The 72089-nt window shown below is 40.0% G+C and overlaps 1 long non-coding RNA gene across 2 annotated transcripts; it reads left to right on the top strand.

The window, feature by feature from the left end:
- Positions 1 to 21671: 21671 nt before the first annotated feature.
- LOC138756117 (uncharacterized) lies at positions 21672 to 50173 on the top strand. 2 transcript variants are annotated; one of them, XR_011352764.1, is made up of 3 exons: positions 21672 to 21919; positions 22123 to 22225; positions 48667 to 50173. It is a non-coding gene; the product is annotated as an uncharacterized lncRNA (long non-coding RNA). The 2 variants fall into 2 exon arrangements; XR_011352765.1 differs by having other exon boundaries at positions 21672 to 21951.
- Positions 50174 to 72089: the final 21916 nt, after the last annotated feature.

The following is a 72089-nucleotide window of genomic DNA, read 5'->3' as shown; positions in this document are numbered from 1 at the left end:
GCAGTGACTTGGAAATCAGACTCGCATCAAGGCATGGGAAAATGGAATGCAGAAATTCAAAGCTGCCCTTTTTCCTGACCGGAATATATTTTTGTTGAGCATTACAAAATATTTATTTGAAAATCTTCCACTGTTCCTCAACTGTTTCATCAATTAGCCTGTGCTCCCAGTCCACTCTGCCCAATTCCTCCCTCATCCTATGGTAGTCACCCCTGTTTAAGCATAATATATTAGTTTTAGATCTACCTACTATTTCCCCTTCCATCTGAATGAGAAATTCAATCATACTATGATCGCTATTTCCCAGATGGTCTCTGACTATTACATCATTTACTCTACCTACCTCAATGCACAACACGAGATCTAGGAGAGCATTTTCTCTTGTGGGTTCCTTAACATGCTGCTCAAGAAAGCTATCGCAGATGCATTCTATGAAGTCCTCTTCCAGACTCCCACGACCATCTTGATTTTCCCAATCTATGTGGAAGTTAAAGTCCCCCATGACTACTGCCGTATCATTATTACATGCCTCACTTATCTCTCTATTTATTTCCTGTGCCACTAAACTATTGTTATTTGGTGGGCGATAGATAACACCCACCAATAATTTTTTCCCTTTGTTATTCTTTATCTCTGCCCAAATGGACTCAACATTATGCTCTTTAGATCATATATCATTCCTCACTCCTGCTTGGAGCTTATCTTTGATTAAGAGTGAAACTCCACCTCCCTTACCATCCTGTCTATCTCTTTGCACCACCTGATACCCTTGAAAGTTTAATTCCCATTTAGGGTCACCTTGTAGCCATGTTTCCGTGATGGCTACCAAATCATAGGCATGGGTATCGATTTGCGCCTCAAGTTCACTAACCTTATTTCTAATACTGTGGGCATTCAGGTAAAGTGCCCTTATGCTCTTTGTCCTTTTAATATCTAGTGACTTCTGTAACCTTTTCTTTTGATTTTTCTGCCCACTATTTTACTTTGTAATTTTCTTAAGACTATCATTGACCCGAAAACTCACTGCGCCATCTGATTTTTTTACTTTCTCCTCCCAACATTACTTTTCCTATTTTACTTTTCCTGACCATTACTTTATCTTCCCTACCCTTTTCCCTATCACTCTGGTTCCCATACCCCTGCCAAATTAGTTTAAAGCTTGCCCCACTGCTGTACCAAACATACTTACCAAAATGTTGACACCTTTTGGATTTAGGTGCAACCTGTCCCTCTTGTAAAGATCATGCCTTCCCCAAAAGAGATTCCAATGATCCAAGAAGCCAAATCCTTGCCTTGTACACCAGCACCTCAGTCACACGTTCATTTTCCTTATCCTTACATTGTTTTCATCACTTGCATTTGGAACAGGTAGTAATCCCGAGATCACTACCATAGCATTCCTGTCTTTCAGTTTTCGTCCCAGCTCACTGTAATCCCTTTTCATTACCTCCTCCCTTTTCTTGTCAATGTCATTTGTACCCACATGTACCAAGACATTAGGCTGCTCTCCCTCTCCTCTCAGAATATTTTGGACTCGATTTGTGATATCTTGTACCCTTGCACCAGGGAGGCAGCACACCATGTGGGTATAGTTATCTGGCTCACAGAACCTCTTTTCTGTACCCCTGACAATGGAGTCCCCAATAACTACTGCATTTCTCCTTTTCCTTTTCTTTTGCACCACTCTGCCAGGCTCATTGCCATTGACCTGGTGCCCGTGGCCATCTTCTGTCTGGTCATCTCCCTCAACAGAATCCAACACAGCATAACTGTTGCTGAGTGGGATAGTCACTGGTGTGCTCTCCATTTTTCTCGCTTTTTTCTTTCCCCCCCTGACGGTTTTCCATTTACCTGACACGGGTTTTGGAGTATTTATCGCCCTGAAAGTTGAGTCGATTAACTCCCCACTCTCCCTTACAAGCCGCAGGTCAGCAATCTGCAACTCCATATCACTAATTCGCTCACTTAGTAACTGCATCTCGGTACACCTGGTGCAGATGTGGCCATTTGGGAGGGTGGAGGTCACCTGTTGTTCCCACATCTGACACCCAGTATAGAGCACTAACCCTATTGGCATGACTCTGAATACGAAGGCAAATAACTCAGCTTACCTTTTCTTCTTGCTTCCTTTTGAAAAGCCAAAGTCAGGAAGTCTCACTCCTTCACTGCTTCATTCCTTCTCTGCTCCACTCACTCACTGAGCCACTCCTCGCTGGCTGCTCCCTCCCCCTTTCACTCCTTTTATTGCCCCCTTGACCAATTAACCCTGTCACTTTCAGCAAGCTCCTCCTCCACTGATTCACAGCCTGACTCTCTCCAAGCTCCTCTTCCGACTCCCAGCCGAATCAAGTAGGCCCAAGCCCCGGTAAGCCCCTGACTTTAATAGCTTACCTTCTCCTCACTTTCAGCAAGCTCCTCCTCCTCTGACTCACTTTCAGCAAGCTCCTCCTCCTCTGACTCACTTTCAGCAAGCTCCTCCTCCTCTGACTCACTTTCAGCAAGCTCCTCCTCCTCTGACTCACTTTCAGCAAGCTCCTCCTCCTCTGACTCACTTTCAGCAAGCCCCTCCTCCTCTGACTCACTTTCAGCAAGCTCCTCCTCCTCTGACTCACTTTCAGCAAGCTCCTCCTCCTCTGACTCACTTTCAGCAAGCTCCTCCTCCTCTGACACACAGCCCGACTCTCTCCAAGCTCCTCCTCCGACTCACAACCGAACCAAGTAGGCCCAAGCCACGGTAAGCCCCCGACTTTAATAGCTTACCTTCTCCTCACTTTCAGCAAGCTCTTCCTCCTCTGATACACAGCCCGACTCTCTCCAAGCTCCTCCTCTGATTCCCAGCTGAAGGTGGAGTTGAGACCACAACCAGATCACCCACAACCTTATTGAATAGGGTCCTGAACCCATTTCTTAATTGGAAGGCAGAAGCCACATATCACCCAAATTGCTGCCTGATTAACAAAGTCCTCTGGTGCAAACCTTATAGATCGAGATTGATAGAGCTCACCACTCATTAATACCGAAACCAGCGCCTCCAGGGCAGAGACCACACTCGTTCATTCTTTAGTGACATTGATATCAAATAAAGGAGTTTCTGATTTATGACCCTTGTCAAAAAGGGAAACTCAAATATCAAAGCCAGCAGATCAGGATTGTAAAGGAATACTGTCCCAAAGTTTTGAATCAGCACACCCAAAATACAGAGAAGTAAAGCTGGATTTGTGCAAGCTTGGTTCCAAGGCTTCTGTGTTGTATCCCATGTGTCTCTTCATTACACTTTCCAATGGGCATAAGAAGTGACTGTGCTCAATTGAAGAGGCTCTGAATTATCTCGATAGTTTCTTGACTACATCACACCCAGTGTGAATTTCTACTTAGTGACTTAAGCTGATTAACTATTATTACTTTTAATGTTTCTAACACTTGTTATATAGTATTTTTTTGGGCAAGGACTGGTTGGATTTCTTTGCTTTAGCAACATTTTATGGGGTAATAAACCCACTTGGGTTGTAGTCATGTAAGTATTTTTCTTTGTATTAAAATTAATTGTTATTATGTTTTTATAAGAGTACTGACGTTCATTTCTCTCTCAGTAATAATGGTTCATATTTCTACTTTATTATATACTTTTCAGAACTGCATGATAAATTCTAAAAGATCTTTTTTTATATATGATTGTAGTCTTTACAAAATTATGTATCATTTGGATGTGCTGAGTATATTTATATTATTAAGAATTGAGCAAGAGATAATATGTCCAGCAGCAAGATTTGTTGGGTGGCAAATGATCATTTTGAAGATCCTCCTGTTCATGTGTTTAGCAGTTGTTTGGCTTTGGTGTTGAAGGGAAGGCATGGAAGGGTGGGGAGTTGCTTTCTTATAGTTGTAATGGCTTTAGGAGTATGTACAAATTTTGACCTTGTACAATTTATTTTTAATTCATTACTTGTTTCAAATTTTTGCTTGAAAGCTGACACTTGGATCTTGGATATTATTTGTGCTAATCAACTTACATTATTAGTAAAATAAATATGGAAAATATTTTTAATTTCCTTAGTTGGAAAGTGAAAAGCCTGAACCATCCAGTAAAGAGAAAAAATAAAACATGTTTTCACATATTAAATAACTTAAAGCCACAATGGTATTTTTAGAATAAATACATATTCATAGTTGTTATAATTTTGGCTCATGACAAGGTCGAGGGGGCAGCATTTTCATTCTTCTTTTCAGGCAAAACTGGGGTGTGGGAATCTCAATTCTTATTAATCAAATATTCCTTTTCTTAATCACAGTTTCATATCAGATATACATGGTCATTATATAATATTTTTCATGGAAATTGCATAATAAAATTGTAAAATAAAATATTTATGCCCCTAATGTGGATGATGTGGGGGTTTTTGAATTTTATTTTCTTCTCTATTGGACTTGAGTCTATACCCTCTGGGGCTTCATGTAGGTTTTAGTTGTTGGTTAGACCCTACTTTGGATCTTTTGTCTCCTAACCCAGTCACAATAAGTAAATCTACCTCATTTGTTCATTATCAAAATGATAGTGTTTCTGATGTCTGACTTTTTCATTATTCAAACAGGAGAGAATATTCTTTCTTTTCACATGTTCATCACACTATTTCAATGATTGATTATTTTCTTATTGATAATCAACTGATCCCACTGACTCACTTTTGTGATTATCAGAATATAGTAATATCAGATCATGTCCCTGTTGTATTATCTATGACCTTTTCTGGCCTCTCGCAGATAAAAAGAAACTAACATTTCAATTTGACTTTACTATCAAATAATGAATTTGTGAAATTTATGAAGAAGCCAATAACTTTCTTTAAGACAAATACTTTGTTGGAAACTTCCAGTTTGATTGTTTGGGATGCTTTGAAGGCATTTCTCAGGGGAGAATTATTTCTTATACTGTGAATATAAAAAAGAAGCTCAATAAAGAAATATTAGAATTTGTTAATCAAATTAAACAAGTAGATCAACAATATGCTGAAGTTAAAAATACTGAATTATATAAAAAAGTGAGTTCAAACTGAAACTTGATCTCCTTTCAATGAATCTGATTGATTGCCAACTTTTGAAGAGTTAGATTCAGTTTCATATTCACAGTGACAAATCTTATAAGCTTTTAGCAGTCAAGTGGCAAATTATAATGTTTCAAATGGATTTGATGGTAACATTACTACAGATCACTCTGAGATAAATGATACATTCAGGTAATTTCTACAGGAAAAATTCTTTATGAAATGTTGATGTTAAATTTTTGATTAAAGTTTTGGCCTTTAGATTGGAAAATATTTTACCCTCACTCATTTCTGAAGATCAGATTGGTTCTATTAAAAACCATTACTCTTATTTTAATATTTGTTGCTTATTGGACATTTTGTACTTATTTTCCAGTATGGTTCCTGAATGTGTTTTTTCCTTAGATGCAAATAACACGTTTGATCACAAGGAATGGATGTATTTATTTGTGATCTTAGAAAAAATCAGTTTTTGACCATGATTTATTACATGGATTAGTGAGAAATGATGCCGTATATGAATACAATAACTTTCAACAGTCACAACTTTACAATCTCCAACTGAGAACCTGTCAAGAGTGTCCTCTTTGTCCATAACTTTTTGATTTGGCCATAGAACCATTACTGATTATATTTCAAGAGTGCAAGCATAGATCAGAGATTTGTATGAAGGGAATTGTACATAAAGTTTTCTTTATGCACATGATTTCCTGCTTTTCATATCAAGCACTGACTCCTCCTTACCTCGCATGCTGTCATTACTTTCCCAATTTACTCAATTTTCAGGATATAGATTAAATCGGCATAAAAGTGAACTTTTTCCTTTGAATGTACCTACATCGGTGTATACTAGACGTCCTTTTAAGATCGTGAGAAATCAATGTACTTTTCTTGGTATTACAATTACAAAGAAACATAAGCATCTTTTTAAATAAAATTTCCTTACTTTATTACAGCACGTGAAATCATCCAGCACACAATGGTTAGCCTTGTATATGTCTCTGGCTGGTTGTATATGTCAAAATGAATAACTTACCTTTTTTTTATATCTATTTCAAACTATACCAATTTTCATTCACAAATTGTTTTTTGATTCACTTGATTCGGCTATATTGTTTAAGGTAAACAGTTTTGTCTAAATAAAATGTATCTTCAAAAATCTAAAAGGAATGGAGACGTGGCGCTACCTAAGTTCAGACTTTATTATTGGGCAGTCAATGCTCATTACTTCATGTTTTGGTTATGTTACGAATTTAGAGGACCCTAAAACCCAGCAACCATAAATATTCACCAAGATAAATGGTTACTTAAACAAAGATTGCTTTTAATTAGCTTTAAACATGAAAACAGAATCATATTTTAACTTATCGCTATTGACTTAACTAACCTAATTTAACCCCCTTCTAATTCTAAGAGCACGTGTATGTAACATTTGTGTAAGTTCAGAAAAGTTATTTGGTTCACAGTTGAATCTCACTTCTCATTCCTCCAAGTTCACTGGTTGCAGGCAATTCTTATGCAGTGCACAGAATTTAATATCTATAAAGCGCTTCAGGCTTTGGTGCTGGAAAGGTAAATGGTTACGGCTCAGGAAGGTTCTTGTTGGTTTTCAAAGAGACTTCCACAACTTATTCTTTTTTAATTAGCCACTCCACTGTTTTGCTAACAAAACATGTCCCCTGAGGGTTCTCCAGGTGATAACTTCTTTCTTTCAGGTCATCACCGAGTTCCTTTTTGTTTCACTTATTCCAAGTAAATCATTAGACAGCCAGTCCTCTCCTCTTGCATGAACCACAAGGACTTTGAGCAGGCTGAAATAAAAGCCCATCTTCCAAATGGGGCTTTCCACAAGCATGCCAGCTTGTTCTATTCCAGTCCCTGCTGTTGTTGCTGACTGTAACACTGTAGAAGTGATCTCTCTCCCCCTCTCTCTGAGAGAAAGCCTGTTTGACTCTCACTGCTTGCCAAACCACATGACCCTCTTAGAACAGTTCCAGACAATCTGCAGCTCTGACAAGATCTTTCATCTCTTGCCTTTTTGTAAGCAACAATCCATTAGTGAAGTTTCTTGGGCACTCTCCAAAGCTCTTGCAAATGCTCTGAGGCCCCAACATGTCTAGCATTAGCAGAGGTCCAGTATTTCAAATAAGATCTGTCTCAAAGTGTTTGTATGTGACCTACTCTAACAAACCTTTCCCAATTTATCTTCCAAAAACATATCTATAAAGCAGAGGTCCAGTATTTCAAATAAGATCTGTCTCAAAGTGTTTGTATGTGACCTACTCTAACAAACCTTTCCCAATTTATCTTCCAAAAACATATCTATATACACTGTCACAGTTAGATTTTCATAACTGAGTGAACCGTCCAATGTGGGTAATAGAGGAGATGAATTCTGCTAAAATCTTTTCCATTTCAGCACTTCTTGGATCCTCACGTTCTTTTTCTTTAAACAAATAAATTAACATCCCACTGTTAGAGATACTGTGAGAGTGTGGGTGCAGCTCAGAAAACATTTTGGACTTCATGGTTTTTCTCCCTCAAGTCCTATTCTATCCAATCATCTTTTTCAACCTTCTTTATATGATTTTGCTTTTCCTGAATGACACAGATTTGGTTTTGAATGTTTCAAAGGTCTTTTTATTGATAACAGTTTTGTGCCATTTGAAATGGTTTCTGAAAAGTTTAATTTACCAAATACTAATTTTTTTCAGATATTTGCGAATTGCAGATTTTCTTCAATCTCAGATACTTATTTTCCCTGGGGCACCTGATGCGATCATTGTTGATGTATATTTTTTAGTTTACAACTCTTGCAAAAGTTTAATATCCATTATTTCAATAACTATGATAAGTTTGTAGGTTTAAGACATGCCTCTCTAGTTAAAATGAAAAATGGCTGGGAACAGGTTTTAAGCCTTTCATTATCAGACGAAGTTTGGGATTCAAATTTAAGATGGTTAATACTCCATCCTTATGTGCCCACTATTGTTTGTTACAATTTAAAGTTGTACATAGTGCCCACATGTCTAAAGTTAAATTATCTCATATCTTTTCAGATGTAAAATTTTGTTGTGATAATTGTAAGAAAGGTGTGGCTTGAAAAATACCAGAGGAGTGTCTTTCAAACTTTATCCTTAATCCTTAATTTAAATCTAGAACGTGATCCTGTGGTTGCTCTTTTTGGTACAACTGGGGAGGATACTGCTCTTTGAACTCCAATCAAATGTCATACTCTGTCTTTTACCTCTCTTTTCGCCAGATGTGCAATACTGTTTAGATGGAAAGATGCTGCCCCACCCACCCACACTCAGTGGCTGAGGAACATTGTGTCCTGCTTAAATTTAGAAAAGATTCATTACTCAATTAATAACTCAAATATAAGGTTTCAAATGTTTATTTTTTTTAGCCATACAACATTGGTATGGGGATAGGATTTAGAGACATGGTGATTCATGATAAAATTATTAGATGTGTTTTTGTATTGTGGATGCACTCTATGTGCCTTTATATTTTGTTGAGCTGTGTAATCTGTAATTTTTATTGTGCATTCCATAAATGTTTTGTACATATATGTTTATTTATGTAAAACCAATACAAATAATAAAGACAAAAGGTCACCAATTCTCCCTCTTGTTTCTCCTTTTCATGATGGTTTTCCACATTTTGATTATGCCCTGTTCCTCCTCCTCCTCTGGAGACCTTGAAATAATGCCTACCTATTTAAGATGTGTCGTGAAAAGTATACATCAACAAAGCTAGGAACCATCTCAAGATATTACTAGAGAATAGTGAAATTTCATTGCGAGCAGGACATTAGTGTTCTGAACTCAAATCTTTGAGGTCCCACAGCTTTAATCAAAGTTGCTTTCTTCTACTGGATCAGGGGGAAATGATCCTTCTTGCCCAGTGGGTGTGATGCAGAAAGATGATGGGAAGCTGGACTGCTTAAGAACAAAGAGTCCTGGCACTAACCATGAGGAAGTCCCTCTGAAGGTTGACCACCAGCTGAACATTGGGAGAATGCAAATCTTTCTGATTCATGAAGTACTCCAAAGGAACCCTAAACACAGTACTCATGTTTTATGTATCTTGGACCCACTGACACTGTCATCAAATCCATGCTCCACCTCTTATTTATCTTCTGGCTCATGAAATGTGCAAGAAATAATTAATACTTAAGGATAGATCATCTTTGGTCTTAATAATTTTGCAGTAACTCAAATAGTTTGGTTGCTGGAGTGGTAGACTCCAGTGTCTGCAAATCTACTCCATAGTTTCATGCATTTTGTTAACTTTTCAGACTTCCATCAGCATTTCTCTATTTAGAAAATTCAATTAATTGCTGCATCCATTGTCAGCTTGTTCTCAAAGGATGGCAATACAAGCTTCATTTCAAAGTTGAGTTCTTAGGGTTCAGAGGAAGCTATTCTGCACAGTAAGTCTAGGCTGGTTCTATAAAGCAATCTGATTGTTCCCATGTCGCCATTCTATCTCTATATTCAAATTTTAATTCCCACAAGATATCATGCAATATCCTTTGGAAACTCTCTGGTTCCTTCACTCTCATGCTCTGCAGCAGCTTGCAAGATTCAGTTTATCACTGAATTAAATACTCTGCATTAAAACGGCTTTCTTGTGTTCTGCTGCATTTGTGCCAAAAACTCTAAAATTATTCAACAGCACTTTTTAATGCTACCTTTTCTAACCCTTATCATAAGCTTCGATGCTGCTATCCAATCACCTCCCAAAATTCTTTAATCAAAGGAGAACAATTCATCTTCTCCAACCTAAACCTGGCAATAAAATTGTTTATCCTTGGAAGCATTATGGAAAATTTCCTTTGCATCACTTCAAGAATGGTGAACAGCATTTGATTCAATTCTATATTTGTTTCTTAACCATTTAGTTGTATCTTAATCACTTCAGAAAGATTAATCTGCCTCTCAGAACTTGGTGCTTCTATTAGTTATGCCAAAGATTGTGCACGCAATTTTAACTGCACTCTCCCTATGTTCTGCCACCTTCAAAGATCTCTGCACGTGGAAGTCCAAGTAGCTCTGTTCATTTACATACTTTACAGCTCTTTTATCGTCTACTCTGCTTTACCCCATCACTCCCACTAAATGCATCATCTCACACCCAATTAAATGGTGTCACCAACATACAAACAGTTGTACAAATTTGGAGTAGTAGGAGGCCACTCAACGCATTTTGTTAATTATTTTAAACTACGTAAAGACACTCTCATTATCAGCTTTTACATTTTTGTCATGTACTTTAGAATCAGAATTTAAAGTGATGAACATGTGTCAATGTGTTTTGCAGTAGCATTATTGTACATTCTTTGGCTTGGCTTCGCGGACGAAGATTTATGGAGGGGGTAAATGTCCACGTCAGCTGCAGGCTCGTTTGTGGCTGACAAGTCGGATGCGGGACAGGCAGACACAGTTGCAGCAGTTGCAGGGGAAAATTGGTTGGTTGGGGTTGGGTGTTGGGTTTTTCCTCCTTTGTCTTTTGTCAGTGAGGTGGGCTCTGCGGTCTTCTTCAAAGGAGGTTGCTGCCCGCCGAACTGTGAGGCGCAAAGATGTACGGTTTGAGGCGATATCAGCCCACTGGCGGTGGTCAATGTGGCAGGCACCAAGAGATTTCTTTAGGCAGTCCTTGTACCTCCTCTTTGGTGCACCTCTGTCACGGTGGCCAGTGGAGAGCTCGCCATATAACACGATCTTGGGAAGGGGATGGTCCTCCATTCTGGAGACGTGACCCACCCAGTGCAGCTGGATCTTCAGCAGCGTGGACTCGATGCTGTCGGCCTCTGCCATCTCGAGTACTTCGATGTTAGGGATGAAGGCGCTCCAATGAATGTTGAGGATGGAGCGGAGACAACGCTGGTGGAAGCGTTCTAGGAGCCGTAGGTGATGCCAGTAGAGGACCCATGATTCGGAGCCGAACAGGAGTGTGGGTATGACAACGGCTCTGTATATGTTTATCTTTGTGAGGTTTTTCAGTTGGTTGTTTTTCCAGACTCTTTTGTGTAGTCTTCCAAAGGCGCTATTTGCCTTGGAGAGTCTGTTGTCTATCTCGTTGTCGATCCTTGCATCTGATGAAATGGTGTAGCCGAGATAGGTAAACTGGTTGACCGTTTTGAGTTTTGTGTGCCCGATGGAGATGTGGGGGAGCTGGTAGTCATGGTGGGGAGCTGGCTGATGGAGGACCTCAGTTTTCTTCAGGCTGACTTCCAGGCCAAACATTTTGGCAGTTTCCGCAAAACAGGACGTCAAGCGCTGAAGAGCTGGCTCTTAATGGGCAACTAAAGCAGCATCGTCTGCAAAGAGTAGTTCAAGGACAAGTTTCTCTTGTGTCTTGGTGTGAGCTTGCAGGCGCCTCAGATTGAAGAGACTGCCATCCGTGCGGTACCGGATGTAAACAGCGTCTTCATTGTTGAGGTCTTTACAGGTGCGAAAATTGGTATAAATTTAATCCAATTAAATTTTACACCTGTTTAATTTTTAAATATCTTTTCCTTTGCTTCATTTTAAAATTCTGCTCAATCTTCTGATTTTTCATGGTCTTTGCTAAAAGATGGAGTATCACTTTAACATTTGGAGTTAATTACGCATAACTGGTCTCGCCCTTGGAATTTTTCATTCTCATTGGAATGCATCTACTTGGTGCATTCTAAAAAAAATCCTCTGAAATGCTTTCCACTTTACCTCAATTGATCGATCCTTTATCCTATTTTCTTAGTTCACTTTTGCTAGTTCTGCTTTCTTGCCCTCATAATCATGTTTAAGTAAGTTTAAAATACTAGTCTTGGACTCACTCTGCTCAAACTGACTGTAAAATTCAATTATATTATCATGGTTACTAGCTTGGGGGCATCTTCACGATGAAGTCATTAATTAATCTTGACACACTGACCAATAATGGGTCTAGTATTGCCTGCCCACTTGTTAATTTCAGAATATATTTTTAAATTAGCTATGCTACAAACACTTGATTAACTTGTCATCTAACCCGGCTATTCTCAACCTTTTTACATCTCTGGACCCCCTTGGATTCTGTTCAAAGTTTCTTTTCCCTTCCCTGTGAAGTGGTGAGAATTTGGTTTCTTCCATACTTCTACCAACTGCACAAAATAAAACTATTAAAAATATTTATGTTACATGAGGTGAAAAGAAAACAAGACTTTTGCTGACACATGGTGTGTGAGAATTGCTGATCTCGGCTATCTTTGCCCATTTGATTTTTTTTCATTTTATGTATAGATTGAAATTCTGCATGTTTATCCCTTTATATTTCTAACAAACTTCTATTTCTTCTTCCTTTGTACTTTGAGCATGGTGTTAATAGGGGGTATGTATCGCACTACCACAAACTACAATATTTGATGGCATATAAGACCCATGGGCATACAACCTTCCCCCCAACCCCCCAACACACCCCCATCAATTTTTTAGTGTATTTATGGATAAACATTTAATGTTATTGAAATATGTAGCTATGGTATAGCAGAAAAGAAACTTGGACAAATATGCAATGAGGACAACAGGAAAAATCTCTTTATTAATAATACTGTTTCAATTTACAAAAGAAAACAAAAGCACCTTAGCTATAGCAGAAAACATTTTATAAAAGCAAACTGCCACTGCTGGTTCCCACGCTGGTCCCACTACCCTGCTCTTACCAGGGGTGCGGGGGGTGGTGGAAAAGGGGATCCATGTGGGGACTGATGTGGGGCTATCAGGAGGGAGTGGGATGGTAGTATTGGAATAGGGTCTGGTGGGGAGCTATCAGGAGGGAGCAGGGCAGTTGGATCAGTGTGGGGGTTAACGGGCTGTTGGGAGGGAGCAAGGTGGTGGGATCGATGTGGGGGCTGGAGACAGGCCGTCAGAGGAGAGCGGGTCCATGGGATCAATGGAAGGACCATCAGCGGGCCGCTGGGAGATTCTCCTGACAGCCTACACCATCCCCCACATTGATCCCACTGCCCCGCTCCTCCCTGTCAGCCCACCCCCAGCCCCCAACGAAAGGTGGCAGGGATGTTAGTGAGCCACACAGCGAGGATGGTCACTGTCAGCGTTACTCACCATTGTCACTCTAATTTCAACTTTGCATATAAGACCTGGGGAATGTTTCCTGAGCTGCCTTCTATATTGCACTAAGACCACACAATCATTTGTTAACAGAGCCACTCTTCTACCTAATTATAATTAAATCTTCAATATTAATTTGCCAATTTTTATTAATCTTCAGCCAGAGGTAATAGACAGGATTCTGTTGACACCATGGTTAAGTGAAAATAAAACACACACAAGTGCTGGAGAAACTCAGCAGGTCAAACAGTACCTTTATGTAGCAAAGGTCACCAAAGTTTCAGGCTTGAGCCCTTCATCAAGTTGTGATAAAGGGCTCAGGCCTGCACAATTGGTGATGTATCTTTACCTTGATCGTCAGCCAGGCTTCTTATTCAGATGACCTGGCCCCGTGTGGACATAACCTCCATAAAGAAATCAAAGACACCAAGTGGCAATACCAAACCAGTCTTGACTCCCAAACAAACCTCATGGGTACCTGACATGCCTGGTATCATGGGCCGCAGAGTAAAGCTGAGCAGAATAGAAAGCAACAGCACATCTATGTTTACTTTGAGTAGGAGGGTAATGGGCCAGTGGTACACACAAAACTGGGGTGCACCCGCGGCAGATATTGGATCAGACTGCCTGAAAATGAACCAGTGGAAAGCAACTAGCCTGGATGAAGGCTCTGGACATGTCCTGAGAGCCTGTATAGATCTGCAAGTGAACGTGCTCACAGGCATCGTCAACCTCTCCCCCTACAGCAAGCAGACATTCCAATCAGCTTCCAGAAGGTTACGATTACCATCCTGGGCTCTGACATCCACTGACCTGAAGGCCTGTGAGAAGCTGGTCTTTCCTCTCATTAACTGTAAGCTCCCAGCCAGCCTTTTTTCAACTTCAAGTTGTCAAACTTTGCCACACATTCATGGTCGACCTCATCTCTCTAGTCCTCCACTTAACCCTGAAGTATCTGAACAAGGAACATATAATTATCCGATTGTATAAGTATGATTGGACAAAACACTGCTCTTCTATGCTTGATGCAAAAACATGCAAACATACATAATGATGACGGACATACAGAAAAATGCAGCACATATCTTCATAGGCATAAATAAATATTATTAAATATATAGTACAAGCTTGGAGCATTTATATGAGCAGTTCATCAGTTGCTCAGAAATCTCAAGCTGTTGCAGTCAGCCAGGACACTTTTTAATTTTTAATTTTTATTTTTCACACAATGAACCATACTGACCAAAATACACACCAACACTTCCCTCTTGAATATGCACAGTGTCATTTTCTCCCCTTTTTCCCCCCTCCCTTCCCTCCATCCTTCACCCACCCCTCCCCACTCACTCAACGTTCAACATAAATGATACATTAAACCCATTAAACAATGTCAAGCCAGGACACTCTTGATAGACTTTCTATAGAAAGTTGATATGATGGTGGCAGGAAGTCTTGCCCACTCCATTCTTCTTACTGGAGTCACTGTTGCATCTTCTTAACAAGTGAGGAACAAGTTGTGTGTCATGATAGGTTAAGTGGACTCTGAGGAACTTGGTCCTCTCTACTGTCTCTGCTATTGACAGTAGTAGAGACTGGTCATTCCTGAAGCCCACAATCATCTCCTTTGTCTTGTCCACGTTGAGAATTATGTTGTTATTCCCTCATGATATAAAGAAATTTTCTACCTCTTCACTGCAGTGCAAAACATCATTGTTTCTGATGATGCCAACTATTATTGTGTCATCTGCAAATTTCATGATTCTATGGAGCTGGATCTGGTGTTGTAGTCACGAATCTATAGCGTGAACAGGAATAGGCTGAGCACACAAGCCGTAGGTGCTCCAATGAGTGGAGCTAGAAGTTCTGCTGCTGACCTGACCGAGACAGACTGCAGTCTTTCTATTAGGAAGTCCAGAATCCAATTATAAAAAGTGGTTTTGAATCCAGGTGAAGATAGCATCTCCACCAGCCTCAACTGGCTACTATTCATTGACTACAGCTTCACCTTCAACACCGTAGTCACAGGTAAACATTCCCCATATTCAGGATTTTAGTCTCACCATCTCTCTCTATAACTGAATCCTCTTCTCCTTCATATTGCAGCGGGGATTGGAGAGAACAGCTTTTCCACAATTCCCCTCAATATCAGTACCCCATAAGGATGTGTACTCTGTCCCTCTCTGTAATCCTGTGACTATGAAGTTAAAAAATGCTTTAATTCTTTCTAAGAATTCATTGATGATACCACAAGTCCAGGCCAGATCTCCAAAAATAACAAAATGAAATTTAAAAGGCAGATAGATCATCTTGTTGCTTGGTGCCATGACAACAACATCGCTTGCATGTCCACAATTCAAAGAAACTGGTCATGGACTTCTAGAAGAAAGCTGGAGCTCATTTCCCTCTCTGTATCACTGGTGGTGAGGTAGAGATAGTAGACAGTTTTAAAGTTTTTGGAGTAAATACCTCCAATGACCTTTCTTGGCCTGCTAACATTTGTCCGTTCATCCTTCAACAATTTTTTGCAGATGCACCTGCCAGCTTTCTGTGCATAATCGAACCTTATACATCCAAGATGACAAGAAACTGCAGAGAGTTGTGAACACAACTCAGACCCTCCATCAACACTTCCCAATGCCTTGGTAAGTAGTCAACATATTAAAAGACAAATCTCACACTGGCTACCCTCTCCTCCCTTTGTAAAGAGGATTTATAAGTGTAAAATCATGCACCATGTCATGGACAGTTTTTTTTCCCCGATTGTGATCAGACTTTTGTATGAACCTCACTCAAGTAAAATAATGTTGCCCTTGTTCCGTTCTAACTAAGCTATCCCTGTAAATCAGTACTGTATTAAGTTTGCTGGCCTAATGTCAAGTCAAGTTTATTTCTCATCTGATTGCACAAGTACAGCTCAACGAAATGGTGTTTCTGGTCCACTGTGCAGATCTTGGCAGACATAACCAAACATGCACAGAGACAAACAAACAAACAATGCATATAGAGTACAAGTATTTTTATATATACATACACAAATAAATAAAAATATAACATTCTCAAATGATTAGTGTGAACAGTTCCTATAATGTATAGGATAATTTTGTTGGGTAGCATGCAAATCAACCTTTTTCACTCTAACTCAGGGAAGTGATTCCATCACCTCATCTGGTAGTGCTTTCTAAATATCAAGCACTCACTGTGTGAAATATTTACATCTCCAATCCTCTTTAAATCTCCTACCTCTCACCTTATACTGTGCTCTTTTGTTTTTGATACTCCAACCATTAGGGGTGAAGATTTTTGACAATCCACCCTTTTACTTCTATCAGATCTCTCCTCAGCCTGCTTCAGTCCAAGGATTGCAGAAGACAGTGTCGCTCACTCTACTGTCACCTTCCATTGAAATTTGTTCATCCTGCTTCCACTGGAATGGCTTCCTGCAGCACAATGTCTTGGCGAGGTATGTCATCCACTCTGTAGCTTTGCCACTCTCATCCATACAAGTTGAAAGAGCTTTAATGCCATTGATCAATTGCAAACACTTATGCTCCTTGACTCTCCCCTTTGCATGTTCACTTAGTAGTCACATCTCCTTCACACTTAAGGTACTGGCTGGGGATGCAATGAACAAGTTATTTGGGATTCCAGGGAGCATCAATCAACCATGGTGATGTGCAAGATTTTCTTATGCCCATTTAGATCCTGGTATATGTCTCACGGTATCTTCCTTCATTGTTCTGTCAGGATGCAATTTCTCACTGAAGAAGGAGAAGTTGTTATTTCTATTCCAAGAATGAACAAGCCCAATCTTGACCTTTTGGCTTCATAGACCAGACATGATGCTTCTGCAGAGGGTAATGGGACTTCATGTCTTGTTCTATAGTTGGTTCAGTAAGATTTAATGGAAGTTATGTATGAATCTGGCAGTCTTGCAGAAAATCTCAGACAATGGGTTAAGGTACCCTACAAATTCTACCTGGTATTGCATATCCAAGTTGCAAATATCTCAATCCAGCATTTATATTTTTTTAAATGACAAACAGAATCAGGAATGTTTCAAGAAATCCTCAATCAATTAAAATATTATAAATAAATATTCAGCCAGGGATGTTATGAAATTGAACTTGAAATAACTGAGTGCAAGTGAATGTGGGGAAATGCCAGAGTCTCTTTCTACATTGTGATTATTGATATTTCACAATCTGTCTCAACTGAGGGATGTAACAAAATAATGTCTTATATTCAAGGAGGAACATGATATTAATCTGTGACAGAAGACCAATTATGGGATTGTGCTGGGGTAAAATGTGATACTGCTTAAGGAATTTTTATCATCACTAAGAAGTAGAGTCTGTGATAAATGAGGTGATTCATCTTATTTCACATGGTAAGCATTTCCATATTACATTTTTGTTATTGTTTTGGTAGCTTGCCAATTGTGTAGCAACTTTAAAATGGCCACGCAACTGCAATTGGGGAGAGTTTGTCTGCTATTTTTGTTCCTTTGTACAGGAACAAGGTGAAAAAAATCCACATTCCCGGCTATTATGTAGTTGCCTGTAGGCAGTCTGCTGTCAGAACAAATGGTTTGATTGTTTCTTTAGACAGATATGTGAGTTGGCTACTGCAAGAAAGCGTCAGAGCTATTATTTGAGATGTCTATCTCAACAAGAAGTCCTGTTTACCAGACTGACAGGTGGAGAGTTGTGAGTTTGGTACCCAAGAGGCTGCCTTGTTACCTGTGAAAATAAGATTTGATTGATGAGTTTTTGACTGGAAGAAATGTTTCACGGTGGGTTAGCTTTGATTAATTGCAGACGGTATCTGCCTGTCTTCCAAAAAAAAGAAAATAAATCTGCAGATAGAGTAAATCTGAAATGGCAGCTGGAGCTGTTGTAAAATACGTTATAGGTCAGTCTGCATCTATGGGGGGAAAAGAGAAATTGCTGTTTTTAGTTGCTTTTAAAGCATCCTTCCATAAACATTTTTGCTCCCCTCCAACTATGGGTTTTTAATATTTCTTCAGATGATGTATATGGAAAATCATAGCAGATATTGATCACTGTTTACACAAAGAGGTATTTGCTAAACATCCCCAAATGCAGTATTGATATACCTTTAATACAGAATGGTTTCACAAATAAATTGCAAACGGCTGCAGTACTGAAAGTTTTTATAGTCCATGCTGATACTTTGTGCTCACCAGATATTCCTATAAAACTCTATCTCAGGATTATTTTGTAACTAAATTTGCAAATTTTACATAGAGTCTGAAGATTTGCAGATTACCTCAACTGCACCACTTCCAATGTGCACTTATCAAAACCTTTCTAATTCATTTTTGTCTTCCTGGCTCACCAGAGAAACTTCCACCTCATGCACTATCAGAGATTGCACAGTTGTCTTGTGTTACTGTTGATTCATCTCTGAAATAAATAGGTTCAGAAAAACAAAGGCAGAATTCATATTATTGCTTATTTCTTTATTTTTTCTGTCTTGGATGCAATAGAAATTAATTCATTGGCTTAGACATATTTTACAAAAACATATCTGACACATTAAAAATTGGTTCAATTCAGTGAGAGAATCTTAAAGGTGGTTGCATGGTTGCCTCATTAAACATATTTAAAATTCGGTTAGATGAATTTTTACATGATAGAGGAATTAGGGGATATGGGGAGAAGGCAGGTAGGTGGAGTTAGGTCATAAATTAGATCAGCCATGATCGTATTGAATGGTGGAGCAGGCTCGATGGGCCATTTTTGACCTACTCCTGTTCCTACTTCCTATGTTCCTATGTTCCTATGGTAGAGGAGAAGGAATTAAGATTGTGATTCAAATCTGGTTCACTGAAAACAAATCATTGAGTTCTTTGGAATTAATTGCAGATACAGTATCAGATTAATGTAACATCTATTTGCAAATTTGATAATTAAATAAGACATAAATATAAAATGAGCATGCCAGTAGCTAACTCAATTTAAACCTTTTTAGACCAGTCAGTTGGAATGTTAAAATTAAAACTCATAACATTAAATTTAGATATTTGTTTATTTTCCAATGATTTGCATGTTTTAGCATATGCAAATAGCTCATTGGAAGATTTGGTCACAAATAAACCATGAGTAAGATTATGTAAATATTGAGATGATTTTGCACAATCCATATTCGGAACATCTGTTTTATATCTGAATATCCAAGATGATTTGATAAAGGTATCTAAAATTATGAGAGGGATAGACAGAATAAATGTGTAGAGGGTAGGTGAGTTACAAACAAGTGGACACGGGTTAACTTGAAAAGTGGGGTTAGTTGAGACATGTCAGTAAAGATATCTCAAAGTACAAGTCACCCAATCAATAAAAAGTGAAAAGCAGGGCAATAACATAAGCAAACCAGGTACTTATGATCTATTTCCAGGGGTGGAACTGAGAAGTTAGGAATTATATTGAATTGTGGTTAGACCTCCATTTGAAGAAAACCTGCCCAAAGTATTATGGCCATATTATTCAAAAAAAAATGGTACAGAAATGCTATGTAATGGTTAAGAGCAGAAATGCAGGAGTATTCACTTCAATTAAGTATGTATCTCTTTTAGCTTGGGAAGGGAAAGCTAGGGAATTACCTGATAGAAGTCACTAAAATTATGACAGGCTTGCTTAGGGAGTGGATACAGAGAAAATGTTTCCACTTCTGAAAAATAACTTAATTGGATGTCGTCAATTTGAGAGTCACTAAGAAATCCAATAGGGAATTCAGAGAAATCAAAGAGTGATGAAAATGTGAAAATAATTACCACAGAGCAGAGGTGATGTGATTCCCATAGATGGATTTACAGAAAGTTGAACAACATTTGAGGGCAAAGGGTATGGAGAGTCACACTGAAAAATGTTGATGAGTAAAGAAGAAAGGAGGGTCAATGGAACAAAAACTTTGGCACGGCCTGTGTCTGTACCATGTCTCACATTCCCATTGATTCAGAAAACAGATCATTGCCAAAATGACAGAAATTTTAAAGACATGGAGTGTCCGAAAGATACAAATGACAGATGTGATTCCAACCTTCATCTTTATTGGCATTTTCACATTATCTATTCATTATCTGGAACCAAAGCCTTTATTCTTCAATCATTTTCTGTTAGGTTATGAAGTACAAAACATGGCAGTCGATTTAAGCATCATAGCTTTTATAAATAATAATATAATAATGACAAAAAAATATTTTTTGGTGATATTGATTGAGGGAATCTGGGACAAGACCAGATCACCTTTATTGAGTGATGTGGGAACATTTGCATCCACCTGAGAGAGTGAAATTATAATATCTTACTTGAAAGTTGGTACCTCCAACAGTGCAGCACTCCTCTTCTGGACCAGAATGTCAGGCTGATTTTTACATTAATATCACTGGTATAAGACTTGAACTGGTAAAGCTATAATTCAGAGCCAAGCCTCTGAAAATTAAGCCACAGCTGAAAATTGCCAAATGTGAGTCATATTTTGTGTTTTATGTCATATCCAATAAAACTGGTGGATTAGAATTTGAGCTGCCATCTTGAAGTCTCAGGCCATAAAAAACATACAGCACAGAAACAGGACATACTGACCATCACACTGATCTTCAAGCACTGACCATCACTGAACACTCCTTTACTCTAATGTCGATGTTCTTCCACCTATCAAATTGCAAATTTGATTACTCTCTTACACTGCAGTGACAACTCGTAGTGGCTGATTAAATTATCATCCCATGCATCTTTGGCATGTGGGAAGAAACCAGAGAAAATCCCCATGGTCACAAAAATGTGCGCAAACACCAGAGGTCAGAGATCAGCACCTCTGCCACTGTGTTGCTCCAACATTGACCAGAGAAAGCTGCCGGAATGGCCAGTCCATTCCAAGAGAAGGTGATGGAATATTGAAAATTATGTTTACTGCAGTTTTAGAAGTTCATTAAAATTAGCTCCCTTTCCACATTTGCCACATTGGTAGTGTCAAGCCAAGAACTTTACAATATCAATCTCAACAGTGCTGCTCTGGAAAGGTAGGAAGAGCTCGGGCCCTGGGAGGGTTTTCATTTTGATTGTATGTTAGGAACTTGAAATCTTGCTTTTCATGTTGAAAATCTGGAAACACTGCCAATAATTTTACAGATGATAAGTTTTCCATAAAAAATAAACTTCAGGGACTATTTCTGATACCTACCTGTCAGGTGAGTGAGGTAATTGCTTTTGTTGCAGACTTCTCAAATGATCTCCATTACCAATTCTGAAATTTTCCATTATAAAGGTCTAAGGAGCAATTGAGTGGCTAAAAATATTCACATCGGAAACAACATGATAATTGATTTCTTCATATTTTGCTCAATTTAATTACTGCTATATCACTTTATTTCTAGTTATTGTGCACATTAATTACAATAACTGTGTGTGTCTGAGAGTCATGAAATATGTATCTGGCTACTTAGCAATGATGTCATGCATAAATGATTTGCACAAGTGGTGAATCATCTCCGGCAGGCAGACTGAACAGCGTCATGCTGAAGGATGTCAGGATGTTTGTGTTGTTCTGGTCTTGTGTCTTATAGAAACACTGGGCTTGAAATCAGATTATTGAAAACTAAAGTATGTTCACTTAATGATTAGGCTGAATTCCTTTCTACAGCTTTTCAGTGGAGCCATTTACCCAGTTGATTTTAAACAGGATATGATCTCTGTTAAAGTCATAAGACAAAGAAAATGGGCACACATGGTCAGACGTCATCTGTTACTATTTTCCAAGGTAATTTGAGCCTCGCTTGTCTTGATTGAAAGGTAAATGTTTATTCTTTGTCTTGTGAATGTTCTGATGTGGTTATTTCATTGACACTAAAAAATGCATTGTGTTATAATAGTCGATTTTCCTCTTTGAGAACATGATATTATTCCATACAGTTCTGGCTTACTTTTATCCAAAATGATATTTTTCTCTGCTGCTTCTTTCAGATATAGGTGGGTCATCAATGAGTGTCAGAATATGCAGCTAGCAAACTACGCTACCTCTCCATAACCCACAAGTCCTGGACGCCAGTGTGCAATCACTCAAATGGTACAAGGCAAGCTATCTTTTTTATTTATCATGGATTATTTTTGACCTTTGCCATCATTGCTTTTGTGATCATCATTTCAAGTTGGTAGATGTGCTATTAAAACTGAGTTGGTGGGTGGGGGGGGGGGGGTGAGTGAGGAAGGCCTCCTCTCCTTCTAAAATTGAAATTCAAAATTTTGGCAAAGGTTTTCAGAGAGAAGCTTTGTTTTGATCTTTGCGGCTCTTCAGTTATTTTAAATGATTTCTTGGAGCTTATAGTGCTGCAGTACATTCCCACTCCAACACCATTTGGGTGTCCTGGTCCACTATCTTCCCAGGGCCTCTCAAATAAACCCTGAAACAGGAAATGATGCGAGGTAGAAGGGCAGAAACAGCACCTCCCCAAAACGAGTTACAAAGGATAAAAATTCAAGCCCTTGCTACTGTGAACAGATGATGTGAGGAGCACAGAGTGAACTGGAGTGTGGGTCTAGGCTCTCAAACTTGACATGGTCAAGAAGAATGTGTGTTTTAGTATTTAATTCACCAAAACAAAGCTTGGCAGGATAATCACCACTCATCATCTTATCAAACAGAAAATGAAACCCTAATAAAAATCAAACCTGTGGGAGGAACACAGTGGTTCATAGACGTCACTTTTGAATGGATGTTTGTGATTGCTTGATTGAGCAGGTTGTAGTGCATGTCGAAAGAACCAAAGACTTGTTGATCCAAACCAAGGATTTTATTAACTAAAAAACTGGAGATTATCACAAGTAGGTCGACCAGTCCAGAATGACCTGGACTGGTTAGGAGCAATCCTTTAAGACCTGCCAGTAGGTGTGGCTACACTCTCAGCCAATCACAGTCATCCTACACTACCATCTGTACATATGTACATCCATATTGGTAATAGAATCTGTACTATCACACAGGTGAGATGAGGACAGTAACTTTAATCTTAATAACAATGATACCCATTTGTATAATGTTTCAACAAAGAGGAATCCATGATGGCTTCCCAAAACAATACCATCAGAAAGCACTGGACCTTTGTGTAGCTTGTTGAAGGTGAGAGTTAGGTCAGCTTGGTGAGGGAGTGCTGTTGAAAGCATAGCAGTCATTGATAGAGCAAACGGAATAGAAGATGAAAAGAAACCAGAAATGGAAAGTTTACAGAAAACTTAAACATAAAAACATAGAAGCATAGAAGATAGGAGCAGGAGTAGGTCATTCGACCCTTCGAGCCTGCTCCGCCATTAAACGAGATCATGGCTAATCTTAAAGTTCAGTACCCCGTCCCCGCCTTCGCTCTGTAACCTTTAATACCCTTATACTGAAGAATTAGATCTAATTCCCTCTTAAATATATTTAATGAACCTGCCTCTACTGCTCTCTGTGGCAATGAATTCCACAGATTCACCACCCTCTGGGTATAGAAATTCCTCCTCATCTCGGTCCTAAATGGTTTGCCTATTATCCTCAAACCATGGCCCCGGGTTCTGGATTTTCCCATCATTAGAAACATCCCATCTGGATCCACTCTGTCCAGTCCTGCCGGAATTTTATATGAAAAAAATAACATATAATTTAAAGAATATAGTCACATTATTTGAACAAATTTGGGAACCATACATGGAAAACAACAGAGAGGGCCAACCGCAGACCTCCACCCCCTACATTGATAGAATGAGAAGAAGACATAGAAACATAGAAGATAGGAGCAGGAGTAGGTCATTCGACCCTTCGAGCCTGCTCCACCATTCAACAAGATCATGGCTGATCTTAAAGTTCAGTACCCCGTCCCCATCTTCTCTCTGTAACCTTTAATACCCTTATACTGCCTATTATCCTCAAACCATGGCCCCGGGTTCTGGATTTTCCCATCATTGGAAACATCCCATCTACATCCATTCTGTCCAGTCCTGCCAGAATTTTCTAGGTCTCTATGAGATCCCTCTCAATCTTCTAAACTCCAGCGAGTACAATCCCAATTTGCGCAATCTTTCCTCATAAGTCATTCCTGCCATTCCAGGTATCAGCCTGGTGAATCGCCTCTGCACTCCCTCCATTGCAAGAACATCCTTCCTTAGATAAGGTGACCAAAACTGCACACAATACTCCAGGTGTGGTCTCACCAAGGCCCTGTACAGCTGCAGTAAGGTATCCTTGTTCCTATACACAAACCCTCTTGATATGAAGGCCAACATACTATTTGCCTTTTTTAACCGCCTGCTGTACCTGCACACTCGCCTTCAGAGAATGATGTACAAGTACCCCTAGGTCTCTCTGCACTTCCCCATCTCTTAATCTATTGCCATTCAAATAGTAATCTGCCCTCCGGTTTGTATTACCAAAGTGGATAACCTCACATTTATCCACATTGTAGTGCATTTGCCATGTATCTGCCCAGTCCCTCAATTTATCCAAATCACACTGGAGCTTCCTGACCCCCTCTTCCGTGCACACAACCCCTCCTAGCTTAGTGTCATCTGCAAATTTGGAGATATTACATCCAATCCCCTCATCCAGATCATTAACGTAAATTGTGAACAGCTGGGGTCCCAGTACAGATCCCTGTGGCACCCAACTGGTCACCGCCTGCCACTCAGAAAACGAGCCATTTATCCTAACTCTCTGTCTTCTACCTGCCAGCCAGTTCTCAATCCACATCAATACTTTGCCCCCAATCCCATGAGCCTTGATTTTGTAAGCCATCGTTTATGCGGGACCTTATCGAAGGCCTTTTGGAAGTCCAGGTACACCACATCCACTGGCTCTCCCCCATCTATTTTACATGTCACCATCTCAAAGAATTCCAATAGATTTGTCAAGCACGATTTACCCTTTGTAAATCCATGTTGACTCCGTCCAATCCCTTCTCTGCTAGTCATATGCTCCGCTATTACATCCTTAGTAATGGATTCCATAATTTTGCTCACTACTGATGTAAGGCTCACCGGCCTATAATTCCCCGCTTTTTCTCTACCCCCCTTTTTAAATAGTGGAGTAACATTAGCTACCCTCCAATCCATGGGTACTGATCCTGAGTCTATCGAGTTCTGGAAAATAATTCTTAAAGCATCTGCTATCTGAATGGCCTCTTCCTTAAGTACCCTAGGATGTAGATTATCAGGCCCTTGGGATTTATCTGCCTTCAAATCCCATCAATTTCCCAAAGACCATGTCTTTAGAGATACTGATTTCTTTCAGTTCCTCCCTTGCATTAGTCTCTGTTTCCCAACATCCTTGGGAGGTTATTTGTATCCTCTCTTGTAAAAACAGAACTAAGAATTTAATTGGTCTGCCATTTCCTTATTCCCCATTATATATTCCCCTGATTCTGACTGCAAAGGACCTACCCTGGAATTCACCAATCTTTTCCTCTTGACATATTTATAAAAGCTTTTGCAGTCGGTTTTTATATTTGCCGCAAGCTTACTTTCGTAATTTATTTTTGCTCTCTTGATTAGTCCCTTTGTCCTCCTTTGCTGCATCTTGAACTGCTCCCAGTCTTCAGTTGTGGTACTTTTTTTGGCCAATTGATATGCTCTCTCTTTGGTCCCAATGCTGTCTCTAATTTCCCTTGTTATCCACGGTTGAGTCACCTTTTTTGGTTCATTTTTATGCCAAACCGGTATAAACGATTTTTGCAATTTCTGCATTAGATCTGTGAATGCTTTCCATTGTCTATCCACAGTCAACTCCCCCATAAACACCACCCAATCAATCTTACTCAACTCCCGTCTCATAACATCATAATTCCCTTTATTTAAATTCAGGACCTTAGTCTCAGTTTTAATTTCATCACTCTCCATGTTGAGTGAGAATTCGATCATATTGTGATCGCTCCTACCCTCGCACAACAAGATTGCTGATTAGCCCCTTATCATTGCATAATACCCAATCTAAATTGGCCTGCTCCCGAGTTGGTTCCTCGACATATTGGTCTAGATAACCGTCCCTTAAACATTCAAGGAATTCCTCCTCCTCAGTATTTTTACCAATTTAACTAGTCCAATCTATATGCAAATTAAGTCTCCCATGATGACAGCTGTTCCCTTATTGCACGCTTTTCTAATTTCTCTTTTAATGCCTTCACTCACCTCTACACTACTATTTGGAGGCCTATATACCACCCCCACTAACATTTTCCGCCCCTTGCTATTCCTCAGTTCTACCCATATAGATTCCGCATCTTCTGAGTTAATATCCTTCCTGTCAATCGTGTCGGTCCCTTCTCTCACCATCAATATTACCCCACCCCCTTTTCTTTCTTGCCGATCCCTCCTAAATATCGTATACCCCGGGATGTTAAGTTCCCAGGCTTGCCCACCCTGCAGCCATGTTTCTGTAATCCCAATCAAATCATATTTGTTTATCTCAATTTCCACAGCTAATTCATTTACCTTGTTCCGAATGCTTCTTGCATTAAGATATAAAGCCTTCAGATTTTCTTTTTTCTCCCTCCTTGCTCTTTCTGATTTTTTACTTTCGCTGCCTAACCTAACTTTTCCTGTTTTATCTTTTCTGTCCTTTGCCCTATCATACAGGTTCCCACCCCCCTACCAAATTAGTTTAAACCGCACCCGACGGCTGTACCAAACCTAGCTGCCAATATATTGACCCCTTTTGGGTTTAGGTGTAACCCATCCTTCTTGTAGAGGTCATGCCTTCCCCAAAGGAGATCCCAATGATCCAAGAAGCCAAAACCCTGTCCTTTACACCAGCCCCTCAGCCACACATTCATATTTCTTAACCTTCCATTTTTGTCCTTAGTTGCACTTGGCACAGGTAGCAAACCAGAGATCACCACCCTGGCTGTCCTATTTCTTAGTTTCTGTCCTAGCTCTCTCTAATCCTTTTTTAGTACTTCATCTATGTCATTGGTACCCAGAGGTACCAAGACATCAGGCTGTTCGCCTTCCCCTTTTAGAATACCCTGGACCCGATTTGAGATATCCCATCACCCTTGCACCAGGGAGGCAGCACACCATGCGGGCATACCTATCTGGCTCACAGAATCTCCTGTCTGTATTTCTGACAATGGAGTCCCCAATGACCACTGCATTCCTCTTTACCTTTTGGTCCACCATGCCAGGCTCAGTGCCAGTGACCTGGTCACTGCTGCCAGCTTCTGTCAGGTCATCTCCCTCAACAGCATCCAACAAAATATACCTCTTACTGAGAGGGATATTCACAGGTGTGCTCTCCATTTTCCTGGTATTTTTCTTCCCACCCCTGACAGTTACCCACTTACCTGACACATCTGGTCTTGGGGTAACTATGTCCCTGAAAGTTGAATCTATCAACAGGAAGCTCAACAGGAATGAGAAAATGGGCCTGACTGAGGCATAAAATACAAAAGGCAACATTAAAATTGACTAAGGGAGGAAACTGGGAGACTGGCTAAATAACATATTGAACTTAGATGTGACAAGTGCATGACTGTGGTTTCATGTCTTCTCATCAGCCTTCTTGTTACACCACAGTTTTTTTTTAACAATACTCAGTGGTTACTTTTTTTAATTGATGAGTTTATTTTATTGACATTGACAATTTAATTCTAATCATTTGGAAATGGAAGTTATATTTCCAAGATAGATTATTAGTCCATACTTCCAGGTTATTAATCCACAAATGTATCTATCATTTCAATGCAATATGATGTAATTATTCTTCAAACATTTCTGCCTAGAAATTGGAGTTCAATTTCCTCTGGCTCACAGCATAAATGTTGTGTCATGTGCCAATGTCCCCTTTGCATCTTTTGAACACATTTGCATAGAGAATAAAAATACACTAAAATTAGCTTAGTAGCATTTTGCCCATTGATTAATGCTCTAAAGCATGGCCTGCGCAGTTCTATTGGCAGAACTCACAGTTGCCATATCATTACCATACTGTGGGGGATTTGTCTGTCCTGAATGAATCCCTCTCCATGGTAGCTATGAAACAGATATGGAAATGACTGTCTTGGAAATTAGAGACCATGGAGAAGAGGGTGAGAACCAATCAGCAAGCCTCTGCTTAACTCAAAGCGTAATGCTGTTCTGAACAATGAATAACTCACTTGTCATTAATCGGTAGTGCAAAAATCTGTACTCAAGAAAAAAGATATGTGGACAAAACTTAGAGAAATGTGAACAAAGAAATAAATGTAAACAAACTGGCTGTGTAAATATAAAAAAAAATATTCAGCAATAAATAATGTGCAAAGAGTCCTTAAATGAGTCTCTGATTGAGTCTTTTGTTTAGGAGTCTGATGGTTGAGGAGTAGCAACTGCCCTTGAACATGGTGGTATGAGTCATGTAGCACCTATACCTTTGTCCTCATGGCAGCAGTGAGTACAGAGCATGTCCTGGGTTGCGTGGATGTTTGATGATTACTGCTGCTTTTGACGGCGGTGTTCCACGTAGATATTTTTGATGGGGCTGAGGGACCAGGGCGTTTTTCCTGTGATGTACTGTCTTTTGTCCACTACCTTTTTCAGGGCTTTCTGCTCAGTGGTACTGGTCCCCCCATACCAGGCCATGATTCAGCCGGTCAGCATACTTTCCACAGTACATCTGCCAAGCTTTTTGATGTCATAACAAACCTCCACAAACTCCTGAGCAAATAGAGGGACTGACATGCTCTATTCATGATGACATTAATGTGTTGGGTCTAGGAAATGTCCTCTGAGATAGTGACTCCAATGAATTTACTTTTGCTCACCCTCTCCACCTCTAATCCTCCAATGACCACTGGATCATACACCTCTGATTTTCCCCTCCTAAAGTCAACAATCAGCTCTTTGGTTTTGGTGAAATTGAGTGAAAGGTCATTGTTAGTACACCATTCGGCCAAGTTTCCAATCTCCCGACTATAAGTTGACTTATTGCCCCTTTTAATACAGCCCACCGTTGTGGTAACATCAGCAAATTTTTAAATGGTGTCGTTGTCGTACCAAGCCACACAGCCGTAGATGTATTGGAAATAGAGGAGTGGGCTAGCTATGCTCTCCTGTGGTGCTCCCATACTGATGGAGATTGTGGAGATGTTCTTGCCTGTCCACACATATTGGGGACTGGAGGTGAAGAAATACAGAGTCCAATTAAACATTGTGGCATTGAAACCCGGTTGAAGATTGCTGATCAGTTTTGAGTGGATAACAGTGTTGAATATAGAACTGTAGTGAATCAAAAGGACATAACAAATAGGAGCAGGAGTCCATCAAGTCTGATCCGTCATTCAATTAGATCATGACCAGTCTGATGATAGGCTTATATCCACCAACCTGCCTTTTCCTATATCCCTTAATTCTTTTAATAAGTAAAAATCTATCCAACCTTGTTTTAAATATATTTACTGAGGCCGCCTCCACTGCTTCAAGGGGCAGTGAATTCTACAGATTCATCATTCTCTAGGAAAAGCAGTTCCTCCTCATCTCTATCCTGAATTTTGAGGTTTTTTTCCCCTAGTTTTGGAGTCCACTACCTCTATCTTATCTATGCCTTTCATAATTTTATATGTTTCTATAAGATACTCTCTCATTCTTCTAAATTCCAGCAAGTAAAGTCCCAGATGACTCAATCTCTCCTCATATGCTAACACCTTAATCCCTGGAATCAACCTGGTGAACCTCCTCTGCACTGCCTCCAAAGCCAGGACATTCTCAAGTAACAGACCAGAACTGCACTCAGTACTCCGGATGCAACCTCACCCATACTTTGTACAGTTGCAGCACAACCTCCCTACTCTTAAATTCAATTCCTCTATCAATGAAACCCCACATTCCATTTGATCTCTTGATAGCCTGCTGCCCCTGCAAACCAACCTTCTGCAATTTATGCACAAGCCCTCCCCAAGTCCTTCTGCACATCAGCTTGCTGCAATCACCTGCCATTTAACTAATATTCTGATCTTCATTTTTCCTTCCAAAGTGACTAACCTCACATTTGCCAACAGTTTACTCCATCTGCCAGACCTTTGTACCTTCAGGCTTCTGTATCTGCTCCCCGAAGGCAGCAGTGAGAAGAGGTTATGATCAAGATGATGGGGGACCTCCATGATGTTGGCTGCCTTCTTGAGACAACACATCACATAGGTGTCTGCAATGGATGGGGGAGGGTTGAGTGGGTCAGAGTCTGTGATAAATATGTTTGCTACCATCTGTAGTTTTTTGCATTTCTAGGTACTTGAATTACCAAGCTGGAACATGTTGCAATTAGTCAGTATATCTTCCTTAGTGTACTTGAAGAAGACCGATGAAATATATAACAATGTAACAAGCCTTCTCAGACTCCTTAAAATGTAAAGAGGTTGGTGGGCCTTCTTCACAGTTTCCTCGATGTTCTGGCTCCAGGAAAAGTCTTTGGAAATATGGACATCCAGGAACTTGAATGTTCTGACTCTCTCAACCTCCATGCCATCAATGCAGTAAGATGTATGGTTCCTCGGCCTTCTTGAAATTAACAATAAGCTTCTTGGTCTTGGTCAAACCAAGAGGGTGGTCCTAATATTGAATTCATTATTTGAAAGGATCTGCAGGCAGATTTAATTGACACTTTAAAAAGGAAACAGGTTAACTACTCATTTTTGACTTCATACATGTTAGCCTATGCTCCTTCCCCTGCCCCTGCCTCCCTCATCTACTCTTCTCTCTCCTACCCCTCCTCCACCATTTTATTCAGTACCTGCCTACTTCTTGCTCATACCTTGATGGGCTCAGGCCCAAACGTTTGGTTACACTTTACTTCCTATTGATGCTGCATGACCTGCTGAGTTCCTCCAGCAGTTTTGTGTGTTGCACGTGATGATATTAGAAGCAGTATACTCACAAATTCATCGGACACAGGAAAAAATAGTGTAGTGTTTTAAATAATCAAGATAAATTTGTATTCCTACATGACAATTGCAGCACAAAGTTGCTTCTATCCATTAATATAGTTTACATTAGCGGCTCTTTTTATGCATCTCAAACTGCCATTGTATCCAAAAGAGGAATCACACTGGCCTGAGAAAGAGTCGTCAACATGACCAAATCTCTATGTTTGTGTTTTCAATCCATATCACACAAGTGGCACATGCAAAGTATACGTACGTATACAAAATTTAGTAATGCATATGGTTGAATGTTGTTTTCCTTCAAGAAAGCAGGCCTCAACTTGAGCATTGTATTGATCTTTGATAGATACCATTTGGTAAAGGCTGAACTTGCAGAAATGTGAGCTAAGCAAGCTTGGAAAAAAATAAATAAGCTTTTGAAAATATGAAACTCAGGCTCCAACAATTTCATATGTGAAGATATAATAAAATGCCTCTGCAGACTGGACATAGCCGGAATCAATGACTAAAAACAAATGGTTTAAAAAATCCACCTGAGATGACTAGATGGGTGAATGAGGATAACAAGCAGCCACAAATTTGGAGAGTGCCTGTGAGTGAATGTGGACAACAAAGTCACATTTTCGATCTTTGGTGAAAGATTGTTGCCAGAGCTAATCCAAAGTGGGGAGAGGTTAGGAAAGAGGGATGGGGGGGTGGGGGGGAACAGTTGTAGTTTTTCACATATAATTACAAGCTGGATTTGACAACTTTTCAGAGAAATATTACACCACTCCATACTTCCATGTTTGATCAGAAGGAATAAGCCTCCATTTTGCACCCAATATCAATTGAAATATAATGCTGGGATACTTCTGTTATCAAAGTTAAGCTAATTTTGATTTAGATTTCATTTCCTTTCTGTTTAACATGATAACTATCAACAGGATGGTAACAGAGCCCTCGCAGTAAATTTTCCTTAACAATGTAATGGATGAAATTGGAAATCAACACATTTGTATTTCCCCTACCTGGGAAGCTGTCCGTTTCAGTTTAACCAATCTCTATTTCCAGTTAAAGCCCACGGATTCTTCACAATTAACCCTTGTGATAGTACAGATCTATCACCAATGTATATAGTGTATATAGTTACAGTATCTAGACTGTGCTTACAGCGATTGGCTGAGAGCTGTGCCACGCCTACTGTCTGGGCCGTAAAGGGTTGTGTCCCTAGCCAGGTCGGATCATTCCGGACTGGTCGGCCACCTGTGAAGAGCTCCTGTCTTTTGCTAATAAAAGCCTTGGTTTGGATCAACAAGTCTTTGATTCTTTCGACGAGCTCTACAACCCTCAACCCTCTTGACCCAAATCATGTCTGAATCTTGACAACAAGCTACCAAAAAAAAATTCAGAAGAATACAGGCCCAGTACCTCTCAGATAAAGCCAAGGCAGGTCTTAGCAGGAAGAAAGAGAGACAAACAATGCCAGTGAGGACTAACAAGGAAAGCTTGACCCTTCTGCTGCACATTCTTTCATCCCACCTCCTGAAAGTGTGACCTCCATCCAATACTCCTGCACATGATCGCAGCTTGCAATTTGTGCCATGGAAGGTTGTTTTACTTGCTGTTGCTAATTTAGTGTAAGTGGTTGATCAGATGATTTTACACGTGGAATAGTTGTTAAAATAGCCCCCTCCTTATTCCTGGAACACTGGTTGATTTGCAGCTCTTTTTGCTAATCACCCAGGAAAAAATACACCGAGTTAAAATTCATCGCACATCAAGTAGAACTGAATTTGGACTAACAGGTTGTTGCTCTTCACAACAGGGAGTTCAATAAAAAAGCCCTCCAAACAATAGATCTTGACTTTAGGGCATTGGAACTGTTTCACTGAATCTGTCTGGAAGGGGAAAGAAGATGTACTGATTTTATTCTTGCAATTACAGAGACTCAGGCAAGCATAATGCAGAGAGTACCTTACCTTACCTTTTTAGTTTGGAACTCGACCTGCTTTTCTTGTCTTTAATATTATTTGTTCCATTCAATTAAAGCAACAGGGCAGGATGGTAGTCCTGCCAAGATCTATAAAGCTATAAGCCCAAACACATTACCGGCATTCCAAGACATCTTGGAAAGCATCACAGAGGAGATGCCTGACACCTTCTGTGATGCCCTCATCATGGCTCTCTACAAAAATAAGGAAAGCAAATGAAACGGTGGAAACTACAGGGGTATCTCATTGTTGTCCATCACAGGCAAGATTTTTGCCCGCATCCTCTGAACAGACTTATTACTGTCTTAGGAAGGAATGTCCCAGAGGCATAGTGCAGCTTTCAGCCAGAAAGGAGTACAGTGAACATGATATTTGCGGCTGCTGACAGGTCCCGTTGGCGAGCCCTGTGCAATGAAGCCTACACCAGTTTCGAAGACAGTTGCTGCCAAAAGCTGATGGAAAACCGTGAAGAGTGTCACAATGCAGCAGCCACAGTTATTATAAAAATGGACTTCCAGTGCCCGCATTGTGCTAGACTTTGCGTTTCCAGACTGGGACTGAAAAGATACCTTCGTGTCCACTGATGAACTGCACAACAATTTGTCTTCTTTGAACTGAAGGACGACCGATATAATGTATACTCTCTCTGTGTGTATGGCTGGCCCGCCTCCCTGCTGACTAACCTTGTGACTCCTCCCCCTTGGAAATTCCTAATAAAGGCAGCTACGTCCATGTCTCTCCTCTAGTACGAACCCTGGAATCGGGCCAGCAACATGAGTGCTTGTGTAATCTAATGGGAGTAAAAGCCTGTCACCCAGTAACTTTCAGTCTTTTGAAGTTACTGATAGCATATCAGTTTTATTCCCATAATTTTTTTAAAATCGCAATGGAGAAATTGCTGAGACCGGACAAGCTAGATATCAATCTGCAATCACCCAAAGCCCCAGACTGATTCAAACTCTGGCTACATTGTTTCAATGACTTTCTGAAAGCCTCCACTCAAGTCGTGGGATCAGACAACAACAAGCTGCATCTACCTCAATCGTGGGTCAACCCCACATCTACACAGCGATTCGAGGCTGCACTACGTACGAAGAGGCAATGAATAAGCTTCAAAACCAGTACAGGCCTAGGATAAATGAAGTCTATGTGAACCAACTCCTGGGTACTTGCAAGCAGCAACCTGATGAGCCCCTTTAAGAATACTTTTGGAGCCTGCATGAACTTGGGCAAACCTGCAGCTGCAGTGAAGTTACTGCAGGTTGCTATACATACGAGCTGCTGGATCAGGATGAACCGATCTTGCAGAGAGCGTTCAAGATATCCAAAATGTTTGATATAGCTCTCAAAAACATGGACTCATTCTCCTCCAATGCAGGTGTCTCCATCGTTGGACACAGGGTCAAGGCTGCCACCACGCAAGGGTTCCCCGCCTTCACTTCAGGTGCCTCCACCACCGACCTACTACTTCTGCAGTCAACAGAAGCACTACATAGAAGTGCTGCCCAGCCAAGGAAGCGGTGTGCTCAGGATATGGAAAGAAGGGACACTATGCAAAAGTTTGTAAGCCCAGGCCTTCTCCTTTCCTTAGCAGCATCGCGTATGGGCAGTGGGCGGAGTAGTCATCTTGGCCACCGTCACTTCTGCCCCCGAGCAACAGTACTGCGTGCATGACACGGATGCCACCCTCTTGGCCAGCGTCACTTCCGCCCATCAGCAATAGCATTGTGTGTGTGCTATGGAGGCCATCATCTTATCAGTCTGGATCGGAAAGTGACTTGGACAGCAACCTCATGCTGGCATCAATCACACTCAACTGGGACAGCCCTCACCAGCTCGCCCATTTGATGATGGACGTGGAGGTAAATGGTCACCTAACGAAATATTCCCTTATGGTGAGCCCGGTGAGTTGCAAGATCTCTATTGCCTTCAAATCCCATTCAGCAGAGATCTGTGGCTATTGCATAGTGACACTGACCATATGTGGCACAAAGTATTAAAATTTTAAACTGTTTGTACTGCCACAGCTCTGTGCACCTGTTATACTGGGGTTGGACTTCCAATGCCATCTCAAGAGGCTTACAATGGAGTTCAACGGCTCCCACCCTCCCCTCACAGTCCGCAACCACAGATTTAAACCACCCGTCCTCCCCTTTGCACATACCCAAAAGGCAAACTGTGATCTGCCACCACACCTGACCTGTGGGCTGTCCACACTCCAGGTATCACCCTCACCAATCTCACTCCCGACTGTAGACCTGTCGCTACTACAAGCAGGCGATACAGCACAGTGGACAGGGCATTCATCAGGTCAGAAGTGAAACAGCTTCTGGCTGACAGGATCATTGAACCTAGTACTAGCCCCTGGAGAACCCAGGTTGTGGTGGTCAAAAATGGGGAAAAACTCTGCATGATGACAGTCAAACTATCAACTGCTTCACTCAGCTGGATGCATGCCTTCTTCCCCGCATTGCCGACATGGTGAATCAGGGCCAGGCCATTGTTGAGGCAGTGTGGTACTGGAGCCACTACCTGGCTGGCAAACAATTTACCCTGCTAATTGACCATCAAGCAGTTGCTTTTATGTAGTGGGGTAAAATCAAGAATAACAAGAATCTAAGGTGGAGGATCAAACTCTATCTAGAGATAGTACTTATAAACATCTGGATAGACAGGGTCTGATCAGGAGCACTCAACATGGATTTGTGGGAGGAAGGTCATGTTTGACCAATCTGATTGAATTTTTTGAAGAGGTGACTAGGAATGTGGATGAGGGTAGCGCAGTGGATGTTGTCTATATGGACTTCAGTAAGGCCTTCGATAAGGTACCACATGGAAGGTTAGTTAGGAAGGTGCAGTCTTTAGGTATAAGTTTTAAGATAGTCAAATGGATTGAACATTGGCTGAAAGGGAGAGGCCAGAGAGTGTTAGTGGATAATTGTCTGTCAGGTTGGAGGCCGGTGACTAGTGGTGTGCCTCAAGGATCTGTATTGGGCCCATTGTTGTTCGTTATATACATTAATGATCTAGATGATGGGGTGGTGAATTGGAATAGTAAATATGCAGACGATACTAAGATAGGTGGAATAGTGGATAATGAAGAAGGTTTTCAAAGATTGCAGAGGGATTTGGGCTGCTTAGAAAAGTAGGTTGAAAAATGGCAGATGGAATTTAATGCTGATAAGTGTGAGGTGCTTCATTTTGGTAAGAAGAATCAGAATAGGACATATGTGGTAAATGGGAGAGCATTGAGGAATACAGAAGAGCAGAAAGATTTAGGAGTAACGGTACATCGTTCCCTGAAGGTAGAAACTCACGTGAATAGGATGGTGAAGAAGGCTTTTAGTATGCTGGCCTTTATCAATCATTGCATGAAATATAGGAGTTGAGAGGTGATGTTGAGATTGTATAAGACATTGGTGCGGCCTAATTTGGAGTTCTCTGTGCAGTTCTGGTCGCCTAATTATAGGAAGGATATAAACAGAGTGGAGAGAGTGCAGAGAAGGTTTACCAGAATGTTACCTGGGTTTAAGCATCTAGAGTATAGGGAGAGATTGGACAGATTAGGTCTTTATTCTTTGGAGCGTAGAAGGTTGAGAGGGGATTTGATAGAAGTATTTAAGATTATGAAAGGGATAGACAGAGTGGATGTGGATAGACTATTTCCGTTAAGAGGAGGAAAGATTAAAACAAGAAGACATGAGTTAAGAATTAAGGGGCAGAGGTTTAGAGGTAACATGAGGGGGAACTTCTTTACTCAGAGAGTGGTAGCCGTGTGGAATGATCTTCCGGGAGAAATAGTGGCGGTGGAGTCAATTGTATTATTTAAGAAAAGGTTGGACAGGTATATGGATGAGAAGAAGATGGAGGGTTATGGGCATTGTGCAGGGAGGTGGGACTAAAAAGGGGTGTTTGGTTCGGTGTGGACTAGAAGGGCCTAATGGCCTGTTTCCGTGCTGTAATTGTTATGTTATATTTTTATGTTAAACCTGACATCTTGCATCAGCCTGCGAAGCTCAACAAGCCTCCAGATGCCTCATCCCAGTGGACATGCACCATCGTGCAATCCGACTGACTCCAAGCCCTCCACTCTAACCTCTGGCCCCCCGGAGTCACCAGGCCTTTTTACATTGTCAAAGCCAAAAACCACCCCCCACCCCCTCCCCCCCACAATTGACAATGTCAGGATGCTGAGCATAAATTGCCAGGTCTGTGCTGGGTGCAAACCACGCTTCTACCGGCCAGACAAGTCACACCTGATCAAGGTTACCTGCCCCTTCAAACCCCTGAGCAAGGATTTCAAGGGCCCCTAACCTCCTTGAACCGGAATGTATGCTTTCTCAACGTTGTTGATGAGTACTCTCAGTTCCCATTTGCCATCCTCTGCCCAGACATGACCATGGCCACAGTCATAAAGGCACTGTGCAACATCTTTACCATATTCGAGTACCCGAGCTACATCCACAGTGACTAGGGGTCCTTCATCATGAGCGATGAGTTGTGTCAGTACCTGTTGGCACGGGGCATCACCACTAGTATAACCACCAGTCAAAACCACTGGGGGAATGGCCAGGTGGAAAAGGAGAATGCCACCATTTAGAAGGCAGTCCTCCTAGCCCTGAAATTGAAAGACCTGCCTATTTCCCATTGGCAAAAGGTCATCCACAAGAAGTTACATCCGATTAGGTCCCTCCTGCGTACAGCAACCAACACCATGTCAGGGACAATGCTGCCATCTTAGTTGACGTCCCCAGGACCAGTCATGCTTTGCAGACACAGCCGATGTCATAAGACCAACCCTCTGGTCGAGAAGGTCCATCTCCATGCCAACCCTGAATATATCTAGGTTGTATACCCAGATGAGCAAGAGGACACTGTCTCCATTCGGATCCTGGTGCATGCGGGAGATCTTGAGACTGCCACTAACCACCTAGTGAGCCCCACCACCACGACCAACCAGGACATAGCCCGGTACCCTACCCCAACCCCTGCCCTAGCTCCCCACCCTAGTAACTGGACATGCAAACTGCCGACACGCATCATATTGCCGAGGAACTGGCAACTGAGCCACAGCTGGCATTGTGGTGGTCACAGAGACAGAAAAGGCCACTGGACCAGCTGAGTTTGTGATGGGCACTGAACCCACTCCACTCGACTGGACTTTCTTTTAAAATAGGGGTGAATGTGGTGATATCACGGTAATGCTATTTGTTCTATTTGTACTGCCTCTTTGTGTATGGCTGGCCCACCTCCCTACTGGCTAACCCTGTGACTCCTCCCCTTAAAATTCCCGAATTAAAGTGGTTAAGCCTAAGTCCCTCCTCCAGTATTAACCATGGAATGGGGCCAGCAACGTGCAGTCTTATGGGAATAAAAGCCTGCTCTCTGGTAACTTCCAGTATTTTGAAGTTATTCATAGCGTGTCAGTCTTGCACACAGAAGGGTGTCTGTGAAACTTGTTGGCACCTGCCTCCTTCTCTCAGTGTGCAGGATAAGTTATGATCTGGTCTACATTTGGCCAGAAGTATGATAGAGGAGAAACTATGATGTTGTTGGAATCAAACTACATCAGCATATAGGAAAAAAAATGTATATCAGACTGCTGCCATTTTCTTCATACTACTTGATTTTGGAACTTTGGTGGTAACAAGCTCAACTGTATTACTAATATTTTCCCCTTTGGGTAAACAAGCTATTAGGAATTCATTGAGACTAGCCAGATGATTATTCTACCATTAATTGTCCTTTCATTTGATGTGGGACTATATTTAATGTTTTCACATGGCAATAAACTTAAGCCAGCAATTGGAGTGATATTAAGCATGACTGGCACGAACTTGGCTTTTCCCAAATTTAAGCATGCTGTCTGTAATTTCAATTTATAAACAGTTCATTAATTGGTTCCTGTCCCTTTCTCTATTTCCATGTCATTTTCACACTTCAGTTATGGATATTTTATCTGCTCTGAGCATCCCTTGGGATCAAGTACATTTGCTTGTAATCCTCTGTTCCTTGAGCTGCTGCCTTATAACCCTGTCGGATGTTCAGTGCTGCCTGCTTCACTGCTGATTTCCTCCAGGAATCCAATTTTGAGCAGTGTTCGGGTAGAAAGGTTAGTCATGTATCCCAGGCAAACATTTAGACTCTACACTTGGCTTAATTCTTCATTTATTAATCCTTTTCTCCTGAGTCATCCTTAAAGAGCAGAGAATTTGCTTCCCTTGTTGAGTGACTGTGAGCAGTGGGTAATCCCCTGTCCTCAGCCTGTGGCCTAAGGATTTGTCACTAATTGTTGAATGCAAGCCAGAACCAGCTGACAGACTCTTGAAAATGCTAATGTCTGCCAGTAAAATTATTAAAAATGTTTTTGGCAAACATTTAGCTCCAATGTTGTTCGAGCTACTTTTGAAAAACATATCTATATTTCCTTATGTGCATTATTATGGTTTTGAAACCATTCAGAAACCATGATGCAGTAAGTAGAAAATATTGGGAAAGTAGACTCACCCATTTACTACATGTAAAATATCTAATTACATCATCTCCCTGGAGGCAACCAATGACTATTAAGCAGGAAGCCAGATAACATACACTTGCATTGATTTAGACAGACCACTGAAAATGGCAGAAACATACCCACCAATTTCTTCAGCGAATAATCATCAGTCTGGATATTAATTTTGAAAATACCTTATTCTAAATAGATATCTGATCAATTCTCTTTAATAATGCCAATTTACCTCATGTTGATAATACTTTGATCATTATCCAGTGTAAAAGAAAAACTGTCCAAGTTCTGGAACTGTTTTCATGAAATACAGCATGGAATCAGTAGTATGTGAAGAGAAAGCAAGAATGTTAAATTGGCATTATTGGGAAATTACAGATTGAATCTAGGTTTTAAAAACTTGAAAGTAATTGATGGGAGGCAAATTGAGAAAATATGGCTAGATTATTTTGCTGAATGATTGCATCACAAAAGCAAGGATTTTGGCCCAATAGCCACTTGTCAATCCGGCCACGAATTATCTAATTAATTATCTAATCAGCTTCACCTTCAACTCCTTTCTCAATCATGTTCATCTAATTTCTCTAATTCCTTTATGAGCATTTATGAGGATCTTATATTTATTAGCTTTAGGTCTTGATTGTAAAAGAAGTATCTTCTTCATGTCTACTAAAAAAAACACTTTTGTTATGCGAAGAGCCACTTAATTTTCTATTTAATAGAGAAAGAAGTCCTATCTGTTCAATTTTTGTTCTGATAGATTCAATTTCTCATTTTGGAGTAACACCGCAGTAAATCTTTCATACACATCTTCCATTACTTTTTTTATATACAATATGGAAACCAGAAATTCTCACAGGAGTTTAACTCTGGGCCATTAGTAAACTTACCAAAATGCTGCAGGAACTCAGCTGGTTTATGCAGCATCTATAGGAGATAATCCGAGGCGCTCTAGTATTTGCCAAAGCCCTTTCCTGCTCACGGTGTCCAAGGCTTTGGTGAGGTCAGCAAAGGTGATGTAGAGTCCTTTGTTTTGTTCTCTGCACTTTTTATGGTTATCCAACTGCACGAAAACCAACAAGGTCGGGTCAGATACAGCAATGAGCTCTCTGAACCCTTCTCCATTAACAATGGCGTGAAGTAAGGCTGCGTTCTCGCACCAACCCTCTTTACAATCTTCTTCAGCATGATGCTGAGACACGCCATGAAAGACCTCAACAATGAAGACGCTGTTTACATCCGGTACCGCACGGATGGCAGTCTCTTCAATCTGAGGCGCCTGCAAGCTCACACCAAGACACAAGAGCAACTTGTCCGTGAACTACTCTTTGCAGACGATGCCGCTTTAGTTGCCCATTCAGAGCCAGCTCTTCAGCGCTTGACGTCCTGTTTTGCGGAAACTGCCAAAATGTTTGGCCTGGAAGTCAGCCTGAAAAAAACTGAGGTCCTCCATCAGCCAGCTCCCCACCATGACTACCAGCCCCCCCACATCTCCATCGGGCACACAAAACACAAAACGGTCAACCAGTTTACCTATCTCGACTGCACCATTTCATCGGATGCAAGGATCGACAACGAGATAGACAACAGACTCGCCAAGGCAAATAGCGCCTTTGGAAGACTACACAAAAGAGTCTGGAAAAACAACCAACTGAAACACCTCACAAAGATTAGCGTGTACAGAGCCGTTGTCATACCCACACTCCTGTTCGGCTCCAAATCATGGGTCCTCTACGGGCATCACCTACGGCTCCTAGAACGCTTCCACCAGCATTGTCTCCGCTCCATCCTCAACATTAATTGGAGCGACTTCATCCCAAACATCGAAGTACTCGAGACAGCGGAGGCCAACAGTGTCGAATCCATGCTGCTGAAGATCCAACTGCGCTGGGTAGGTCACGTCTCCAGAATGGACGACCATCGCCTTCCCAAGATTGTGCTATATGGCGAGCTCTCCACTGGACACCGTGACAGAGGTTCACCAAAGAAGAGGTACAAGGACTGCCTAAAGAAATCTCTTGGTGCCTGCCACATTGACCACCACCAGTGGGCTGATATTGTCTCAAACCGTGCATCTTGGCGCCTCACAGTTCGGCGGGCAGCAACCTCCTTTGAAGTAGACCGCAGAGCCCACCTCACTGTCAAAAGACAAAGGAGGAAAAGCCCAACACCCAACCCCAACCAACCAATTTTCCCTTGCAACCGTGTCTGCCTGTCCCGCATCAGGCTTGTCAGCCACAAACGAGCCTACAGCTGACGTGGACATTACCCCTCCATAAATCTTCATCCGCGAAGCCAAGCCAAAGAAGAAAGAATAGGAGATAAAGATATGTTGCTGATGTTTTTGGCCAGACCCCATCCTCAAGGAAAAATCAGAAAAGATAGAAGCAAGAAATAAGTCTCAGAATTCAAACAATGGGGGAGGAATCCAGACACACAAAATGTGTGAATTAAATATGATAAGGGGCTATGTTTGAATTTGTCATGTCTGTGCAAAAGTAAACAGGGAAAGGAGAGAGACATGGGAAGAAGGGTGTGTGTGTGCGGGGCGGGGTGGGGGGGGGTAATCAAAACCAAAGAAGTTTATATTAATGGCATCTGGTTGGAGGGTGCCCAGTTAGAAGATGAGATATTGTTCTTCTAATTTATGGGTGGTCTCAGTCTGGCAGTACGAGCCCATGGACAGCCATGTCAGCAAGGGAATGAGATGGAGAATTGAAATGGGTGGCCACTGACATCCACGGTTTTGCTGTGGACGGAGCTGAGATGCTCAACAAAGCAATCTCCCAGCCTGTATCTAGTCTCTCCAATGTAGAGAAGACCACAGTAGGAACTGTGGCGAACCAAGATTCCTCTCTGCCTTTCAATTCTGCAATGGTTGCTAAGAAACTTAGAGCTAAATAAGTAATTGATATTTGGAGAAAACCTTTTTTCTTTTCAATGGATTAGTACCTAGTGTAATGAATGCAAAACTGATGGAGCGTTCAGAAATTAGATGAACTGATTTTTCTATTTAAGCTCAGAATAGAAGCTTTGTTTTTAACCCCATGAAAGATACAAATGAACATCTCTGTATATTAATGATTTGAAAAAAGGCCTTACTATAAACAGTAATAGATGGGTTATATGTTTGTTCATATCAGACATCAGTTGGACTGTACTATTTTTGCAAACTTGCCGTGAAATGGTTTGTGCACCTCTATATTAGGGTGGATAACCTTTTAATTTTTAATTTAGACATACATCCCGGTAACACGCCACTTCAGCCCATGAGTCTGTGCCATCCAATTAAGTTATACCCCCATACGTATTTGTCGCACAACTGAATGCACTCAGACAGGTGAGGAGTGCAAACATGCTTTTAATAGCTTACAACCAATGGCCAGTAGATACAATAGTCCTCAGGTAAATCTGAGGTAAGGGGGGAAAACTAGGGTTTATATTGAGATAGGTGAGGGTGGATCCAGGGGAGGACCCAGCCATCAGAACAAAACAGGGACAGTGAATTCCAGTTCACCGCAGTATTCGTGGTCCGAAATGGCTTGTTACCATCAAAATTACAAAGTTGGCTTTTGAAAAATTAAAATGTGCTATAAGAGCTTCACAGCACCAAGAAGACATGTGCAAGATTAAACAAAAGGGTTAATATAATTATATCAAATGGACATACTACAACAGAGGAACTTACAGAGAATGCAATCCTAGGCATGCTTGTCTGAAATGTACTGTTTAGTTGTTAAGCATGGCGAACTACTGAAATATTTTGAAAATTTTATTTTAAATACATGACAACCACATGGAAAAGAATTACAATGATTTATTTTAAAGTATTTTGACAACATAGCTATATCTCTGTGATTCCACTGTGTGGTGCTATCAATGTTTTGTGTCGTTGATTGCACTGTGCCCATTTCATGTTACCAATGAAATCCAGTCAATATTTTCCTACAATAATGAAACTAGTATATGAGATTCTAATGCAAATAGTGGAAGACAGGGCTTCAGGCAATGATCTTTTTCTGAGTCAATGAAGGTTTAGTAAAAAAAAGAGATAAATCTTTACCTTGAATCAGTGCTGTAAAATGCAAGAGGAAATGCACTTTTATCTGCTAGAAAACAGATTTATGGAACAAGAATAGAACATTCATTCCTGTAAGCCTGTCTCAGTTGGGTCATGGCTTGTATGTTCACCAACTCTTTGTTGGACTGTACCTTGCATGAGAATTGAACCTAAAGCTGCATGAAAAGGAAGCATTCATATGCTGCAACTTGCGGATCCTCTTCAGGTTAATTTGGGGTCATTGAACACAATTTTCCTGCAAAGATTTTGAACATATGAGCTGTGTGATATTCAGGTTATGAGTTCTTTGTCAGAATGTACCTGTGTAATGGCTCTTATAGTCACAGTAATGGAGGGCTACAGAGACACAATTCGACTTGTCCCAGGATGGTGATAGAAACAAGAACTCCAATTACCTTCTGATTTTATGGAAATAATGGTGTAGAGGTGAATATCCTAAAAGAGGATTTGTATTGTTTGTGTTACCTTGTTCCAAAAGATAGAAGGCCTGGGGAAGTCAACCCACGGACATTGCTGTCTTTAGCTTCCTGATCCCTGATGACGGTGGCTGATCTGTGCTATAACTTACAGTTTGCATTGGAAGAGAGTTGGTGGCGCTGATCTGTTTTGTATCCTTTCACCTAACCAGGACCAGCCAGAATGAGAGAGCACAAAAACATCAGAGGATTTGTCATGAAGAAAGTGAGGGACTTCACCTTGAGTCCTGTCCTGGGCAAACTTGTACCTCTCACTTTGTTCGTTTTAGATTGGTCACAGTGTTTGAGCTACCAAAAAGAAACAGAGACACACGCCGAGAGTACTTCAGTTTATACAAATCTTTATTACTAAATCTAAAGCTGATTTCAAATTACAAAATGCAAGCCCTTCCCAATTATACTTATCAACGCCTAGACTGGTCCCAACTGCTGAAGCGAGGCATCGATCATTCACTTGGTTGTCGGGCACCGGTAGCAGCTTCTTCACCTCCCCCGACCGGGACGCTGGTTGGACTCTAAACGTTCTTCTTCTTGCCGAGAGACGTTTCCACCTCTCGGAGAGTCTGAAACTTCAGCAGTGTGACTTATATTACCCAAAAATTGTTTACTCATAGCCCATCACCCTGAATAAATGGTTTACTTATCTTCAAGGTCTCCTGACAGTCTGTGACCAACAAAAGACAACTGTATCTCTGAGCCTCATGGTGTAAATTAGATTATGTCTGATTCACATGCATACATTATTCTCAAAAGTAGGTGGAAATTAGATTATGTGTTTCATACACATCTCTGGGCCCCATGGGGGAATTTAAATTATTCTTCTGATTCACATGTATACATTCTTGCATAAGCTGGTCTAAATCCTCCATTACACGTGCCACTTCAGAAATTTCTTTTTGAAGTTTCACTGATGCACATGTTTTGGGAAAGCCAAAATTTAGAGAGATTTTGTGAAGACATTTTTCAAACGATATAAACAATTTTTAAGCTCAAAATAGATCCATGTCCATTAATTGCTTTGTTTGGTCTTTCTTGTGAGCCATATATACCTTTGCCTGCAATTCAGGAGAAAGTTTTAGCCTTTACCATCTTGATAACCATACACAGTGGTTACATGATGTAATGTCCTTTTTAAGCTTGGAGAAAATTGCATACAGCATTAAAGTTTCAATTTGTAAAGATGTGGGGTCCATTCATGATTGGAAAAATTAAGAATTTTGAATGTACCGGAGATTCTTTGTCCCATTTTTGGAGGTCGCCATAATTTCCCTATTCTTTTACAAAGGTGACCTTGATTAGAGGGAGGGAGTAGATTAGGTTTAGTCTTTAGGGGTTTTTTTAAAATCAAGTTTTACTTGTGGCAAATATGGGTTTAAAATTAAATGTTCTCCAAAGTAACACATAACAACCATGGTGAAGATGGATGTAGACATTCGCCCAGAAGAGCACTGTCTGCAGCATCTGTTTGAATAAAGTTTCAATAAACTTGTATAAACGCAATGGTGGAGAAACTCAGCAGGATAAAGATACATAACCAACATTTCAAGCTTGAGCCTTTCATTAAGCTTGAGCCCTTCATTAAAGTTTGAGCCCTTCATTAAGCTTGAGCCTTCATTAAAGTTTGAGCCCTTCATTGAAGTTTGAGCCCTTCATTAAGCTTGAACCCTTCATTAAAGTTTACTGCATTCTTTCCAGCACAATCATAACTTTCCTATACTTGGACAATTATACCTTTTCTATACATGAATTGCACATAATATTCCAAAGTGCAGTTCACCAACATCCTGTTGCATCATGACCTCCCTGCACCTGCACTCAATGCCCTGACCAATAATTACATGTGTGCCCAACCCCTTATTCACCACTGTCTGTCAGAAAATCTATAGCATTTTAAGGAACCAGCTTCTAACCTCTCTTCTTGTCAATGTTCATTTCTGCTTTCACTGCTAAATTACTCTACAAGGCACTGTACTAAAATTCCCCTTACAGAAGGAAAATATGGGTATTGCTACCTAAATACATGCCCAAACATCATGCTATGCAGAAGATCCCTACAAGTGTGTTAAATTGTAATGGAGGAATGATTATTATTTATGCACATTAAGCAAGTTTCATGCTTATAGCCAACCTAATTTGCCATCTATTAAGAAGTTGAACAACACCACTACAAATGAAGAGTTTGAGGGAATGTGCAGTAAACCAGAGCTAATCTATGCAATGTCCAATCATCCTGGAGGTCTGAAAGCCATGATTTTCCAATTGAGCTGATCCTAGAAGTTGTGAGTACACAAGAGACTACAGATGCTGGAATCTGGAACAAAAAAAAACTGCTAGAGGAAATTCTGCTTTACCTGTTCAAGTTTATTGTCACATGCAGTGAGGCACGATGAGAAAGTTCATTTTGTATGCAATCTGCTGGTCAACCCATGCACAGAACAGCAATAAAAACACTGTTCAGTGTGCAGAGATACAAAGAGAAATCAGATGGAATCGAGCAAAGGCAGCATTATTTTGCTCGTGTGAAATTCATTTAGGAATCTGATAACAGTGGAAAAGAAACTGTCCTTGACCTGATGCAGGATCTGACACCCCAATAAATTTAACAAGGGTTCTAGGTTTCTAAATTGGGGTTGGGGCATGGGGGGGGCAAAGGCAAATTATGATTTATTAATTGATTTGTTTTTGTTTATTATTTCTTACTTTTTCTGTGTTTTTATGTGTTTTAAATATGGAGCTATAGATAGGGTGGACAGCTAACAGGTTTTTTTCCCAAGGCAGCAGTGACCAATACCAGACGACATCTGTTTAAGGTAAGTAAAGGAAAGTTTTGGGGAGATATCTGAAGTAGTTTTTTTTTATTTGCACAGAGTGATGGGTGCCTGGAATGCACTGTTGGGGTTGGTGGTAAAGACTAGTACAACAGGGACACTTAGAAGACTTAGATAGGCACTCTTGGATGTAAAAGAATGATAGAGCGTTAAGGACTGTGAGGGAGAGTAGGTTTACATAGGTCATTACAACTTCGTGAACCAAAGGGCCCATACTGTGCTGTTTAATTAGATTTTATTTTGGATAATGTCCTTTTTTTCATATGTTTAATATCAGAAACATTTGAAAGTTGTTGAAGTACTGTGAGAATTATAACAGAAGCTGTTAAAGACCGTTAGGGACATTCTGGAGTGGAAGGGCAGGAATTTCTGACCAGCTGTAAGGTAGAGAAGGCCAGTCTCATTGCTTTCCACGTGCAGCCAATGCAGGGACACAGAATCCAGCAGGACCCGGCCTGTGATGATTTATGTGGTCTTTGTAAAAGGCATCATAAATGTGCACATATTCAATTTATTCAGCACACAAACCAAACATGCCAGGCAAGCAGATATCAGGAGAAGAATCATTTTCAAACATTCTGTCTAATGATGATTGAGAAAAGATAAAGGATAGTGCCATATGCAGGAGACATGGCAAATCTCTTTCCTGATAATATTATTGTCATGAGATGCCAGCAGGACACTGACTGAATGAAACACTGCTGACCACAGAAAATAATGTGCTTTGAATAGAAAATAAATAAAATCAGGATCTGAATGGTGAATAATAATAATTATTGGCTCTGATACTGTATGAAGTTGAGAAATTGCTTAGTATTAGCATTTTTTATTTGCCTCTCTGGAATTTAAAAGAGGAACTGTGTGTAGCAGTAACCTGAGCTATAGAATTCGATAGAACTGAATATCTGATACCTGCAGTGATATCAGCAGGGATTAGAAATATACTTATTGCCTGAAAAAAAATCTATGGTCATAGTCCCTGGCATCTGTACTGGCAAGGCATAACACCTGAGGCATAATATTCTCTTTTACTTCCATAGAAAGATCACATAGCATCTATTTGTTAAATCGTATTCAATGGCAGCCCTGACTTCTAGACCAGTCTATGAAACTGATTTGTTGTCAATAAATCATTCATGTATGTTCTCTACTCCTGAGTCATTGGTGTTTTAAAAGAGACTGTCTTCACTCAGTTTGGAATCAATTTACAGGCAGAGCTGGATTTTAAGCATCACCTCTGCTTGTAATTTGAAAAGGTCAATGCCATTCATGGTCTCCAGATTTTAAAACACATTTAGTCATAAAGTCATAGAGTCAGGCTGCATATATATTTATATATATATATATGTATATATATAAAAATATACACACACACACACACACACACACACACACACACACACACACACACACACACACACACACACACACACACATATATATAAGCATATATATGAGAGAGAGAGAGAGATAGAGAGAGAGAGAGAGAGAGAGAGAGAGAGAGAGAGAGAGAGGGGCTCTTTAGCCCAATTCCTTTACCATAACTGAAATGTCAATCTACACTAGTCCCATTTTGACTCATCGGTCTCTATTCCATTTCTATCCATGTATTTGTCTAAATGCTTATTAAAACATGGTGATTATACCTGCCTTTTTGGCAGCGTTTTTCATATGTGTGGAAATATTTACCTCACATGTTCAGCATAAACATCATGGGCTAAAGAGCCTGCTCCTCTCATGTATTGTTCTATGTTCTCTCCCTTTAGACTCTCGTATACTTGGAAAAAGACTGTCACTATCTACCTGAATAAGTTGGAGAATCACAGAACACTGCAGATACTGGAAACTGAAGCCAAACACAATTTACTGGAGGAACTCAGTGGATCAAGCAGGATCAATGGGAGAAGAAAAGATGCTGCTTCAGCCTTCGAGTTGCTCCAGCAGACTGTTTTGCCTCCATGAATTCACTGCCTAGCCTTGTTCTCCCCATTAAGAACAATCCCATCATATCCGATCTCCCTTTGCAACTCATGATCTCACAGGATAGATCCTGGTGAATCACTTCTGCACCTTTCCAGAACCACCACATCCTTTCTAGAGTATAGATGATCAGCCAACCAATATTTTGTGCCAATCTATCCACCTGTGACACCATTTTCAAGGTGCTATAGTCATAATACTGACCATGAGTTTTATTGCTATGAACTTTCTGTGAACTTGCACCTCTGAACATCAATGTTTCTAAAGTCCCTGCAATTTATTGTCTAGGTTCACCTGGTATTAGCTGATCCAAAATGATTACCTCACACATATCTGAACTAAGTTCCATCTGATCTTTGTCTCTCTGTGTCCTTTGGCAAACATCCTCATTATCTCCAATTCTATCATTTTTTTTTGTTATGAGACAATTAACATCAGACAAACTCATCAGACACACTCATCCAAGTCTGACAACAATGATCCTAGCACTACTCTCTGTGCTACTTGTTACATGATTCCAGTCAGAATAAATACAATTCTCCCTCAGCACTTTTGCCTCCTAACATCAAGTCAGTTTTAGATCCAATTTCCAAAACCCCTTGGATCTATACACCCTGAATGTATGGACCAGACTTCTATTCAGAACATTCTCTAAAGCCTTGCTAAAAAGTCTAGGTCTACCATGTCTACCACCTTGTTTTCTTAGTGACTCCCTCAAGAAAACTTGATCAGATTTGTGAGGTGGGAATTCCCCTGCTCCAGACCATGCTGACTCCCCCCCAAATCCATTCCTGCCTTTTCAAGTGATCATAACTTACATCCTAATTATTTTGATTCCTGCTACTGATATAGGCTCACCAGCCAATACTTTCTTGGCTTATCTCTACTGAACTTTTTGAAAATGGAAATAATATGAGCTACCTTTCAGACTGACAGTATTTCATCAATGGCTAAAGATGATGCAAACATTTCTGTCAAAGTTCCTTGCTTCCCATAATATCCTGGCATAGAATTCATCAGGTTAAGGGATTTGACCACCTTAATGTGCATCAAAATTTCCAATACATTCTCTTTCGTGATACAGTTATGTTCCAGATTATCATGGGTGATGGGACCTCCCTTTGGTTCCCCAGGGTCCTATTCTTTTACTAGATAGTATTTTGCTTCTAAAATATTTATAAAATATTTTTGAATCTTATTTAATTCTGTTGGCCATGGCCAATTCATGTCCTCCTTTTGCTTTCTTATGCGATTTCTTGGACGACCTACTCAATAAAACCTTCCTAAAATTAAGATACGGAACAGTATTTTTCCTGCTCTTTCACAATTTCCTTTGATAACTGAGGTTCTTTAATCTGACGATCTTTTCCTTTAACCCTTTGCTGTGTCTCTGACTTTTTACAACAGTAGAATCCCCAGTATCCGGCACCTACTGGGATTGCGAATGCTGGATATGCAAATTTTCTGGTTGCCTGAGATGCACTTTTACAATGCCTAACTAATACAGTTGCATTAAGAATAAACAGCTTAAAAAGATCAAAGACAGTGCAAAATATAAAGTATTTGAGGAAAAAAAGCAGTCTTGCATTCCTTAATTATGTAAAGTTCACTTTAATCAGGTAATTCCTGTAACATACAAAATTTAAATTTAAATTTGAACCTGGGTCACTTGCAATGAAACAGTATGGCACTAGCTACAACACTAATTGTGCCGCTATCATAATTAACAGCTCTCCCCCAAGTTTATGGATAAGGCCTCACTATTATACTTAATAATATACTAATAAAGATAAAGACTCTTACCCAGCAATAATAAGGATCCAGTGGGAAATGACATTGGTCGGTTCTTCATCCTGAATGATGCCATTTTATTCAAACATAACTTTAATGAAGTCATACATGCAAATCTGCTGATACCAAGGTTTAAATAAAAACACAATGAAGGAGAAACTCTGATGGCATACCTGGCATGGTACTGAAAATATATGTCAACCAACTAGGCAGAATATTCAAGGACATTATAAATCTCTCATTGCTAAAGTCAGAGGTTGGGAGGTTTGTCATGGCCAGAATTAACTTGTACCTAAGTAAAGATCAGGACCCACTCCAATGCAGCTACCACCACAATCACTCCACAGCAGATGCATTATCACTGGCACTCCACTCAGCTCTGGATCACCTAGACAGCACCCATACATACATTAGGCTACTCTTTGACTACAGCTTAGATTTCAACACAACAAACCCTCTGTACTGGTCAACAAGGTCCAAAACATGGGCCTCCACACCCCCTTCTGCAATTGAATCCTTGCTGGAAGTCCACAGTCAGTGCAAATCTGAAAGAATATCTCCTTCTCACTGACAATCAACACAGGCACACCTCAAGGGTATGTGCTTAGCCCACTGCTCTACTTGCTCTACAGCCATGATGTGTGGCTAGGCACCATTCAAATGTCATCTACATATTTGCTGATGACATCATGGTAGGATCACAGATGGTAAGGAGGAGTGAGGTAGATGAGCTAATTGAGTGAAATCACAACAACAACTTTTCTCTCAACATTAACAAAGCTAAGGAACTAATTGTGGTCTTCAGGAGGGGGAAATCAGGAGCACATGAACCAGTCCTCATCAAGACGTCAGCAGTAGAAATGGTAAAGAATTTCATCTTCTAGGGTCTCACCATTTCTGAATATTTCTCCTGGGGCCTCCATGTCAATGAAATAATGAAGAAGGCTTGCCAGCTTCTCTACTTTGTGAGGAGTTTGAGGAGATTTTGCATGTCATCAAATTTTCACAGGTGTACCTTGGATGGTATTCTGATTGGATGCATCATTGCCTGGTATGGAGGTGCCAACGCACAGGACAGGAAAAGGTTACAGAGGATTGTGAAATCAGTCAGCATCATCAAGGGCATCTACAAGAGGCGGTGTTCTTAAGAAAGCAGCATCTAAACTCAAGGACCCTCATCACCCAGGTAATGGCCTCTTCACACTGCTACCAACAGGAAGGAGGTACAGAAGCCTGAAGACAAACACCCAATAGCAGTTTTTGGCAGATGTAGTAAAATCATAAATTAATTCTTTGCAATCCTCTTTATGAGGTGCAGTCCTGAATACACAAGCATCCATTACCATTCCTTCAATAAAAAAATCTACGAGTGTACAAAGGAACAATTTAGCCACTTTTATTTTCAATATGATTAAATTTCACTGTGGAATGCAAAAAAAAAGCCATAAAGAGTTAACATCATTTTTACAACATAAAAAAATAGCATTTTCTTTAGCTTAAATCTTACAATGTCAAAAAATAGAACACAGCTATCCTCTATGCAAATAATGAAAATCTACTACTGTCAGGACTTACCCATACAAAACAAGGTTGCTATTTACAGATCTTTTTATGATGATAAGATGTGCAGCCACTGTGAAATGCTGAGGGAACAGAATATGAGTTTCTAAATTGTACCCTGAAAAAATGGTCAAGGTAGATTTTTTTTCACACTGATTAAGCAGATTTAAAAAAAATGCTCACTACTTCAGAGAACTTGCCATGAGTATTGGGGGAAAAAAAAGAAAAATGTTGTGGCAACAAAACAAATTGCCAAACATAGAATGTAATTCATTGCTGAGAAATTGGGCCCATCTGTCTATTTATTTTTTACATTTGCCAATCACTGAAATAAAAGCCCACACTAGATTGCAACAGCAATCATTCCAGGCCATTTAGCAATGGTTAGTTCTGGCTCCAGTGGAAGGATTACAAATTCAAGTTCTACTCTTGAGAAAAAAAGCCCAAAAATATAGCCTTTTACCTCAGTGCCATATTGATGGAGTCAGTGTTAAACTGAAGGTGTCATTTTTTTTCTGGATAAAAGAATGAGTTAATGCCTTCTAGAATGACATTATGTAATGCTGAAGATTAAGGGACTATTACCTTGTATTATTTTGCATATTATAAAAGAGATGATCAGTTTTTTTACCCCCTATTACTCATTATAATATATACATATAATTGATGGTAAAATACCTCTCGGCTGCACCATTTCATCAGATGCAAGGATCGACAATGAGATAGTCAACAGACTCGCCAAGGCAAATAGCGCCTTTGGAAGACTACACAAAAGAGTCTGGAAAAACAACCAACTGAAAAACCTCACAAAGATAAGCGTATTCAGAGCCATTGTCATACCCACACTCCTGTTCGGCTCCGAATCATGGGTCCTCTACCGGCATCACCTACGGCTCCTAGAACGCTTCCACCAGCATTGTCTCCGCTCCATCCTCAACATCCATTGGAGCGCTTTCATCCCTAACGTCGAAGTACTCGAGATGGCAGAGGTCGACAGCATCGAGTCCACGCTGCTGAAGATCCAGCTGCGATGGGTGGGTCACGTCTCCAGAATGGAGGACCATCGCCTTCCCAAGATCGTGTTATATGGCGAGCTCTCCACTGGCCACCGTGACAGAGGTGCACCAAAGAAAAGGTACAAGGACTGCCTAAAGAAATCTCTTGGTGCCTGCCACATTGACCACCGCCAGTGGGCTGATATTGCCTCAAACCGTGCATCTTGGCGCCTCACAGTTTGGCGGGCAGCAACCTCCATTGAAGAAGACCGCAGAGCACACCTCACTGACAAAAGGCAAAGGAGGAAAAACCCAACACCCAACCCCAACCAACCAATTTTCCCCTGCAGCCGCTGCAACCGTGCCTGCCTGTCCCACATCGGACTTGTCAGCCACAAACGAGCCTGCAGCTGACGTGGACTTTTACCCCCTCCATAAATCTTCGTTCGCGAAGCCAAGCCAAAGAAAGAAACCTCAGAATATCCTAATATGAACTGAAATGCATTTTATAAATGAATGCCATAGAATCACATAGTTATTTTGCAAGAAAATAAGCCCTTTGTTCTAACTTGCACTGCATATTTAGCATAGTAGATAATGCAATACTATTGCAGTGCCAGCAACCCAAGTTTGAATCCAGCACTGTCTATCAAGAGTTTGTTCATTCTCCTCATGTCTGCATGGGTTTCCTCCAGGCGCTCCGGTTTCCTCCCACCCTCCAAAACATGTGGGGCTGTTGGTTAATTTGGGTGTAATTGGGCAGGACTGGTTTAACTGGTTGGAATTGGCTTCTACCATGCTGTTAAAAAAAACCACCCATGCTAACCAAGCTCCTTTACTGAGCTAGTTCCATTTGCTTTTGTTTGGCCCATGTCCCCGTGAACTTCCTTATCTATATACCTGTCTGAATGTGTTTTAAATGTTTGAATTGTACCTGCCTCTACTGTTTCTTCTGGCAGTTTGTTCTATACACCTCCACCTTCTGTTGAAAAAGTTGACTCTCAAGTTCCCTTTTAGTCCTTTCCTGTCTTATCAAATATCTGCTTCAATACTCTGCTGAAATGTGTTATCACCTTCCTGGCACAACGTACATATATCCCTACTTCTCTTGGTCCTACAACACTTTCTAGGGCCCTACTGTTCATTACATGTTCTTCCCAGGTTTAACTTGGCCCATTTTCACAGTTGGTCTGCATCCTATTGTAATCTTAGATAGCCGTTTGATTTTCCCTCTATACCATCTATTTTGGTGTTACCTGCAAACTTACTAATCATGTCAACTATGTTCTCATCCAAATTGTTAATATTGATATCAGTGAATAGTGGACACAGCACAATTCCAGTGGCACATCAGATCTCCAATCTGAAAGATATTCCTTCACTCCCATACTCTGTCTCCTACCACTAAGCTAATTTTGCATCCATTTGGCTAGCTGACCCTGGATCCCATGTGATCTAACTTTTCAGACCAACATACTAACTCATCAAAGGCCTTACTGAAATTTATGTCCACTGCCCTGCCCTTATCAGTCGTCTAGGTCACCTTTTCAAAAATATTAAATTCATGAGACTTGATTTCCTACATATAAAGTCATACTGATAGCAATGGATGCTGGCTCCCAGAATCACTTCTTGTAACTTTGTAACAATATTAATATTTGGGGAGAATTTATAAGATTTATACACACATACACGTACACACATTTTAAAACAGATTTTATTTGAAAGACTGAATAATTCACATTGCAAGATCTCTGGAGAACGTAAGCACCTTTCACAAGCAGGTGTTAATTGAACTTATTTCATAAAATGCTTGACCATTGTCTTGCTGGAGTCATGCTGTCTATCAGTACCCTTTCTGCAAAGTGCTCATAGAAAGGTCACTCCTAGATTTTGTTTATCTAACAACAGATGGGAGCAGAAGAAAGAACTCCTGTTGTTTTGCTGGAGAAGGTGGGGGTTTTGCAAGACATGAGTCACATGCACTCTTTGGAGTTTGAGTTGGAAAAGAGAGAGAGTTGAGTTAACAGCTTAGTCAGTCAGTCAGTGTGTGGTATACTGACAAGTAACTAAAAAATGCAATACAGGGAAAATTGTTTGAAACTGATGAAAGCAAGTTCCAGAGCAGTATATAGCTGGAAGTGCTATCTGTCTGAAGTTTCACTTGAAATAGAGGAAGGAATGGAACTCTGTGGTAGCTTGAAGAAAGAGGTACCATCTAGAAGACCCTGAGGGGCAAGTTCCATCAGCGAGACCTTGAGGTGACCAGTGGTGGTACATCAGTTGTGGAAATCCTGGAGCAACAAATATCTCTCTCTGCAAACCCTACAAGAACTTTCATGAGCGGTAAACATTTACCTTTCAAGCACCAAACCCAATGAACTTTATACATGCTAAATTCTGTGCACAATATGGTGATTGCCTGCAACCAGAGAACTTGGAAGAAGGAGAAGTGAGATTGAACTGTGAGCCAAAGAACTTTTCTTGAATTTACTTGCACAATATCAGCGTTCTCTGGTCTTCAGTGTAAAACATGCAGACATACAACCAGACTTAACACACATACAGACAAGCAATACATATGCAGGACAAGTATTCATGTATAAAAATAAATAAATATGAGAGTCTCGGATGGTTAGTGTGAGCCGTAAGAATGAAGGTTGATTGTTGCAATGTTTGTCCAATTAATTTAGGTATCCATTTTAATTAGAAGTGTACATCCTACCTTTAGTTATCCAAATTAATAGCTTGCAATACAACAGGTGAATTCCTTGTTGTGTGTTTAAAGATTTTTCTGTTCAGATTCACTTACACCTAACCAAAACAATTTTGAAAAAGAAAATACAGGTGAGTTCTTTATTTTTGATGAGACCTAATGCTTATACTTCTATTATTAATGCCAACACTGCTAATTCATTTAATTTTGAAGGGTTACTCCACCCGCATATTGGCTTATGTCATTTGGAGGGCTCCTTTTCAAGCAGCCAGCAAGGTTCATTAGTTAAAATAAAATAGAGATGCTGGAAATATGCAGGAGGCTGATGAGATTTACTATCCATCCTCATCAATATTGGAACTAACATATAAGCTGGCATGTTAGTCAAGGCTTGCAAAATGGTGCAGCTGTGGTGGTGCCAGAAGAAGCTGACTGATCAGCATTAACAGATAACTTGGTAACACCAATAAGCATCTCAAATAAATATTCTGGAGACATTAAAACAACAATAGGATCTGCAAATAGTTAAGATGCTAAAAATATGGTGTAACAAACAAAAGACACAGAAATGACAGATTCTGGAAAGCCTGCTGATTAAAGTTGATTTTCGGCTTCTTGCTGGAAGATAAAATTGTATACTTTAAAATATTTGTGTGGAACTAGATCTATGATCAGCATTGAGATCAGTGAAAAAATCCTCAAAGTGTTCTGAATCTGGTCCCCAAGGAACCATTCTGGCAGCCTGCCTTCACCTTCAGATAGAACTGGCAGAGATGATTGTTTTAGAATGAAAGAACCATGACTGCTCCATGGGTAAAAGGACATTGACCTGCATAATGAGGTGTCTGATCATCACTGGTCAGTTGCATGTTGATGGAGTGAAATCCATATAATGGAGGCACAGTCACACAGAAATGACTCAGAAGCCCAAGAGGGAGATTTCATTTTTCAGTCTGTGTGTGTAAAACAGTTTTATTAAGAAACTTCAACCAATAAAAGCCTTTGAAAATGCAACAATGTGATTACGTTGGAATGTTTTCTCCTGCTGCAATGTCTAATCAGTGGACAAAGTATTGAAAGAGCTGTCCTGTTGGAGTCAGTGCATTCAACAAACCTGAGCATCATGAGATTGCTTAAAATACAATGACCCCGATTACGCTGTGAATGGTGTCAGACAATTTAAAGTTAAGGACAATGGTAAGATCATGCCCACTGTGTCAATGGATAATGCTCCTCAAGTAACTACATCCCTTCTGAAGAAAGCCAATAAAATAATTTATCTCCAAAGTGCCAGGTTAGAGTCTGGTTCTATGGAGATGAGCATTTGCAGAGTGGAAAGTGTGGCACATTTGATTTACCTCCAACCTTTACTCTGGAATTCTTTACTGTCTTCTATTAAATGTATTGGAATTCAATACTTTAGCAGGGTTAAATGTTCATAACATCTCTACATTCAGGCTAAACATTAAATTTCATTGTAAATGATAAACAATTGCTGATATGCTTTAGGAATTCTGTATCCATGTGTTTTTGCCAATTTATTTTTCTTTACGTAATTTTAAAATATCTTATCAAGTGCTCATGCAAATTTTGTGTGAGTGATAATGCATTCATATTGACGACCATGAAGCCAGATTACCTCATTGATATTCTTGTATCAAAGCTCACATGAGTGTGGAACTATTCCTCCTGGCCATAATTTATTCTCTCATTTTCTCTCCTTCATATTTTTATTTGTAATCATTAGTTTTTTTGTTTATTTACTCAGGCACCATTCTGATGCATTATCAGATGGCTTTACATGCCTACATTAATGTTCCTTTGCCATTGTGTAAAATAATATTTTCTTTTGCAGCTCAGTATAGATTCTGATGCGATGGGAGCCTAGAATGTAGACCAATATATCCCTCATTTTATAATTTTAATAGAAGATATCTTGGATGAACATAGAACAATAGAAAAATAGAGCACAGTACTGGCCCTTCAGCCCTCAATGCTGTGCTGACCCATATATCCCTCCTATAATATATACTAAACCCTCCCTACCCCATACCCTCCATTTTCTTTTCATCCATTTAACAGTCTTAAGTGGCCGCAATGTTTCAGCTTACACCACCATCCCCAACAAGGCATTCCAGTCACCCACAACTCTGTGTAAAACAAACACCCTTGATGTCTCCCCTAAACTTCCCTCCCTTAACTTTGTACATAAGTTCTCTAGTATTTGTTGATCCTGCTGTAGGAAACAGGTGCAGGCTGTCCACCCTATCTATGCCTCTCATAATCTGTAGACTTCTATGAAACCACATGCTCTCTTTTATTCTTTTCATCAAACAAATGGCTCCCATTCCAGAGCAATTGGGCATCTTGCCAGGATGATTGAGCATCTGTGGTTGAATAATGGTTTCTCTTCTGTATCAATGATGTTACAGAGTTAGAGCCACAACATTTTATAACACAGAAACTGGACATTTTGTCCACTTGTCCATCCCAACCAAGGTGCTGACCTAATCTCATCCAATTTACCTCCTTTTGGTCCATTTCTCTCTCAGATTTTCCTATCCATTACCTGTCTAAATGACTCTTAAAAGTTACAGCTGTGCTGCTTCCACCACTTTTCTGATAGCTCGTTCCATCCACCCACAATGTTTTGTGTGAAAAACATGATTCTCAGCTGGCTTTTAAATCTAATTCTTCTAATCCAAAACCTATGTCTTCTAATTTCAGACTTACTACCTTGGTAAAAATGTACAGTGCCCATTCATCCAGATGCTCCTCCTGATTTTATTAGCCTTGACAAAGTTCCCTCTCTGCCTCCTACACTCCAGGCAAAGCAATCTGTCTCACTCTATCCAATCTCTCCTTATTACTCAGACCCTGCAATCCTGGCAACAAACATGCCTTATTTGTTTCATATGTGAGTCATCTGAACAGTAAGTTCAAGATTAAAAGCAGTTTATACAAGAATCCTCTTGAACTTACCGCTAATGTAAAACAATAAACAACTGGGTCTACATATCATATAGCGACTGCGAACATATTCCTAAAATTAGTGCTGTGAATATTAAGGCAATAGATGCTGGAATCAAGAACAAAAATGGAATGATAAAAGAACTCAATGGGTAAAGCAGCTTCTGTGGAGTCCAGATATATTATTTGATGTTCGAGGTCAAGATTCTGCATCATAAAGTAGATTGGATGAGATGGGGGCAGTGATGAAAAAGTCAAACAAAGGAAGTAGAATCCTCCGAGTAGATGTAGAGTCCTTCTGTCACTGAGTTGTAATCTTCCCATGTGGAATAAGAGATGGTGTTCTTCCAGTCTGTATTTGGTCTTGACATAGCGATCGAGTTGGTTGTTAGCAGACAGGTCATTGTGGGAATGGGAAGCGGAGTTAAGATGAGACAATCAGCAGCTTGAGATGGCCTTGCCTAGGTGAGTGTTCGGCAGAGGAAGCAAACCATAGACTAGGTGGCCATTTTGCAGATCACCTGCACTCTGTCTGAAAACTCACGCTGAACATCCAAATGTATGTCATTTTACCTCTCCATTCTACTCCCACATCTATCTGTCTATCCTTAACCTTTTCTATTACTCATTCTAAACTTGAATTGTGCATTCTGTTGGATCATTGCAAAGGATAAGCCAGAATGAATGGGCAGGGACAAAAAAAGGAATATGAAAGAGCTGTGCTTTTTAATGATCGATGGTTTTTGCTAAGATTAATGGATCAAGGAGATGGTTGTCAATGAAGGAAGGAAGCCTTGAGTAACGTTGGTTTTCTCAGGTCATCCTTCTTTAAAAACTATTTTGGCAAAATATGCACACAAATGAAGACACAGAAGAAAATGAATTGCAAAGGCATCAAATGTAAAAGGCAGGATATCAAGTAAATAAAGCAGGAAGTATTCATCACTTGAGATTTCTGAAATCTATGTCCTAGAAATCTCTATCAGTTATATTAATGGGCACTTTTTAATCACTTAATGATTTTGTCCTCCAGTCATACATGTTTAATTTTAGACATCTGAGGAAATCATATCTTGGAGGAATTTACCTAAGCAGTTATCAGATCACATGAAGGAAGAATTTAAAAAAAATCAACTGACATAAACAGATGGCAACAATAATACAATCACCACATTTCCTGGATACTGCTGAATCCCGTAGGAATTCTTTTATCCTCTGAAGTTGTATCCACCCCACACCCATAGCCCCAAGACCTTTTCCGACATACTCGGTCTCATACTTTTCTTTCATTTCTCTTTACAACCCTAAAACAGATTGTAAGTAATAATAGAGGGCAAGCACTTGATTTGTATTTCAATCATCTCACTGGTTGAAATTTTAATGGTGGAAATAATCTTATTGGCGCAATTCACTGAAATAGTGGGCAGAAGGATGGCTTTCAGAAACAACAGGACACTCTTTTTATGATTTAACAGTAATGTATGAAAAAATCCGATGAAATGGCGCAGCCGAGATAGGTAAACTGGTTGACCGTTTTGAGTTTTGTGTGCCCGATGAAGATGTGGGGGGGCTGGTAGTCATGGTGGGGAGCTAGCAGATGGAGGACCTCAGTTTTCTTCAGGCCTTTGGAAGACTACACAAAAGAGTCTGGAAAAACAACCAACTGAAAAACCTCACAAAGATTAGTGTATACAGAGCCATTGTCATAACCACACTCCTCTTCGGCTCCGAATCATGGATCCTCTACCGGCATCACCTACGGCTCCTAGAACACTTCCACCAGCGTTGTCTCCGCTCCATCCTCGACATTCATTGGAGCAACTTCATCTCCAACATCGAAGTACTCGAGATGGCAGAGGCTGACAGCATCGAATCCACGCTGCTGAAGTTCCAACTGCGCTGGGTAGGTCACGTCTCCAGAATGGAGATCGTGTTATATGGCGAGCTCTCCACTGGCCACTGAGTCAGAGGTGCACCAAAGAAGAGGTACAAGGACTGCCTAAAGAAATCTCTTAGTGCCTGCCACATTGACCACCGCCAGTGGGCTGATATCTCCTCAAACCGTGCATCTTGGTGCCTCATAGTTCGGCGGGCAGCAACCTCCTTTGAAGAAGACCGCAGAGCCCACCTCACTGACAAAAGACAAAGGAGGAAAAACCCAACACCCAACCCCAACCAACCAATTTTCGCTTGCAACCGCTGCAACCGTGACTGCCTGTCCCGCATCGGACTTGTCAGCCACAAATGAGCCTGCAGCTGACGTGGACATTACCCCTCCATAAATCTTCGTCCGCGAAACCAAGCCAAAGAAAAGAAAGAAAAAGATAATATAATCCATTTGCATGGGTTTTGAGAAAACTTTGCACAGAAAATCCCCGAATAAAATATTATGTAAAATGGCATCCCCTTAGAACCTGAGCTTTATTGAAAAATGATGTGATGGTAAAGAAAACACCTCATGCATAAAGCAGACTTTACATTAACTGGTGGCATTCATGCACTTCCAATGTAATAATTCTGCTTATGACTTTTATGTCTCAAAAATTACCATGATTATTGAGTTTATATGCATATTCCAGAGAGTTATATTACATGGTAAGATCCAGGTTAGTTTTCTGATTGCAGTCAAGCAGATGACATTTCATAAACTTTTTAGTACTAATGCCAGCAATATATTACTATCTGCCGAGGAAACGTCCTGAAACATTTACATAATAATGTCACTGGCTTGCTGTGACAGATGGAACTCATTGATGTAGAGACACATTGTGTAAGGGTTTGCAATATATTAAAATATCAATATTGTGTTGAAAGATATGAATTTATTGCATAATGCATAACTGTTTCTGACCGAGGTTGAGCCCAGTCAGGAAAAGAGTTTATCTGAGATTTAGTGAGTTAGATTTTTTAATCAAATTTATTCATAAAGTTCTCCCAACGGCTCTCTTGATAAATTTGTTGGCCAATGTGAAACTGAGCCACAAATACAATACTAGGCCCTATTGCTATTTTTTTAAGAGTTAACAGATTCAAGGAGAGAAGCTGTTGTAAGGTATGCAAAGGGTGACAGAGTGGTCCTCGTAGAGATGTTTAACAGTTCCAGTAAACTGGGTTCATGGGTTCAATCCTAACCTTCAGCACTCTTTTGTGGAGTTTGCATTTTTCCCAATGACCATGTAGATTTTTTTTTTCCCCCGGATACTTCATCTTCTTCCAACATATCGTTGGTGGGGAGGTTCAGTAGATTGGCCATTACAAAATTATATTGATGGATTGTAAAATTGATGGGGAAAGTAGGAATAAAAAGCCACAGGGAAAAGTAGTGGAGGAATACAATGGGTTTGGTAACAAAGGGTTGAATGTTCCACTTCGATGTTGTAATGAAATATGGAAAGTAAATAAGATGTGATCACAGAATCTGCTTACAGTTGAGTAATGGGCATTTAATGATTTGGAGGAGGACACTGGCACCTTCCAAATAGAACAAAGCAAGAAATGTCAGAAGGATTGCCCACATAACTAGAAAGAAGTTTAATAACCTTTTTGGACTTTCAACATGTGATGCTAAATCTCAGCTCTAATTCTTCATTCCATTCTTCATCACCTATAATCCTGTTAATCTTAACCATTCCCTCCTTTACTTACCTTGACATTTTTCAAGTCACTCCATCATGTCTCACACTTACTTCTGGCCTTACTTACTGCATAATCTTTAGTGAACAGCATTATGTCCCTTATTCTCTCACAACTGCTAAATTTCACACAAGGCTATTCTAATCCATATTGATGTGGAACTTCTCACTGGCTGCACTATTCCTGTGTTATTGGCTGCAGTGGTATGTGGCAACCAATGAAGGGGTGGGGGGTACACTAATAAAACAACAATTTATTTCAAAAGGATTGCTTCCTGAAAGAAAATGGGGTTAAAATAGACATCTTCAAGCTGAAGCAAAGATAATTCCATATTTGCTGTATCACATAGGAAGTTGGAGAAACATTAAATTAACATTTATTAAATTTAGCATGATCTAAGATCTCAGGTTAACTGCACGAGTTGCACAACAAATATGAAGAGCTCAGGGTTTGTTTTGGTCACCAATTTTACAACCGATTATTATTTCTTAAAAAATGCAGTCATGCTGTGTCTTTGAGCCTTAAGTGTATACTCGTCACAAGTGTAACAGAATGTATCGCAGCTGTTGTGAGATTGATGACACATTTCAGGTGTATTGAATCTACACGAAGATAATAAATGCTACTGTTAAATACACTCACTATGCTATTGCCTGAAGAACATATGCATCAACATGTATTCAATCTATAGCAATATAATGCAGCCATGTGAGCTGGTTTTATGGCTTGTTGGCATCTATCCTGACTAAACATGCCCAAGCCTAAGACAGCATTTGTATAGCACCTTCACTGAGTGCATCCCCAGGCATGCTTGGACTGACCAAAATAACTTGCTTTGTGGGAAATATACTAGTAGACTTAAAATATGACAGGAAATCACATAAATAGGTTCTATCAAAAAATGGTACATGATTGGAAAATTTTAAGGTGATTTTCTTTTTTTTTAAATTTTATTTAAAAGATTTTTTTTAAAACAAAATACAATCAAATAGCAGCAAGAATTTTTTTAGATACATAAAGAAAATAAAACCCTTTCCACCCTCACAAAGCTTCAGCCAGCTCCCTTAAGGGGAGCCAAATACAAAAACAAAACAGAATATATAGAATATATAGAATATTTCAAAGCATTTTCAAATTCATATAGTCCAAATAAGAAGACCACATATTAACAAAGAAGGAATAATTGTCATGCAAGTTACATGTAATTTTTTCGATCAGAATACAAGCTCTTAATTCATTATGCCATCGTACTATATTAATCTCCACATTATCTTTCCAAGTACTAGCTACACATTTTCATGCTACAGATAACGCTAAACATACAAATGCAATTTGAAATTTATCCAACCCCTGTCCCTTCAAAGAAACCATATAGCCCAACAAAAAAATCAATGGATCGAATAGTAATTTAATCTTAAATAATTTTTCCAAAACCAATCTAATTCCTTCCCAAAATGGTTGTACTTTAACACAAGACCAAACAGCATGTAAAAAAGTTCCAGTACATAGTCCACATCGAAAACAAAAGTCCGAATTACTAAACCCATATTTTTTCAATTTCTCTGGAGTCAAATATAACTGATGTAAAAAATTATAATTAACCATTCCATATCTTACATTCATCAATTTAGTTACACTGTTGTGACACATAACCTCCCAAATGTCTTCAGAAAAAAATATAAGTTAAATCACTTTCCCATTTAAGCCTAGATTTCTCCCATTCCAGTTTATCCATACTATCTTGTAAGAATTGATACATATCCGAAATATAACCTTTCTTTGGTATAGAGGAAATCAAAGACTCAAATTTCATCAACATAGGTAAATTCATCTCTTTACCATAATTATCTTTTATCAAAGCCTTGAGTTGATAGTACACAAATAAAGAATTTACAGATATATCAAATTTCTCCCTCAATTGATTAAAGCAAAGAAACTGTCCTTCTTCAAATCAATCCTGAACTAACTTTATACGCTTAGAATTCCATCCCTTAAAATGATTATTAAACATTGAAAAGGCAATAAGTTGATTATGGTATAATGGAATTTGAATTGGTAGTTTACCCTTTGGCCCTAAAACTATATTTCTTTTGCCCCATATCTTTAACAAGTACCTTGATACCAGCATATTACCTCCTGCAATAAATTCATATTCCATTTAAATATGAACTGATGTACCTCATCTTCAGAAATACAAGTAATTTCCACCTTCGTCCAACTCGGAGATTGGTCCATATCCATTAATCTACTAACAAATTTCAACTGAGCTGCTTCATAAATGAGGTAATTGAAGACCACCCAATGCATATTTTCATGTAAGTTTATGCAAACCTACTCATGCTAATTTCCCCTTCCATAAAAATTCCCGTACCACACTATTCAAATCCTGAAAGAAACTCATTGAAAGTAAACAAGGTATCGACTGAAACAAATATTGGATTCGAGGAAAAATATTCATTTTAATACAAATTATTTGACCAATTAATGTTAACGGAAGATCTTTCCATTTAATCAAATCCATTTTAATCCTTTTTAATAAAGGAACATAATTTAATTTATATAAAGATTGGTAATCTTCATTTATTGCTACTCCCAAATATTTAATTCTATCTGACCATTTCAGTTTTATATATTATTATATTCTGAATAATCCCCTTCCCCAACTGGTAATATTTCACTCTATCCAAATTTACCTCATATCCAGATAACTCCCAAAATTTCAGCAAGCAATCTTGCAAATATTTTAAAGACTGCTCCGGTTCTGTCAAATAGACCAACACATCATCCACAAATAAATTAATCTTATATTCTTCATCTGCAATTCTCATTCCTTTCATATTATCATTCTGTCATATTGTCTGAGCTAATGGTACAATAGACAATGAAAACAAGGCTGGTGATAATGGACAACTTTGCTGAGTCAACCGCATTAATTTAAATGGTAAAGAAGTTTGACCATTTGTCACCACCCTAGCAATTGGGTTTTTATATAAAGCTTTAACCCAACCAATAAAATGAGGGCCAAATTTAATTTCTCTGACACCTTAAATAAAAAATTCAATTCAACCCTATCAAAAGCTTTTTCCACATCCAGTGCAACCACCATTGGGTGCATTGACCAATGTGATCAATCTAAGAATACTATCAGATGCATTTCTATTCTTAATAAAACTTGTTTGATCTATATATATCAACCGAGGTAAATATTTAGAAAGTCTATTCACTAATACTTTCTCCATAATTTTATAATCAACATTTACGAAGATACTTTAAATGGATCCCTATCTTTCTTTAAAATCACAGTAATTATAACACTCGAACAAAATTCCAGCAACACCTGATCCTCAGTTATTTGCTGTAGAACATCTCCAAATACCGAGGATAAATTTTCATAAAATACTTTATAAAATTCAGCTGAAAATCCATCATCCCCCTGTAACTTCCCATTCGACATCTCTTGTATAGCTTGTTTAAATCTTGAAATCTGTAAATTGAGCTTTTAATTCCCTAACCTCCTCCTCTCCTAAAATTGGTAAATTAAATTTAGATAAATAAGAATCAATAGAACCAGCTTCCTGCTTTCCCTCAGAAGTATATAATTGTTGATAAAATTAGTAAAACTGGTCATTAATTTCCTGAGGTTTATAGGTAACTATTGAATTCTTTTTTAACAGCATTAATAATTGGCAATGTCTGTTCTGTTTTTAATTGCCATGCTAACACCTTATGAGCCCTCTCACCTAGTTCATAATAACGTTGCTTAGATCGACTAACTGAACACTCATACTGATAGGTTTGCAGTGTATTATAACGTAGTTTCAACTTTGCTAATGCTGTTTTTTTTAATCTTCTGTAACATTTTTCTGAAATTCCTTTTCCAACTCAGTAATTTGTTTCTCCAATGTTAAGCTTTCCACCACATATTTTTTTAACTTTCGTAGTATAACTAATAATTTAATTTGCCCAAGCAAATATGCTTTCAAAGCATCCCATAATACAAAAGTACTACTGAGTGTATCAATATACTCAGCCAGAAATAAAGCAATCCGTTCTTTAACAAAAATAACAAATTCTGGTTTCTTTAATCTTCTTCTTCTTTCTTCTTCTTTGGCTTGGCTTCGCGGACGAAGATTTATGGAGGGGTAATGTCCATGTCAGCTGCAGGCTCGTTTGTGGCTGACAAGTCCGATGCGGGACAGGCAGACACGGTTGCAGTGGTTGCAAGGGAAATTTGGTTGGTTGAGGTTGGGTGTTGGGTTTTTCCTCCTTTGTCTTTTGTCAGTGAGGTGGGCTCTTTAATAGCATTGTATTAAGCCACCATCTATAAGACAATTGCACCACTTCCGGACTTGCACAAGAAAGAAACAGCATAGAATGATCCAATATGACCCGACTTTTATATTCGGCTTGGAGTACTCTACCTTGTAAATGTGCCAATACCAAAAAAACTATCCTAGAAAATGAATCATGTCTAAATGAATGAAAAGAGAAATCCTTCTCTGTAGGATTTACTCTCCTCCAAATATCAATTAAATTCAAATCTTTCATCAAGGCCCCTAATTGTATTGGCATCTTTGATTTCCTTATACTTTTTGGAGACCTATCCAACAAAGGATCTAAAACACAGTTAAAATCTCCCCCAACCAAAATATTTTCCTTGGCCTGATTTAACAAGGAAAAAGCCTCTGAATTAAGCCTTTCATCATCCACATTAAGTGCGTAGAAATTTAACAAAGTCCATGATTCAGCAAAAATTTTACAATTCAACCTCAAAACCCTCTCTGAATTACCTTCAAAGGATTTTAATTCAAATGGTAATTTCTTATGAATTAAGATCGCTACACCTCTCACCTTGGAATTGAAAGAAGAAGAAAATACATGACCAACCCAATCTCTCTTCAATTTCATATGTTCTATTTCAGTCAAATGTGTCAAAAAAGCAATATCAACTTTCATTTTTTTTTAATATAAACCAATACCCATTTATGCTTAATAGGATTATTCAATCCCTGGACATTAAAAGTTGCTAAATTCAAATTAGACATTTCAGTAAAAAATCTACTATAAAATATTATTCCCCTTTCTAATTCCCTAAATACTCTAAACACTCCCCCTATATAAAAATACCACAAAAGCAAAAAAAAACTTCCCCTCAGTAAACTACTTAAAAGTAGTAACTCCCTAGAAATCTGGGTGTGGTAAAACCCACTAGTGGTAGATGAATATCAAGTCTCAGTGACATCCTCCCCCCCACCATCAGACTTTCACAAAGTAATTATTCAGACATATTCAACCTAGTGACTCCAATCCCAATGATTATTCCGGGTCTTCAATATCAATTCAACCTTCTTCCATTCTTTCTGTGTTTCCCATTCTTTCTATTCCCTTTCCCATTTACCCTCCTTTTAGGTGATGATAATGGTGACCGACCATTTCCTCACAAATCTGGCAATGAATTAGCAAAAATTAATGCATCGTGATCATTTTCAAAAATTGAGACTGAAAATTTCCATAAAAATCTTTAAGTACAGCTGGGTAACAAAAGGCAAACTTGTAACCCTTTCGCACAACACTTATTTAGCTGAATTAAATTCTTGGTGCCTTCTAATAATTTCTTGAATCAAATCTGCATAGAAAAGGTTTGTGGACAGTGCATGCCTTCTGCACTGCAACTCGTAATATAATTTCTCTATCTTGATATTTCAAACAACGAATCAGAACTGCCCTCGGTAATTGTCCTGGAAACATTTTTTTTTCTCAATGCTCTATGAACTCAATCCAACTCAAGACCATCGTGAAAAAGTTCCTTGCCCAGTGCCTAAGAAATCCAAATTTTTTACTGGATTTTTCACCTTCCATATCTTCTGGAAGACCTACTATTTTTACATTATTTCTTCAAGCTTGATTCTCTAATGAATCAATCTTCTTCAATAATTCCTTCTTCTGAATCCCCCAGTTCACGAAAGAGTCCTCCACTTTTTCCATTTTTTTCTATTACGCTCTACTTGATTCTTGCATTCAAAAAAAGCTTCTTCAATTTTTTAAAATTATCCTGAACAGTATCTACTGTACAGTCATATCTTTCTTCATAGAAGTCATCTCTTCACACATATTATTCATTTTAGTTTTCACTCCCATAAATCCTTGGTTTATCTGAGTAGACATCTGCATTGACATGTTTTCCATTTGATGAGTAATCCCTTACAGTATTGTAAACACAGGGTCCAGTCTAGGTTCCATCACTTCCCTTTGAGGCCTAGCTTCTCTGGTCTCAGTCCCCATTTCTTCCTGTGTTAATTCCAGTAACGTTGAGCTCTCTTCCTCTCCTAACGCAGTGGCACCTCTTCCAATGCTGCTGCAGGTCTGGACACCCGCCGACAGTGCGGTGACCTCGTCAGCCCGTCGTCTTTTGGGCTCCCCCACAGCCCATACCTTTTCCAATAACTCACAGACCCGCGACACACCGCTCATGCCCGGCAAAGTCACCAACCACGCAGGTGCATCTTCCGACGCTATACTGCGCGCCCCCGGACCACCAGGCAGTACTGCGGGCTTGCGAGTCTGTCCACTCTTGGCTGATCCACCCGCGCTTCCAGGTTCATGGGCGCACAAGTCAGGTCCGGCCGAGCTCATCACTGAACTGGCGCCATCTTGCGAATGCACGATTGGAGCCGGTGTAATTCTTAGCTGAGCAGGAGTCCTCTGAGGCTTGGGAGCTCCAATCGACGACTCCGTGGCTTCAACTTGGTAGGTAGGCCTCAATTCTTCAACACTTTTATAAGGTAATTTATTTTGCAATTGAGCTTATGATTTCTTCACGTTTGTAGCCATTTCAATCCTCCACTATTCCAAAGTCTGTAAACACTATTTTTAATAACTTTTGCAAGTTTTAAAATTGGCTATTTATAAGTCTATCTGGGGGGAAGGTGGAAATTCACATCTTCCCTCTACACCATCTTGATCATGATCAGCAGCCCAAAATCCATAAATCACCAAAAAAATATACAGAAAGCAAAATCTACATTGTCCAAGTTTGTGGACAGGAATGGTAACTCCTGACATTGAATAGAGCTTGTTGCTATGCCACAGATGCATTTTTGAATAGAAGTAAGGGTTATGGAGAACAGGTAGGCAAGCGGGCCACAGTCTACTGCCAGGTCAGCCATAATCTTATTGAATGGCAGTGCAAGTTCAACATGCCAGATCCCTTACTCCTGCTCTTATTTCTTAGGTTTTTATGTATCCTCTCATTCACTTCTCACTACTATGCCTTCATTGCCATTTATCTCTCCATGAAGCAAAGAGTTATATTCCATTTCAGGTAGAGAAATTCTGTCGAATTTTAAAGTAACAGAAGAGGAGGAGAGGGGTGTTCATGTGTTGACATTACCATCACTAGAAACGAAGATTAGAACTTCATTTAGGTCAAGGGCCTTCACACAAACCTGCATGAGGTAAATTAAGTGAATGGAATAGCACAGGCATAAATCTGATTGACTTAGATGCAAATTAAGAGGGACAATCAGTATGTTTTTTAATTATTCAGGATTAAGATCACCAAGTCTTGACGAAGGGTTCTGGCCCAAAACATTGACCTTTCTTGTTCTCCAACTGATGCTGCTTCACTTGTTAATTTCCTCCAACATGTTGTTTATGGCTAGATAGGCTTTCTGTGTGTCCCAGGGCCTGGTCTCCATCTTCTCAACACAACCCCAAATATTCTTCCTTAATTTGGGCACTCAGAGGCCAAAGAAACCTTTGTGTCTGCCCGTCAGCGGATCCGTGAGTTAATGGTGATGAAGGAGGGGGTGTTGGTGTAAATTTGGACATTTCAATACCAGGGGTCAGTGTCAGGAAGCTACTAGGGGGAAGGGATGAGTGGACATGGGTGTTGCAGAGGGAATCATCTTTATGGAGAGGGGAGGACAGGGTCACATGTAAAAACACAGAGATGCCGGAGGAACTAAGCAAGACTTGCAGCATCCATAGGAGGTAAAGGTGTATAACCAATGTTTCAGGCCTGAGTCATTCTTCAAAGTATGCATAAAGAGGAGGTAGGTGCCTGAATTGAAAGGCTAGGGAGTAGGGAAGTAGTGAGAAGCTTAGTTCTGTAGGTCGCCAGGGCGAGTGTAGGAGTTCATGACGGAGGTTTGGTCCTATGGGGTGCCGGGCTGAGGTGGAGAGCTGCATCAGAGTCATGTTCTTGTAGGCCATCGGGGCCAGTGTAAGAATTTGTGACCGAGGCCCAATCCTGTAACCTTTGTCCAGTGGTGGGAACCCATATTACGTGATTTCAGGGAATATTTTGCATAAGACCCAACGTAGTCTTCAATTAAACAGTAACAGCATTAATGAACCTAGCCTGCATACATTTGCAGCATGGATTTCTCCACACATCCAACAGAATGACAGGCTAAAAAGTCTCCCAACGATCTTACTTGCAAATATATGATCACTAGAGAAGAAAATGGATTACCTGAGGCTGCAGCTGAACCAGAGAGGACTGTGAGGCTGTTGTGCTCTGCTGATTCCAGAAACGTGGCTCCTGGATTGCACTCCAGATTCAGCACTCCAGCTAGATGGCCTGATATTCCTCAGGGCAGACTTTGGCAAATCTCGAGGAAGGGATCTGTGCATTTACATCAGTGAGAACTGGTGCACAATTGCCTCTGTTGTAAAGACCTTCTGCTCAGCAGAGATAGAGTAGCTGATGGTGAAAAGCAGGCCCTGCTACATGTCTAGGGAATTCATACCCATGCTGATTACTGCAGTTTACGATCGACCTTTGGCAAATTAGGATAAAGCAATGAAGGAGTGTTATGGTGCCTTCTGCAAAGCCTAGACATCTTACCCTGATGGTTGCACGATTATTGCTGGCGACTTCAACCCCGTCAACATGAAAATTCTTCTCCCGTGAATTCAACAGCACGTCCATTTTATCACCATAGGAGAGAACATCCAAAATCAAGTGTACAAAAGCGAACCTGGTGCATTCAAGACTGCCCCTGGCCCCCACATTGGATACTCAAACCAGATATCCATCCTGCTCACCCCAGCATTCAGTCAGCTGTGAAAAGGCATGAACCCAGTTTGCAGGGAGATCAGACATGGCCAGGGTAGGGTTGGGAGGGGAGGGGAGAGGCACAGCAGCTCTACAGCACTGCTTTGAGATCATGGAATGGAGCTGATTAATGAAGACGGCAACCTATAATGGTCATGTAAACATCGACTAGTACACAAGCTCAGTGACTGGCTATATTTGTTAGGGCATCGAGGATGTCACAGAAATCAAATGCAACTATGGCTAACCAAAAACCATGGATGGATGCAGAGGTTTGTGTTCTTCTCAGAGATTGAGATGCAGCCTTCAGGGCAGGAGACAAGTTGACACAAAGATCAGCCAGGGCTGAACTCTGCCATGCAATCTGGAAGGCAAAGCATAGGTTTGTAGAGAGGATGCATGGTCAGCTGTGTAACACCGGTGACACGAGGCCCATGTGGCAAAGTATAATAGATCACAAGACATCCTTGTGAATCAATGTCA

The sequence above is a fragment of the Narcine bancroftii genome, chromosome 3 (genome assembly GCF_036971445.1).
Source record: "Narcine bancroftii isolate sNarBan1 chromosome 3, sNarBan1.hap1, whole genome shotgun sequence".
In the NCBI taxonomy this organism is placed as follows: Eukaryota; Metazoa; Chordata; class Chondrichthyes; order Torpediniformes; family Narcinidae; genus Narcine; species Narcine bancroftii.
This window is presented reverse-complemented; position numbering and strand designations above follow the sequence as displayed.